At 46.7% G+C, this 70,018-nt stretch overlaps 5 protein-coding genes and 1 long non-coding RNA gene across 7 annotated transcripts in view; 4 read left to right on the top strand and 2 right to left on the bottom strand.

Annotated features, from left to right (window-relative positions):
- The window catches only part of LOC110341843, a 7,625-nt gene extending 1,300 nt beyond the window's left edge, over positions 1–6,325 (bottom strand). Inside the window, exons 1-2 of the long non-coding RNA XR_002383847.2 lie at positions 6,173–6,325; positions 2,138–2,311 (exon numbers count right to left, since the gene is read on the bottom strand). This is a non-coding gene — a long non-coding RNA (uncharacterized LOC110341843). The remainder of the gene's footprint in view (positions 1–2,137; positions 2,312–6,172) is intronic.
- Positions 6,326–13,441: 7,116 nt separating this feature from the next.
- Apela (apelin receptor early endogenous ligand) lies at positions 13,442–25,462 on the top strand. Its single transcript, XM_013117175.3, has 3 exons — positions 13,442–13,724; positions 14,940–15,054; positions 24,886–25,462. The coding sequence occupies exons 1-2, from the start codon at positions 13,649–13,651 to the stop codon at positions 15,026–15,028; spliced, it is 165 nt and encodes a 54-aa protein (XP_012972629.1). The 5' UTR covers positions 13,442–13,648; the 3' UTR covers positions 15,029–15,054; positions 24,886–25,462.
- Positions 25,463–32,389: 6,927 nt separating this feature from the next.
- On the top strand, positions 32,390–41,052 carry LOC101826373 (tripartite motif-containing protein 60-like). The gene is made up of 2 exons (XM_005075215.4): positions 32,390–32,646; positions 38,124–41,052. Exon 2 carries the CDS (start codon positions 38,347–38,349, stop codon positions 39,850–39,852), a length of 1,506 nt encoding a protein of 501 aa, XP_005075272.3. The 5' UTR covers positions 32,390–32,646; positions 38,124–38,346; the 3' UTR covers positions 39,853–41,052.
- Positions 41,053–51,551: 10,499 nt separating this feature from the next.
- LOC101826108 (tripartite motif-containing protein 60) lies at positions 51,552–52,982 on the top strand. The gene has a single exon (XM_005075214.3). It carries the CDS (start codon positions 51,552–51,554, stop codon positions 52,965–52,967), a length of 1,416 nt encoding a protein of 471 aa, XP_005075271.1. The 3' UTR covers positions 52,968–52,982.
- An 11,774-nt stretch (positions 52,983–64,756) lies between these two features.
- Positions 64,757–66,182, top strand: LOC101825842 (tripartite motif-containing protein 75). The gene has a single exon (XM_005075213.3). The coding sequence runs from the start codon at positions 64,757–64,759 to the stop codon at positions 66,164–66,166; it is 1,410 nt and encodes a 469-aa protein (XP_005075270.1). The 3' UTR covers positions 66,167–66,182.
- Positions 66,183–69,971: 3,789 nt separating this feature from the next.
- The window catches only part of Tmem192 (transmembrane protein 192), a 14,461-nt gene continuing 14,414 nt past the window's right edge, over positions 69,972–70,018 (bottom strand). For both annotated transcript variants that reach the window (XM_040742231.1, XM_005075188.4), the window contains one exon: positions 69,972–70,018. This exon is cut by the window's right edge and continues 2,399 nt beyond it. The gene's annotated coding sequence lies outside the window, so the exon portion shown is untranslated.

Consider the following 70,018-nt stretch of genomic DNA (forward strand, 5'->3'; position numbering starts at 1 on the left):
AAAACAAAGATAATCAAAATAACAATGTATGGACCAGGGAATGATGGTGGCAATTGTAATCACAGCGTAGAGGAGGCTGACACAGGAAGGCCTGTACCAGGCACAAGGTTGGCTTGAGCTGCATAGCAAAACTACCTAAACACAATAAAATATAATAAAGGAAATAGTTTGTGATCATGGAAAGAATTTTTTTTGTTTTTTTTTTTTTCGAGACAGGGTTTCTCTGTGGCTTTGGAGGCTGTCCTGGAACTCACTTTGTAGACCAGGCTGGCCTCGAACTCACAGAGATCCGCCTGCCTCTGCCTCCCGAGTGCTGGGATTAAAGGCGTGCGCCACCACCGCCCGGCAAGAATTTTTAAATATTTATTTTTCATGTGTGCATGTTTTACTTGCATGGATGCATGTGTACTATGTGTGCACCTGGTGCCCACAGAGGTCAGAAGAAGGCGTTGGATCCCAGGGAACTGGATCCCTGATGGTTGGGATCCCCCATGTTGGTGCTCAGAATCAAATTCAGGTCCTCTTTGAGAGCAGCAGGTGCTCTTAAGTGCAAGGCCATTGCTCCAGCCCCTAGGAAGGATTTTTGTAGTGTCTGAATTTCAGATATCTGTAGTGAAACTCCTACTCCTGTTAAATGTAGATGCATTTACTCAACGGCCTTGTTTATCCTGTTCTTATAATCCATGGGGTCCATTTTGCCCTTCCATTCTCTATAAAAATGCACACTAACTAAACAGTTGTAGGACAAAGACAATCTGTTGGATAACATCCTGACATTGCGGGCTTCAGTCCACTGTAAAATCAAGTCCTTGTTCATCTCCACAGAACGATGCACCTCAGAGAGGGGCTGACGCTCGTGTGGAAGAATGGCTAGCATGCTTTGGGTTCAAAGTGCACCTCAGAAAGTATACAGCTCCTGCCCACCCCATTTTCTTTTAAGAGACAGTATCTTCAGTAGGCCAGGAGTAGAGGCAGAGGCAGGCAGATTTCTATGAGGCCATCCTGGTCCACATAGCAAGTTCCATGATACAAAACAGAATAAAAACAAAAAGAGAGAGAGAGAGAGAGAGAGAGAGAGAGAGAGAGAGAGAGAGAGAGAGAGAGAGAGAGAGAGAGAGAGAGAGAGAGAACTCACTGTGTTGCCAGCAGACTGTGGATAACTCCTGATTGCAATTCTTCTGACCAGGCCTCCAGAATGTCTGGAACTAATGGGCACCAGAGTGCCCAGCTTTCTTACCTGTTTTATTCTCTTTTTTTAAGATTTTATTTATTTATTATGAACAAAACATCCTGCCTCTATGTATGACTGCAAGCCAGGAGAGGGCACCAGATCTCATTACGGATGGTTGTGAGCCACCATGGGGTTGCTGGGAATTAAACTCAGGACCTCTGGAAGAGCAGTCAGTGCTCTTAACCTCTGAGCCATCTCTCCAGCCCACCTGTTTTATTCTTAAAAACAAACAGATCTCTGGTTCCTGTATTACTTAGGGCTTCTTCTCTGTCTAGAGTTATATATACTAAGAAGTTTTTATTAAGAAGTAGCTACGACTGAAAGTCTACCAAAAGCAAAAAAACCAAACAAACAAAAAACAGTCTCCATGGGGAATGAAGAGACAAGAGACAACAGCTACCACCTCCTTTGGAATAATCTTTCCCCCATATTTTGCTGAAAACATCCTGAGGGGTGTGTGTGTGTGTGTGTGTGTGTGTGTGTGTGTGTGTGTGTTAAAGAGATGATACTGAAAACCAATTATAGAAAGACAGATGGGATTCTTTAGGAATCTCTTAGTCAGGATGGTGTCAGAGGCCTTTAAGCCCAGCACTCTGAGCCAGAAGCTGGCAGATCTCTTAAGTTCGAAGCCAGCATGGTCTACAGAGAAAGTTCCTGGACAGCTAGGACTACACAGAGAAACCCTGTCTCCAAACACCAAAATAGGAGGGAGGGAGGGAGGCAGGGAGGCAGGGAGGCAGGGAGGCAGGGAGGCAGGGAGGCAGGGAGGCAGGGAGGCAGGGAGGCAGGGAGGCAGGGAGGCAGGGAGGCAGGGAGGCAGGGAGGCAGGGAGGGAGGAGAGAAGGAAGAAATTTCTGAAGAGAAAGGTTGACCTCTGTTTTCTTTTTAAGAAAGAAGGTAACACACCCTCTCCTGCCTCAGCAGAAAGCAGCAACCTGTTACCACCCTTCTGCCTGTGGCGATGAGGTGTGAGAACATGTACAGCATGTCTGAGTCGTTTCCAGGAGATCATCGCTCTGGCTCCAAGCTTCCTCGGAGGCCTTTGCTTGGCCTCTGCTTTCCTGTTGACCAGGCACCATCCTGTTGTGTGGAAATTACATTTGCAAAGTAGACCTCCCCCAAAGCAAACAAAGAACCCCTTGAAATTCCTCCACCCCAAGCCTCCTTTTCACCACTCCCTCCCTTTGTCTTCCTAGTCTTTCTCTCTCAATGTCAGCCGTGGTCCTCTCCAGCGTTAAGTCACTTTGCCTTTTCAAATGAATATATCGCTGCAGACAGGGGACATTAGCCTGTCTCTGTCTTTGTCTGCCTCCTCTCTACTGATCAGCTTCTTCCTAAAACGGCAGATGGTCAGTGACAGGAGCCACCCCTCAGCTTGCAGGCAGAGACCCAGCAGACCAACCAGAGAGAGAGAGGAGTCGTTAACTATCAATACAGCTCTGCGCAAGTTAAATAATCAGATCCATATGTGTTGCCTTAGGGGCTTTTACAAAGAACTGAATTCCCAGGTGTTGTTCGGCTTTCGGTGAGCTTTGGCAGAAAAGCCCAGAGCACACGCCTGCAGTTGTGAATCTGGATGACCCCTTGGTGAGGCAGTGCCCCATCTGAAGACGTTCTACTTGGCTTTGTTTTCTAAAGTAACTGGATGTTTAGTCACATACGAGAAAAGTAGGAGCCTAACCCAGCTCTCTCTCTCTCTCTCTCTCTCTCTCTCTCTCTCTCTCTCTCTCTCTCTCTCTCTCTCTCTCTCTCTCTCTCTCTCTCTCTCTCTCTTTCCTTTTCCTCCATCCTTCCCTTGCATTTTTCTTCAGACAGGTTTCACTGTGTAACCCTGGCTGCCCTGGAACTCACAGAGATGTGCCTGTTTAAACAACATGCACAACACATGCACAGACTCAAAAGCAAAAATAAAATTGTAAAGCACACACACAAATATGGCAGCAAAATGCTGCCACCTAATATCTTTTTTCAAGATTTATTTTAAAGGCAAAAAAAAAAGATTGAGTTTAAATTATGCATATGCGGGTATTTGAGCTTGTAGGGGGGTGCAGGGTGGGGGGGTAGGGGAGTCTATGTTTGTGAGTGCAGAGCCCTGAGAAGCCAGAAGTATCAAATGCCCCTGGAGCTGGTGGTTGTGAGTCACCTGATGTGGATGTTGGGAACGTTGAACTCGGGTTCTCTGAAGAACCATGTACTCTTAACCACTGAGCCATTTCTCTAGCCCCTCAAAGACACTCAACGTGGAACCAGAAGTTAGGTTATCAAGATATGGTGGTCCATGCCTTTAATCGCTTGGGAGGCAGAGGCAGGCAGATCTCTGTGAGTTCTCAACCAGAACAGTCTATATATTGAGTTCCAGGCCAGCTAGGGCTACACAAGGTGAGACCCTATCTCACAAGACTTTGTCTCAAAAAGGGGAAGGGGTAATCATAGAGCTATGAGATATCAACCTGAAGTCAAAATGCTTCCCTTTAAGTCTTTAATTAATTTTTATTTTTACAGACTTTTAGTTAGAATAACATCACTTACATCCAGTTTCTTAAATGTTTTCGTTATGTGTGTGCATGTAGGCATATATGTGTATATGTGTATATGTTTGCCATGGTCTGAGTGCCCCCCTGAGGCCCCCCATCAGGTCCCCTGGAGTTACAGGTAGCTGTGAGCCTACTGACATGGAGTCAAACCCTGGCCCTCTGGAAATACAGCAACCGTTGTCAGCCTCGCAGCTGTCTCCTGCCCTGCCTCGCTTTTTAAATGAAGATATGATTTGGAAAAAAAAAAAAGGTTTTATTTCTTTTTTGACTAAAGCCAAATGTCTGAGTAACAGAAGCCAGGACAAGAAAATCAGAGCTGTTTAAACCGTAGGGTCACGTGGCTTAAGTCACACCTAACTACTTTCATGTTTGATTATGAGTTAAACCTCCAAGCTAAGGGTCACACAGTGTTTCTGTTATCTGCTTGATGCTGAACTCTCAGACGTCCAGACTCTACAAGGAGGAAGAATCCCACATATCTCAGAGCCACTGGAGAGTTCCAGCAGTTTTCTAGGAGGTTTATATCATGTGTAATTTATCCAGTTAATGATAATTATTGCCTAGGAGTGTCTGGGGTTTATGATGAAAATTCCTGAGACTGCTTCTGATAAAATAAGCTCATGAATACAGTTACAGGCGGGAGGGACGAGGGGAGACCCAAGTATGTCTGACTGTGGTGCTTGTCTTCTAGTCAACATCCTGTGTGTATTGCATGTGTATGTACACAGCATGTACGTATGCGCATGTGTGGAAGCCAGAGGATGACCTCCTTCAATCACTCACGGACTTGTTGCGGTTTTTTGTTTTGTTTTGTTTTTACTTCTTTTCTCTTTCTTTCCTTTTTTCAGGGCAGAGTCTGAAAATCTCTAACTTGAACAAAATGACAAGGAAGCCTCAGGGAAGTTTGCCTCCAATCCCCCAACTGTTGCTATGCCCAATGTTTTACACCGGTGCTAGGGACCCGAACTCAGATCCCCACGCTTGTCCAACAAGCACTTTAACAAGTGGGCCACCTCCCTAGCTCTAACAGAATGGCTTTTAATCTAATTTGTTCCTCCCGAGACTATCCTGTGGAGATCACTAATCCAGCTGCCACTGTGTCACAGTGACTAAAGATCTCAGTGACCACGCTAACTCAGCTGCTGGATGTGAATCACCCCCTGAATGTTTCACATATGGTATTACTCTATTATTTTTGTGTGGGACAAAGCTGGGAGTCTATTATACCCACGGACCACATTATTTTTGTCAGGTTTGCCAGATATATGAGGGTTAGGAAGATAGTCATCCTCTGAAAAGTGTGTCCCTTTTTTGGCATTTTGGGTTCTTGGGAAAATATATGTTTTGGCTCAGATATTAACTTGATGCTGCATTTATGTTCAGTAATGTTTTTTCAACAGGCACACGTACCCAAGAAGATCCTGGGAAAATTTTTGAGCAAGTATTGTACTGAGTAAATGTTTTTACCACACTTAATATTCTAATTTTATACATTTGATATCTACAACATGTCTAATTCGCCATTTCCTCTATGTAAGGAGAATGCCGGCTTTGGTTACAAAGTTTTCAAAGCTACTCATTTCTTACTGTCTGACTCTGCCTTCTAGCAGCTTGGGCATTAGTCTCCCTCATCAGTGCTGATTTGGGAGCCAAGAATGTCAGTAGAAAATTAAGGTCAGTAAACAAGGGGGAGCACATGGACCCCAGACTGATGCCTGAGAGGCCAGCATGGGACTGATCCAGACACCATCCCCTGGGTGTCAGAGAAGAGGCCTGGGCAATCTATGGGACCTTGGAGAGTAGATCAGTATTTATCCCTGGCATACAAATGGACTCTGGGAGCCCACTCCACATGGAGGGATGCTTTCTCAGCCTGGACACATGGGGGAGGACCTAGGCCCTGCCCAGGATGATATGACAGACTCTGATAATCCCTCATGGAAGCCCTTACCCTCCCTGGTGAGCAGAGTGGGGATGGAGTGGGATGGGGGATTGTGAGGAATGGGGAGCTGGGGGAGGAGAGGAGAGAGAGGGAACTGAGAGTAACATGTGTAAAAAGTTAAATAAATAAAAAAGAAAATTAAGGTCAGTCAGAGGCCTGGTCACTGGGTAAAGGAGCTTGCTGTACAGGCCCAGCAACCTGAGAGCCAATTTCACAGATGTCTTCTGATCTCCACACACATCATGCACCATACTCATTGAACACCTGACATTAAAAACACCCGACAGTGACCTCTGACCACCGCAGGTACAGGCATGACCAAACACATCAGCACAGACATGTACGCAGTGCACACACACACACACACACACACACACACACACACGCGTGTGCTCAGACATAAGGGCACTTCCCACCTACGTTCAACACCAGAACCCACAAAGTGGAAGGAAAGAACCAACTCACCCAAGCTGTCCTCCAGCTTCAAGTGCTCGTGCAGACGTAAGCAAACTGGAAAAAAGAAAAGCCAAGGGGTCCTTCTGGAGGGACCAAGACTTCACGCTGACTTTGCATTTGCTTACTCAATTCATGGCAAGTCACTAAATTTTCTGAGTTTGTTATTTCCTGTGTAAAATGGAGATTAAAAGCTATGATAAGATCACGGTCTGGCACGCACCATATAACACCATAAAATAAGTGTATTTTATTAAATGAACTAGAAGCTGGGTTAATGTAGTCGAGTGTATATGTGGCCCCAGCATTCACAGAGCGAGGCAGGACAATGGCAAGCTCAAGACTAGCCTGGGCTACATGGTGAGAGCCTATCTAGAAACTAAAAATGAATAAAAACAATTTATATAAGGACTCCACAGATATACAGGATATATGTATACAATGAATTTATTTGGATTCTAGGGTTGATATAACAAAGTATCACAAACTCAGTGGCTTAAAACAATGGAAATTATTATTTGCTTGTAGTACAAGAGACCAAAAGTCCAAAATCAAGGTCAGTAGAACTGATTTGAGGAGGTTGGGGGCCAGATGTTAAACAATGGGCCTACTCTGCTTGTATCTGATCATCTTGGCATTCATGTCTTGGTTTGTGGCAGCAGGTTCAACTGTCATCAGACATTTTGTTTCTGAGATACAGACTGATTTAGCCCAGGCTGGCCTTTGACTCGATGTGCAGCAGTAGCTGGTTTTGAACTCCTGAGTGTCCTGCCTCTGTCTCCCAGGTTCTGGGATTGCAGCATGAGCCAATATACCCAGCTTAATTTTTACCTCTACTGCCTGGTATTTTCCTTGTTTATCATTAAGTGTTGTCTCCTCCTCCTCCTCCTCCTCCCCCTCTCCCTCCCCCTTCCCCCTCCTCCTCCTCGTCTTCCTCTTTTCCCTCCAACTGTTTCTTCAAGTATACAGAATTTTCTGCAGCAAAAATCTCCCACCGCCGGGCGTTGGTGGCGCACGCCTTTAATCCCAGCACTCGGGAGGCAGAGGCAGGCGGATCTCTGTGAGTTCGAGGACAGCCTGGTCTACAGAGCGAGTTCCAGGACAGCCTCCAAAGCCATAGAGAAACCCTGTCTCGAAAAACCAAAAAAAAAAAAAAAAAAAAATCTCTCACCATGTAGCCCTAGCTGTCTTGAAACTCATTATGTATGCCAGACTGGCTTCAAACTCAAAGATTTTTCTTGCCTCTACCTCCTAAGTGATGGGATTAAAGGCGTACACTGGTACATCAGACTATCTTCTTTTTCCTACAGGACAGACATCATATTAGATTTAGGAGTCACCTTACTATAATATGCCCTTAATGTTAATTATACAAGCAAAGACCCCCTGTGGGATATAGCTAAATGGTAGGTATTGCCCAACATGTACAAGGTCCCAGGTTCAGTCCCAAATACCACCAAAACAAGGAATGGCCCCATTTCCAAATAGGGACACACTCTGTGCCCTAGCTAGGATTTTATTGTTGTGAAGAGACACCATGACAATGGCAACTCGTACAAGAAAAACTTTTAATTGGGGCTGACTTACAGGTTCAGAGGTTTAGTCCATTATCATCATGGCAGGAAGCATGGCGGTACACAGTCAGACATGATGCTGGAGAAGGAGCTGGCGGGCTGGCAGCAAGAAGAGACAGACACTGGGCTTGGCTTGAGCATCTGAAACCTCAAAGCCTAGCCACAGTGACACACTTCCTCCTATAAGGCCACGCCTCCTAATAGTGTGCCACTCCCTGTTTCCAAACACATGAGGCTATGGGGGCCATTCTTATTCAAACCACCGCATCCTGAGTTCCAGGTTGACATTAATTTTGAAGGGACTACTGAACTTAGTTCAAGAAACTCATCATTAGCGTATCTTTTTAAAAAGTACTCTTTAGCCAGACTTGTGGTGCACACCTTTAATCTCAGAACTGGGGAGGCAGAGGCAGGCAGATGTCTGTGAGTTCAAGGCCAGCCTGATATACAAAGCTAGTTCTAGGACTACCAAAGAAACCCTGTCTAGAAAAACAAAAAATAAAACCAAAAAAGGAAAACAATATTCTGATGTTATAATGCAAGTATATAATGAATCTTAGTCCTTTCCACCCTCCCATGAAAACCTTTTCTCTCAGCAAGTTCTCAGCCACCATTAACTCCCCTGTCCCTCTTCCCCCTCCATGATGAATGTTGATGGATGCCATCTTTTGTAGGTCTTGTGCGGGTAACCACAGTTGCATTGAGTTCTTTTATTCATCCGTCATGTTATGTCCAGATGACCTATTTTACAGCCCCTCCCTTAACCTTTGGCTCTTATATTCTTTCCAGTCCTGTTGTACCGTAGTCTTAGGGTTGGGTGTGATACACATGTCCAATTTAGGGTCAAGCACACCGTAGTTTAGTCTCTGCCCTTTGACTAGTGGTGTTGGCACTAACAACCATAGTCCATTGATAGGGGATATCCTATCAATGGATATGTTTCTCTTATTGGTTAATGAATAAAACACTATTAGTAGTCAGGAAGGAAGACTAGGCAGGGCTACCAGATGAGGAGAATTCTGGGAAAGGTGGACAGAGAGCAGTCGCCATGTGAGACGGGGAAAATAGAACACACCAGGTGTTCTCCAGTAAGACAGGACCATGTAGAAATACATAGATTAGTAGCTATGGGCTAATAATTAAGAGAGAGCTAGCCAATAAGAAGCCTTAGCCATCTGCCAACAGAGTTTCGTGATTAATATAGCATTTTGGTGCTTATTTGGGGCTGAAAGGGCGGTGGGACCCTCAGCAACAGTCATTACTAAGGAAGCTTCTCTGATATTCTCTGATGAAGAGCGAGAACTGCATGGAGCTATCCTTAGATAAAAATTGAGAAGACAGTTTAGATATCTTTGTTTTCTTTTTTTTGAGACAGGCTCTACAAGAAGCTCTGAATAGCCCAGAACTCCTATGTAGTCGAGAATGGCCTTGAACTCCCTCTCCCTCCCAAGTACGGGGATTAAAGGTATGCCCCACCACACTCAGCAAATGCCCTTATTTTTACACTGGCTTCAGTAAACTACTTTGCAAATAGGAACTAGGATTTACACCTTAAAGAGGAAACTGGAGCAAAAAAATGATTGTAAGCTCAGATTGTAGGATGGAACCCTATGGACTCCTTCCTTAGCTATCAATTCCTTCATCAAGTAAGTGGATGGAGTTTAATACTTCAGTGAAGTAACATAGGAAATACGCTTAGCATGGTGCCTGGCTCAGGGGGCAGTGCTTTGGGCTCACCTGTTGGAGGTTGACCAAGAGTCACCATTTCATACAACTGCCTCTGCAGAGTCACATGCATCGGTCTGTCCCCACTTTCCCACCCAGACTTCTCCACGCCTGGTTACTCAATGCCAAGATGAAAGACTGACTGTGGCCTCACACTCACAAAAACACCGACATATGACATTGTTCCTCAGCCTGGCATTTCAGTTGTCCATCAACTCTCTAATCACTTGTTATTGTACTTGTAAAAATAATCATTGACAGCAGGTGTGGTGATAGACAACTTTTTCTCTTCTTTTTTTCCTTTTGGTTTTTTGAGAAAGGGTCTTCTCTGTGTAACTCTGGCTGTCCTGGAACTCGCTCTGTAGATAAATAAGGCTGGCCTCAAACTCAGAGATCTGGGTGCCTCTGCCTCCCAAGTGCTGGGATTAATGGTGTGCAACATCATTGCCCAGCATCACATTTTTTTTCAAAACTTATTTAAACTACATAAATAAATGTTTAACATCTCACAAATTCAGTATTTTCCTACACCAAACCTTTTTAGCTAGGCATGGTGGTTCACACCTGTAACCCTAGTACACCGGAGGAGGGAGATAGGAGAATCAGGAGCTGACAGTCACTGCACGCTGGAGGATGCAAAGTCTCTGCAATGCCCTGTCTCAAAATAATGACAGCATTGAAACATGAGCCATTATTTTATCTGCATGTGCAAGGTAGTTTTGCTGTTACTTGATGAACATTTACATGTATATATTTATTTATTATGTGTACATATGTGGGCACACAATAGCCACAGTGGATAATTTGGGTGTCAAAAGGATGACTTTCAAGAATTCTCTACTTTAATGCTGCGGTTCCCAGGGATCAGACCAGGCTCCCGGGCTTGGCAGCAAGTGCCTTTCCAAGTAAGTCATCTCACAGGCCCCACTTGGTCGTTTTGGTGAGGCGGTGTCCAACAGTCATGGAGGCTACAGAGGATCTATATCATGACTTTACTGAAGTCCACCAAGAGAAAGATATTTTTCCCTGGTGAAAACTATGGAATTTGCCCTCTGTCCCTGGGTAATATGGCATTCAATCAGCTCCAAGACTAGAACTTTATCTACTTTATCTACTATCTCCTTCCTTGGGCCTGTCCTTCATCAGGCCAAGAGACTACCCCCCAGGACCTCTGATTCACCTAAAGCTATTCTAAGGAGGCCGGAGGGATAATTACTCCCTCAGTGAGATATGACGCCAGCCCTCCCAGAAGCCCCTACCCTTGCAGTTGCTAGCAGAGCTGTCATGTAGTACTACCACCATTTACTGTTCTGAGCTGCTCACTGTGGTCTCGAACTCAGAAAAGTCTACCTTTCCCTTTTTCCTCTTCCATTATTTTTCTTTCTAACACTTTCCCTTTCCTGCACATGATCTCTGTGATAGTCTAGGCCTTTTTTGCTCTTTCTGGGAAGCTACCTCCATCACCATCTGTGAGGCTGCACACAAATGCCATGGTTTCCTCTCTTCCTCTTCGTCTGCCTCTTCTGGGCAGCTTCCAAGATTTACATCTTGCCTGCCCTCTCCTTTTTATCCATCAAAGTCTAATGAAAGTATCCTTGACTTCCTTTCAATTCTGTTCTAAAACTCTTTATTAACCAGGCTTAGAACTCATGAAAGGGAACCCCAGTTTCTCCGGTAGTAACAGAATCTCACTCTGTAATCAAAGATGGCCTTGAACTCCATCCGTATGTAGATCAGAAAGCCCTCAAACTCATAGAAACCTGCCTGCACCCTGTCTCCCAAGGACTGGGATTAACAGTGAGCGACACCACATCTGGGAACTATTTTTAAATCAGTATTTACTGTCTGGATTAGGTCATTATTTCATTTGTAAAAAAGACGGTACTAAGGCTGAAGAGTCAGTTCACTAGTTAAGAGCATTTTCTACTCTTCCAGAAACCTGAACTGGGTTCTCAGCACAAATGTCAGGACCTCACAACTACCTGTTACTTGAGCTCCAGGTGATCCAACGCCCTCTTCTGGCCTCCCAGGGCTCTCTCTCTCTCTCTCTCTCTCTCTCTCTCTCTCTCTCTCTCTCTCTCTCTCTCTCTCTCTCTCTCTCTCTCTCTCTCTCTCTCTCACACACACACACACACACACACAGGCATACAGCATACAAAGAACTTTGTTTTTTGAGACAAGGTTTTTCTGTGTATTCCTGACTGTCCTGGAACTCACTCTGTGGACCAGGCTGGCCTCGAACTCAGAGATCCCCTTTCCTCTGCCTCCTGAGTGCTGGGATTAAAGGAGTAAGTCCCCCACCACACCTGAATTAAAAATTCTTTTTAAAAAATTAATAAATAAACCAGATCTGGACAGGTGGCTCAGCAATTCAGAGCAGTACTTGCTCTAGCAGAGGACCTGGGTTCATTCCAGAGCTCACTACTTAATTCCAGCTCCAAGAGACCTGATGCCCTCTTCTGGGCTCTGGGAGCACTGCACATACATGGTACACAGACATGCATGCAGGCAAAACACCCATACATACTAAACAAATTTTATATATATACATATATATATGTATGTATGTATGTATGTATGTATGTATGTATGTATGTATGTATTTGGTTTTCAGAGACAGAGTTTTTCTGTAGCTTTTAGAGACTGTCCTGGAACTCACTCAGTAGACCACTCATAGAGATTCGCCTGCCTCTGCCTCCACAGTGCTGGGATTAAAGGCATGCGCCACAACTGCCTGGTTTATTTATTTGTTTTTAAGACATGGTCTCTCTGCTATATAGCCCGGGCTCTACTGGAACTCAGTATGTAGACCAAGCTGGTCTGGAACTCACAGAGACCTGCCTGCCTGTGCCTTCTGAGTGTTGGGATTAAAGGTATGTGCCACCACAGTGGGCTTTTAAAAATGTTTAAAAGAATTTTTTAAGAAACATTCTTTATAAACTGCAATGCATAACTAGGTAGATATGGGATTTTGCAGACTGATTTGTGAAATCAAATCGAACTATGCATGAATTTCAAAGCTTAAGAGGCCCAAGGTTGTCTGTGCTCACCACCTAACTCTAAAGACACCAAATATAACAAAATTCCTGACCATTCACAACAACTCACATTTGCTTTAGGTTCAATGCCTTGTGTCTCCTTATATTTCATAATATAGGTACATGTTCTGGCTTAGAATAATTACAATAATTCTCAATTATAACAGCTTTTTATTACAGGGAAGAAAGCCCATAAACAGGAGAGCTTAGTGTGCAAGACAAAATTGGCCTCCTTTTGCTGCCTTGGAGATGAGCTAGAAAGTTTCCTTTCCATCTATAATGTGGTCTGTGTGCCTGTGGTTACCTGACACTCCACCACACACAAATTTACAGCGGAGCACTGATTTTGTGTCTGTGGCTTGCCTGAGCTGCTTCTGAAAACTCTTAGATGTTTGTAGATGAAAATGATCTCCATTACTTTTTACATTGCACTTAAATGAAAAGATAAACATTTCACAGATCTCCTTCGGAACATCCTAAGCTCCAGGAGCCTCTGATGATGGAAACCCACAGAGATTGAGCCACTTGGAGATTTAATACAAATAGGCACTACATTGCAGTAGGTTTGGCAAAGAGAAAGCCCTCCAGCACAGCACTGGCAACAAGCGTTTGGAAACTTCAAGTTAGAGCTCCCACATTCCTTCTGCAAGAGGACAAAAGAGAAACTTCCTGTCATTTCCACTGCTTTCTGCATGTGGGACCAATATGGGCAATGCAAAGTTTAAACAGATGCAAATGGAGAGGAGAGGAGCCGGCCCTTGCCTCGTTTTACATCTTTCTTCATAAACAGATTGAATTGGAGCCCCTCTCCTTGGAGCTTTTGCGGAGGAGACTTCCCACTGAAGTTACTGCATGCCTGAATGGTCCATTTCACCAATATTTGCTTATGGAAATAAAGGGGAGTGACAGGGGAGAAGCAGAGAGGAATGGAGGAGGGGCTTGAGGCTTGGGAGCTCTGACCACAGCCCAGTGCACCAGTAACCTTGTCTGATGTGATCATTAACCTTTTCTGGAAAAAGCAGCTGGCAGCCCTCTGAGGTCTGTCTGTAGGATGCGGGGTGAGCTGGACAGATACTGCCCAGACTATTTACAGATTATTTCTTTCCTTGGAGAGCTACCGTTCACGTGTGTGTGAAAAAAAGAAAAAGAAAATGAGATTTCAGCACTATTTTTTGGTATTTTTTATTTTTGTGATGAGTCTCCTTTTTATCACCGAACAGAGGCCAGGTAGGTCTTTGAAACAATTGGCCTGGGTAACTTGTTTGTTTGCCTGTTTGTACATCTGGGTCTCTAAGCCCGATGTTATACTGCGAATGATTTAGGCACAGTTGTAGTTAATAGTACTGAGGGAACTATGTAGGATTTCTGAATCGCGATTATTATGGGGCGGGGATACTATTTGGACATTTTTTTCCTAAGTAGCTGCATTTTAAAATGTTGGTGTATAGCTTACAATTACTTTTCTAAGAAAATCAATCTCGAAACCGTTGTATGTTGTCTGTGCTAGTATAAAGAACTGAGAAGGCTAGGCTATTAATAAACCTAGATGTTTAGGTGAAAGGCAGGATCCAAATAAGTTTATTAAGAGAGTGTGCGTGCTGCTGTTTGGAGGAGGGCAATGTGAAGTCTGTTAACGCTGTGCAAAATCCTGAGGGGACAACGTGAGATTGTAAACTGGTCCACTGGCTGCCGGCTGCCATCTCTGGTGATGTGACTACACAGGGCAGGTTTTTAGCATTATGGACTTTATGAAGGAGAACATGTAAAAGGTATATATGGTCAAGATGTTTTCATTTTTTTCAAGGGCGGTGTCAGTTGTAAGCTTTCTGAGACACAGACCCTTAGACTCAAGTTTCAATGGAAAGATGACAATAGTCCCACCAAAGGCTGTCACCACAGACCTGATAAAATGCTTCCTTGCCTAGATGAAAGATAGTGTGTCCTGGGCTGAAGAGTCAGATGGTTTCTTTTAATTAGAACTCTGGTTGCTTCGAGGTTATTCAAATGAAGTCACTCTTTTACAAGCATAAGAAAAAAACTTACAAGTTAGCCGCTCCTTTTTTTTTTTTTTTTTACTGCCTATAGCAAGTGCTACTCAATCCAAAATCCAAAAATTTGATCTCTAGTTTTCGAAAATACAGAAAATCCTGGGCGATGTCCTTGTCAAACAATTGCCATTGATTCCCTCAATAAGATGAGAAGTCTAAGGACACTGTGGAAGAAATGTCCCGGTGAATGTCCCCATTGAGGTCTTACTGCTAGCACGGGGTGTTAGGAATGGACCAGTGTGACTATGCACCCCAGTAATTTGCTTACAGCTTATTCTCATATGAATAAATAACAAATAACCACAGAGCAGTTTGGCTGTGAGGAATCTGTCATAGTCTCCAGATACCGTGATCTTTTTTTCTTTTCAATTGTCCTTATTTCTCTTTTCTTCAGTTAATCTTCCCAGGAAAAGAAAACTCTACAGGCACAACTGCTTCCGAAGGAGATGCGTTTCACTCCATTCCCGGGTGCCCTTTCCCTGAGGTATTCCTGGCTAAATGGCTTTACGGTAAGCAATTACATACCTTTAGTCCTAGTCTGTAATGGGATCATGACTTAACAGTGGTGCAACAGTTTAAGAGGGGCAGCGTGCATGGAGGCATGAAAGGACATGGCATTTGGAAATCGCCTTTATACTCAAGGAAGAAAATGGGGTAGATAATGGGAAGATACTCATGGTTGCTGAGTCTGAGTGGTTATATGAGGCAGACGCATTGTGTGTGTTTGAGCATTTTAACAATGTAAAGAAAAATCAAGCACCGGGAGAATGTCATCATTAGAGTATCTTTAAACTCGTATTAAAAAAACACCGGAAGCTTCTAGTGCTGGTCAGAACAAGCACACTCCCTTGGCTCAGTGCTGGCTTGAAAGCATTTAGACATTCTAACCCAACCCCTTAACAAGGACAGAGCAGCCTTAATACATCAAGCTTAATGAATAAAATTGACTTAATATCAACAGCAAGACGCCTTTCCAGTCTCGCTCCTAGAACCGGTCTTGATGGTTTTATCTTTAAGAATAAGTCCTGAGTCAAATTTTGCTCATCCTCTGTGTTATCACGTTCACTAAGAGGCCAAGGACTTTTCCAGTACACCTCCAGTAACAATACTAGCTCAATTAGTCTCAAATGCTTCCCAACTTTAAGTCATTACACACATACACACATACATACACACACACACACACACACACACACACACTAAAGAATAATTTAACATTCAGTTGTAATTAATTTAATTTTTAGCTTTTGGGCTCATTTAAAGTATGTCTTAAGGAGAAAAAAATCTTGCTACAGAGATACCCCCAGCTGGTTAAGGCACACAGGCATTTGCTAAATTAGCTTATTCAGTTGATCCGTAGACTGTAGCTTTTATGGGTCTATTCATCTGGTGTAAAGAATGGTTGCTATGTCTATTGTTTAATACATGCTTTTCAAACCCAGTGAAAGCCTTGGAGAGGAAACGGAGAAAGAGCAAGTCAGTAATAAACATTTATCAGAGGAGGAGATAGAAGCCAAGGCTCCTATGCACATATCTGTGACACATGACTCTTCCCTATCAAAGCTATGTAAAGTATGTTTGGTAGAGGGACCTGGCAAAGTACACTAGGAAGCTCCTCTAAAGCTAATGAGTGGTGATTGAAATGGGTTTTCCAAGGGTTTCATATGTTAAACTGTCCTTTGGTGTGTGTGGATCAGCTTCACCTTGTAAGACAAGCCGTAAAATGTGTTTGGGAGGAGTGAAGGTTCCCTCCCAGCATTCCTCCATAAATAACACAGACAAAGGGGGGCTTTTCACAGGAGCAAAAGAATTCCTGTAAACACAAAGATGCCCCGAAAAATACAAACACAAGTCCTTAGATGGCCACCCTTTATCTTGGCTCTCTGCGCAAATGCCCTACTATAAAAATCAGGGCAGTAAATAAGGAAGCTCGATAAAGCAGTGCAATTTGACTTGTCAGAGTTAAGGGAAAGTTTGACCCAGATGCCAAGTTTACAGACCACAGGGAAATTTGAATAAAAGCAATCTAAGCCTGGCTAACAGCAAGGGCCTTTCTGAGAGTGAGCTGGAGGCTGGCTCCGTAGCCTGCTCACGTTACAGCATCCATTTCCTCAGTGTTTACACTAGCCCTACATCAAATACACAAATGTCACCTGTTGGAATCCAGTAATTATTATAAGAGCCTACGTAAGATAAACACTGAGATAGCGTCCCAAGGTCGTGCTCAGCTAGTACCAATCGCAAGTTCCACCATTCGATTTGAGGACAATTCTCGGGGAACCTAGGCTGTCACAATTCCTATATATCTTGTAAGAAAACTATGCTGACTACTGAACCTAAGCTGTCACAATTCCTATATATCTTGTAAGAAAACCATGCTGGCTACCGGGTAAAGACAGCCTCCCTGGACAGGTGGTCGGTATCAGATGGAAACGTTCCTTCCGCGTCTTCACATTTTCTGCATACTTCAGATGAAATCCCTTGTGGTCACTTGACTCCGTACCCAGTAAGAGTGCAGAGGGGTTGGTTTTGATAAGGCAAACAAACTGACCCCAGAAATATTGCGCTTAATTAACGTGTGGCATCGAGACCTCTAGCTCATCTCATAGAATGCCCGTTCCCTTTATTCTGATCGTTCGGTCAGTTCCCACTGTGCGCCTAGCTGCCCCTCAGCACGGCTGCTTTTAGCCTGTAAAACTGACTCAATCAAAATGTGCAGTGGACAGCACGTTTCCTTGATACATGTTGTTTTCCCCACAGAAACACTTCACCGTCACCTGCTGCTCTAAGCGAATTAGCTTGTAGGAAGACAAGAGAAGGGGCGCCAGGAAGTGTAAGCTCTCAATAGAATGTGAGAGGGTGGAGACAGGGGGTGGGGGCAGAGGGGTGCAAGCTTCCGGTGACTTCCCTCTTCCCGCGTGTCTCCCTGTCTCGTTGCTGTCTCTGAGGGGGCACCCACTCTGTAAGCACAGGCCTTTAATACAGACTTCTCAATGACAAGTGTGTAACAGCAGTTACACGTGTAAGACTTACTTCTAAAAATAGGAAGACTATCAAAAGCAAAAGCCCCACCCACACCCCACCCTACGGCCCATTTTCACTTCTCAGACCCAGGGGCTGTGAAAGGATTTGTAAAATGCTTTCTTGTCAGCCAGGTGTTGTGGTACACACCTAATCCTAGCGCTTGACAGCTCAAATAAGAGGACCAGGACCAGCCTGGGCTACATGAAACCCTGCCTATTAAATAACTAAGTAAATAGATAACTCTCATTCGCCTTTCTTATCATTTCAAAATGGGCTGCTAAGTCAACTGTCTACACATGTAATCCCAGTACTCGGACAACAGAGGTAAGAAGATCAGGGCCAACCTGGGCTACATGAGATTCTGCCTCAAAATAAATAAAAACAATAAGCGAATAAATATGAAGCATAAGTAATACATTACCCTCATCACCCTTAGCATTTAAAATACACTTCTAACCCAGATGGGGTGGTCCCCCATCTACAGCCCCAGTAGACCTAAGATGGAGGCAGGAAGATGTGAAGCCCGAGTTTCGTCCTTTCTCTTCTTACTCTCTTCAAACAAGCATGGCTCTCCGCCACCTGTGGTGTTGTGTTTGTTTAATCGCCAACACTGGGAAGACAGAGGCAGGTGCATCTCTGTGAGCTCCAGGCCAGCCTGGTCCACACAGTGACTCTTTTCAGGATAACAAAATACCAATAAAAAGGGTGTTGTTCTGACTCGCCCGAGTGAACCCTTGCCTTCCTCATTCCATTCCTCCTCTTGCGTTTAACTGCAATCCAACTCCACCTTTGGCACAGAATCCATCCCTTCCCAAACCGGTGAGTCGACTCACCGTCCATCGTGCAGAAACTCCTCAGCGGATCACTTCCTCCGCAGTGAGAACGCTTCTACCATCCCCACTCAGCGGCTATGGCTTACACCTCCCATAAGTTTTCTTATCTTTGTGTGTGTGTGTGTGTGTGTGTGTGTGTGTGTGTGTGTGTGTGTGTGTGTGTGTGTAGGGGGCTGCTGCTGTGGAGTGGATGGAAACCAGGGCCCTAAGAGTGTTAGGCAAACACTCAACTGAGCTAGAAGCCCAGTTCCGTTCCCTTTCACTCCCTCCGTCTCTCCAGGATCCAGGACCTCGTACTTGCTATCCAAGTGCTGCATCACCAAGCTAAGCCCCCCAAGTCCTGTTTTCTTGTTTTTGTTGTTTTGTTTTTTGATTCATTTTGGTCTTCTCTGGAGAATGGAGAGACAGCTCAGAAGATAGATAAGAGCATGTGTGTATCAGATCTCCTGGACCTGGACTTAACAGCTGTTTGTAACCCACCGTGTGGATGCTGGGAATTGAACTCAGGCAGACTGGAAGAGCAGCCTAAAGGTTGTTGGGACCTTCCTGCTGTGGGTGCTGGGAAGCCAACTTAGTTCCTCTGAAAGAGCAGCGCACGTCCTCACAGCTGAATCTCTTCTCCAGCCTCTGACGTTATTTTTAAGTTGGTTTTTATGTTACCTGCATTGGGGTTTTATCTGCGTGTATGTCTGTGTGAGGGTGTCAGATCCCCTGGAACTGGAGTTACAGACAGGTGTGAGCTGCCATGTGGGTCCTGAGATTGAACTCTGGTTCTTTGGACGAACAGCCAGAATGCTCTTAGCTGCTGAGCCATCTCTCTAGGCCCTTTTTACTACTCTTTTAAAACCAAGGGTTTAAAAAAAAAAAGACAAGATTTCAGGTAGTTCAGGCTGGCTTTGAACTCCTAATCCTCCTGCCTGCTTCTGTAAAGTACAAGCTCCACCAGCATCTCACAAAATTTTGTTATTAAAATTTAAAGCTATTTATTATTTACTCTTTAGATTTTTATCAGTATTAGTTGAGAATCCCCTTGAAGACAAGATTTGGCACTTTAACCATGGGGCATAAACTTTTTCTTTTTTTTTTAATAACAGGATTTTTTTTACAATTTTATTTAATATAATGTTCTACCTACATGTATGCCTGCACGTCAGAAGAGGGCACCAGATCTCATTATAGATGGCTGTGAGCCACCATGTGGTTGCTGGGAATTGAACTCAGGACCTTTGGAAGAACAGTCAATGCTCTTAACCTCTGAACCATCTCTCCAGTCCCCCAAATTTTTTCTTCTGTGTGCACTTTGAACTCTGTAGCATATCCAGGCTGACTAGAACTGAATCAAACACAGAAAAAAGGCTGTGTTGTTCTTACTGTGGTTTGAAACAGGGTCTCAAGACACAGCCCTTGGTGACTGGGCACTCACTATGAAGACTACACTGTCTTTCGGCTCACAAAAATCCTCCTGAGTGCTGGGATATTGGGCATGTGCCACCACACATGTCAGGAAAGTGACTAATTTTACAGTCAGTCCAGAACTCATGCTCAGAGAAAATCCTTAAGACACCTAATCTGTAAAGGAAAACCAGAAAAAGCCGGGCGGTGGTGGCGCACGCCTTTAATCCCAGCACTCGGGAGGCAGAGGCAGGCGGATCTCTGTGAGTTCGAGACCAGCCTGGACTACCAAGCGAGTTCCAGGACAGCCTCCAAAGCCACAGAGAAACCCTGTCTCGAAAAACCAAAAAAAAAAAAAAAAAAAAAAAAAGAAAAAAGGAAAACCAGAAAAAATTTATGTAAGATATTTGTAATACATGTTTATAATATACCCGTCACTCCTTTGTATTTGCATATAACTTATGTATATACAAAATTATCTGCCATCATAGCAAATAATGAACACTCTTTGCAAGACAGAGTCCCCGCACCTACTTAGCCCTCCAGTCTTACTCCACTGACCCAGCTCGCCTTAAATGCAGTGTGCGGGTTACAGGCTTGAGACACCACTCCTAGTGTATGGCTTTTCATTTTGCTTTGAGGTCTGTGTGTGATGGGGTGGCTCTCCTGGCTGGTTTGTGCTCACTATGTAACTGAAGATGGTTTTGAACCTCTGATTCTCCTGTCTGTCCTCCCAGTGCTTTGATCCACAAGTGCCAGGATTTACAATCATTTACTACTGTACCTTTCTCTGTTGTTTTTTTTTTAAGATTCATTTATTTATTATGAATACAATACACTGCCTCTAAGTATGTTTGCACACCAGAAGAGGGCACCAGATCTTATTATATATGGTTGTGAGTCACCATGTAGTTGTTGGGAATTGAACTAAGGGCCTCTTTTTTTTTTTTTGTTTTTTTTTTTTGTTTTTACGAGACAGGGTTTGAACTAAGGGCCTCTTGAAGAGAGGTGCTCTTAACCTCTGAGCCATCATCTCTCTAGTACCCCCCTTTCTCTGTTTTTCTTTGTTGCTCAGCTCACCTTGAACTCCTGGGTTCGAGTGATGCTCCTGTTTCATCCTTGGTTGTAGGTTCTGGGAACCATGGGTATGCGGCATTATACCCAGCTCCTATGTGTCTTAGTCTTTTTTTTTTTAATTGGTCACCTATTGAAATCAGGTGCACTGTGTTAGTACTGGGCACAAATGAATGGAATGTTACTGCAGCTGGAGAATTCCACAAAGTGAGTTTGAAAAACACTTAAGTTCCTCTCCGATCTGTTGTATTTGGCAAGCTGTTGTGATTCTCTGGTCCAGCTGCTGCTTTAGTCCCCAATCAAGAACTGCTTCTTCCTTTTTCCGCTCCCTTCAGAGGTCTAATTTTTTATCATTATTTAGATCTAGTTTTGTAACATATCACAGAAAAAAACCAAGCCATCAGATGGCCTTAATCCCACCCAATCCCTGCACCTCGCTCAGGTGCCTCCCGCTCTCTCAGCCTCTTTCCTTTCCTTGGGCTGAATGTGAGCATAGAGCTATAATTGCTAAGGAGCCTCCATGCTGAAGCAAACGCACCCACACGATGACGTTCCTCTCAGCGTCTCATGCCTGGTGGGCAGTCACCCTTTCAGTTCATGCTTTTGCAGCCTACTCTCACCTGTTGACAATCCCTGCAAATGGCTATCATCGGGTCAGTGAGATGACTCAACAGGTAAGACCCACAAGGCAGAAGGAAAGAACCGATCCCCTCAGGTTGTCCTCTGGCCTCTACCTGTGTGCCCCCAAACACAGACAAAGCGAAAAATTTTACTTTCTAGATGAATTTGGCGTGTTTTCAGTCTTCTGTTTGTTGGTGTGTTGTCTTGACTTTTGTTTCAGACAGGGTCTCCTTGCAGAGTTCTGGCTGGCCTGGAACTCACTAGGTTAGGCTGGCTAGAACTTGTGTCCATCCACCTCGGCATTCAGCGTGGCGGGGTTAGAGGTATGAAGTCTGGTGCACCAAGCTCTTAACTTCTGATTCCACGGAAGAATTTAACTAATTGACTAGTCTATAAAAAACCTTCCTGTTGGTCATGGCCGTGCCATAGGCCTGTAATCCTAAATTTAGGAGGAAGAAACATGGAGAGCCATAGTTCAAGGCCAGCTTTAGGTACATGAGGAGTTTGAGGACAGCCTGGGCTACAAAAGATACATCTAATAGAGGGAGGGAGGGAGGGAGGGAGGGAGGGAGGGAGGGAGGGAGCACAAAGACAGGTATTGTGTTACACACTTTAATCCCAGCACTTGGGAAGCAGAAGCAGGCTGATCTCTGTAGCTTTGAGGACAGCCTGGTCTACATAGTAAGTTCCAAGACAGCCAGTGCTATCTGTGTAGACAGACTCTGTCCCAAATAAATAAATAAATAAATAAATAAATAAATAAATAAATAAATAAATGTCACATAGACTTTGAGAATTGGAGACCAGTCTGGTCTACATACATTTCAAGACCTGTCTCAATACAACAAAAACAAACAAAACTAAACCAGATGTAGTACTTCTTAGTTGAGAGGCTAAGACAGGATTGAGAGTTTGAGACTAGTCTAGGCTACATAGTGAAATAGTGAGAGTCAGTTTAATACAAACATAAAGCCCCTTCCCAGGTTTCAGGACAAAACACCTCCGTCCTCATTTTATCTGGCCCTCTACCTTGGTGCATCTGTATACTTTCTGCCCTTGGGATGGCTCAGCAGGTAAAGGCATGTTTTGCCTGACCTGATGACCAGAGTTGAATCCTGGGACCTATGTAGTAGAAGAGAATAGAGTCCCACAGGTTGTGACCTCACACGTGCGTAAATACCCACTTTTTTAAAAAACGAAAGATACCAGGAGACCATTTTGCCTAGTGAATGAAATGCTCAAAATGAACATTTTTGTGGGCTGGAGAATTGGCTGCTCAGAGGTGAGAACAGTTGCTGCTGTTATCAGACCCCCAGTTCCTGTCCAGTGTCTGCATCATGTGGCTCACAACCCTCAGTCACTCAATCTCCAGGGCATCTGGAGTCTTGTGACTTTCTCAGGCACTCGATCTCTCTCTCTCTCTCTCTCTCTCTCTCTCTCTCTCCCTCCCTCTCTCTCTCTCTCTCTCTCTCTCTCTCTCTCTCTCTCTCTCTCTCTCTCTCTCCCTCCCTCCCTCTCTCACACACACACACAGAAAATAATTTTTTAAATTAACACTTATTCTGACAACTTTTTGTTGGTCTGAAGTAAATACCTGATTTAGATGATAAAAACAAAACAGAAATGTAACTCCAAAACATTAAAAGAAATAATTGAGACTGATAATGGAGCAAATTAAGAGTTTATAATAAGTTAAGAAGTGTTCTTAGTAGTTTAACTTCATGCTTGTGAAGACTTACAGGAACTGTACTTACATAATAAGTGCTTTGAGCCCAGAGAAACAGCTGAATTTTCAGGACTCCTTCGTCCCTCCCTCCCTCCCCCCTCCCCCTCCCCCTTCCTCCCTCTCTCCCTCACTCTCTCCCTTCCTCCCTCCCTCCCTCCATCCCTCTCTCCCCCTCTCCCGCCCTCTCCTTCCTTTTTGTTATTGAGATAGGCTCTGTCTACATAGATAGCCCTGGCTGTCCTGGAATTCACTATTTAGAACAGGATAGCCTTGAACTCACAGTGACCTTCCTGCCTTGGCCTCCTGACTGGGAAATTAAAGGTGCACAGTGCTCAGTCAAATTACTACTGTATTTTGACTAGACTTTAAAAAAAAACCTTTGAGAACTGAGTGTGTGTGTGTGTGTGTGTGTGTGTGTGTGTGTGATGTGACTGAATGTGTTTGTATATGTAAGTGCACAAGCACATGCCTACGAGTACATGTGGAGGTTTGAGTGTCATCTTCAGGAACACTGTCCATCTCCTTTGAGATGATTGTCACTAGCTTGCAGTTCGTTGGTTGGGTTAGTCTGGCTGGCAGAAGCCCCTGGCACCCCCCTGTCCCCAACTCTCAGTGCTGGGACATAAATCTCCACCACTGTACAGTGTTCTCACATGGTATGTGGGGATAGCCATGGAATGAAATGAGCAGTCTGTTGCTGCAGACTGTGAGAAGGGAGACAGAAGCTAAATTAGGGAAGCGGACTCCTGGGCCAGCATTCCCTTCTTGGAATCGGGGTATCTTAGGAGTCATCCTTCCTACTGGGATTAAAGTTGTGGGGCACAACTCCGAAGAAAAAGGAAGTGGTGTAACGTGTAGTCTTCCCGCCAGCCACTTGGGTCCCGCTGCTGTCTCAGCCCCCAAATAACACACAGGACGCTATATTAATTACAAAGCTGTTGGTCATTTGCCTTGATTTCTTATCATCTAGCTTTGACTTAATTATTAACTCGTAACTGCTAATCTAAGTATTTCCATGTGATCTTCTCTTACCAGAGAAAGGGTCTGGACATCTTACTTCTCCAGAGTCCTACATCGTGACTGACTGTGCTTCTGTTTCCCAGAATCCTCCTCGACTCCTACTCCCACCTCTCTTGCTTCCCTATTGGCCAACAGTGCTTTATCCATTAACCAAAGAGAGACATATACACAGAAGGACTTCCCACGTCAAAGAGGAGCAGAAGAAAATTTAAACATGAGACCTTTGCCCAGGGTTCAATCCACCCTCTGCTCTGGAGAGCACTGCCTCCCACCCTCACCCTACTCCCCCATCCCCCCTACCCCCTTTGCCCCCACCTTCTACTTTTTCAGCTTCTCCCTGTTGGAATAAACTTTGATAACTGCTTGCTAAGCTAACACTTGTAAGGGCTGGGGAGATAGTCAGGAACTGAGAGAACTGGTTGCTCATAGACACCTGTAACCTCACTCCCAGGGGATTTAATAATTGTCCTGTTCTGACCTCCACAGGCACTGCACACATGCGCACAGAGACATACATGCTGACAAAGCACCCACATGCATAAAATACAAGCGAAAATTAAAAATGACTTAAGAAAATTAAAGTTAAGCACAGGTAAATTGATGTATTGAGTAGCCGTTCTTACTGTACTATGTTTGTTTCTCGCAAACAGAAAAATCTCTGATTTCGTTGCCTCTACCAGAAGAAGAATGAGAACGAAGATGCCAGGCCGCCCTAACTCGACCCCAGCATGGCAGTAGTGTGGCAGCTTGCGAGTTACTACTCAAGCAGGGGTCATCACAAAGAACCTTGGATGGTTTTTCAGCTCTCAGGACTGTTCTTCCTGGATTTTCTTTGACAAGAAAGTAATATAAATGTGAAACAGACTAGGCTGAAGCACTCTTCGCTTGTCCGTGTAACAGTCTCTCATCTTTTTCTATCCCTTATTTTATTGGCATTTATTCATGATATATAGTGATGGGTTTCATAAAGATGTTTACGTACAAATGTATCATGTACATTGACTATATTTACACATGTGTCCATCATGATATTCTCTATTTACATGCATGTACATTATATGTGTTGACTATATTTGTACACGTGCACTCTCCTTTCTCTCTCTTCACCCTCCCTTTCGTTAGCCCAGACAATTTTGTTTCTGCTTTAATGGCATGTACATGTGAGTGATTTTATTGCACATTATTCTTCTTACATGGATTAAAAAGAAAACTACTTCTTTAATATTATATTTATGTGGTTATTGAGTGTGGATGGGCACCTCTGGGTGACAGAACTATGTAGAGCTCAGAGAACAACTTCCAAAAGCCACTTTTCTTCTACCATGTGGGGCCTAGGGATCAAAAGTAAGGTTGTCAGACTCAGCAAGAGTCATCTCACTGGCTCAAGAAGACTAGTTTTTTTGGCTTCTTTTTTTTTTTTTTTTTAAGATTTATTATGTATACAGTGTTCTGCCTGCAAGTAAGCCTGCATGCCAGAAGAGGGCACCAGATCTCATTAAAGATGGTTGTGAGCCACCAGGTGGTTGCTAGGAATTGAACTCAGGACCTTTGGAAGAGCAGCCAGTGCTCTTAACCTCTGAGCCATCTCTCCTACCCCCAGAAAACTATTGTTTTAAGGACTGAGCATGTAGCTCAGTTAGTAGAGAGCTTGCCTATTGTGAACAAAGCCCTCATTTGATTACCAGCACTGAATAAAATGAGAAATGATGGCGAAACATCTAGCATCCCAACTTTGGTGCAGGTGTGGTCCATGCATGTCATGACACACTCATCACACACAGAAGTTCAAGGTTGTTTCAGTCTACACAGTCTGAGGCCACCCTGCGCTACAGGAAACCTGTCTCAAGTAAATACTACTGGAGTTGGGCTGAGTGTGGTAGAACACACTTGTAATCCCAATGCTGCAGAGGCTGGGGTAGGAAAATCAGGAACTTAAGACCGGCCTGCCTGGGATATGGCAGACCCTGTCTCAAAAAAATAAATAAACAAATAGATAAATAATAATAAGCCATGGTGGTACACTCCTTTAATCCCAGCACTCAGGAGGCAGAGAAATGTAGATCTCTGAGTTGGAAGTCAGCCTGGTCTACAGAGCAAGTTTCAGGACAGCCAGGGCTGTTTCTCAGAGAAACCCTGTCTTGAAAACAAACAAACAAAACAAGAAGATCAATTGTATTGATTAGCTATTCAAAGTAAAGAGAAAATACTTGATTCATTAATTCTATTGAAATTAAGGGAAAGGACTATTGTTACTGATGTATGCTGTTTCAATTTAAGGCTTAAGAAAATGTTTTTTATGAGCAATATCCATTTAAGGTTATAAAACTAAATGTAAAATACTAATTGCAGGTCATTTTACTTCAATATGGAAATGTTCATTCATTTCTCAATCTTTCACGTGATTTTAAAAAGCCAGTAACAAAGAGGGCAAATACAACAGATTTTTTATGCATGTATGAAACTCAAAGAATAGCTATTTTTAAGGAAGTCGGTGGCTTTTTAAACATTTTATGCTTAAGTATTTTGTGTGTATTCATGTGTATGTGTATGATCTACACATGTCACCAGACTCGTGTAGAAGGTAAAGAACGTTCTAGAGTCAATTCTTCCCTTTCCCTATGTACTTGAAGGAAAGCACCTTCTCCTCAGCTATATGCCAGCCTGTGTTTCTTGTGTTTGTTTTGAGACAGGGTTTTTCTGTATAGCCCTGGCTGGCCTGGAATGCACTATTTAGATCAGGCTGGCCTTAAACTCAGATCCACCTGCCTGTCTCACGTGTGCTGGGATTAAAGGTGTGCACCACCACCAATTGGCCACCCTTAATTACTAAAACAAGAAGTCTGAGGTTATTACATAAAGACTGGCAGGTTTTAGTGGTCCATGTCTGCAGGATATGCTGAAGAGGCAGAACCAGGAGGAGCGGGAGTTTAAGGCAAGGTCAACGTGGGCTACGCTTGCAATAAAAATACATTGTTTTCATGCATGAATCATTAAAGAACAAATAAAAGATATTCTATCAAACAATAAAAGAATCTCACCATCCTCAACACCACCAGAAAACAAAATTGAAAATAGCAAATGTGGCCCTATCAAGGGTTTTTGTCTTGCTATCAGAATTATTAGAAGACTTTTGGGGCTGGGTGTGGTGCCTCGTGCCTGTAATCCCAGAGTTTGGGAAGCTGAGGCAGGAGGATTGTCATGAGCTTGAAGTTAGCTTGGGCAACATAAGCTCTTGGCCTGTAGGGGCTACAGATAAGACCTTAGCTCAAAAGTAAATAGGTAGGTAGATAGGTAGATAGACAGATAGAAGCAAACACGCACACAAACCAATGAAGCCAAACAAACAAAACATGTCCTATGTCTTTTAGGATGGAATACTATTACATAGGACATTTTCATTACATTTACACACAAACAAAAAATGTTTAGAAAATGCTTTCTCTTATTGTATTTTTATTTGTTTTTAATTGTGTGTGTGTGTGTGGAGTGTGCCCACCAAGGCCAGATGACATCAGATGCCCTGGAGCTGGAGTTGCAGGTGGTTGTGATCCACCCAAGATGGGTACTGAAAGTCAAGCCCCAGTCCTCTACAAGAGCAGTGGAAATGCATATAGACCCAAACAGAAATGGTTGTGATTCTTCAGATTTGCCAAAGTCTTTAATAAGATGAGTTTTGGAAAACAAACAAACAAGGAAAGTCTTCTAAGCAGTGGAAATGCATATAGACCCAAACAGAAATGGTTGTGATTCTTCAGATTTGCCAAAGTCTTTAATAAGATGAGTTTTGGAAAACAAACAAACAAGGAAAGTCTTCTAAGCAGTGGAAATGCATATAGACCCAAACAGAAATGGTTGTGGTTCTTCAGATTTGCCAAAGTCTTTTTTTGTTTTGTTTTGTTTTGTTTTTTTGTTTTGTTTTTCGAGACAAGGTTTCTCTGTGGTTTTGGAGGCTGTCCTGCAACTCGCTTGGTAGTCCAGGCTGGTCTTGAACTCAGAGATCCGCCTGCCTCTGCCTCCCGAGTGCTGGGATTAAAGGCGTGCGCCACCAACGCCCGGCGCCAAAGTCTTTAATAAGATGAATTTTTGGAAAACTCTTCTAAACTTGTCATTTGAAAGAGAAGCAAGATATGCAGAGCACTTGTCCAGCATGTACAGCACCCTGGCTTGGATCCCAGTAACACATAAACAGGGCTTGACGGCACATGCCAAATGCCTTAGGATTTGGGAGGTAGAGCTAGGAAGCTCAGAAACAAATCCAGCCTGGGCTACAGAAGATCTTTTCTCGGGGAAAGGATAATAACAGTTGGCCAAGGAGAATACACTGATGCCTGACAATCAACTCTTACCATATAAACCGCACTCATCCTGCTGTAGTTCTTAAAGAGCATGCTCAGCTTTTCTGTAGTCATTGTCACGCTGATGGGGTTTTATCTGAAATAATTTCTTTCTTTCTTTTTTTCTTTTTTGGTTTTTCGAGACAGGGTTTCTCTGTATTGCTTTGGAGGCTGTCCTGGAACTTGCTCAGTAGACCAGGCTGGTCTCGAACTCACTGAGATCCGCCTGCCTCTGCCTCCCAAGTGCTAGGTTGAAGTAATTTCTTAAACTTAAAAAATGGCCTTTATCCGGGCGTTGGTGGCGCAAGCCTTTAATCCCAGCACTTGGGAGGCAGAGGCAGGCGGATCTCTGTGAGTTTGAGACCAGCCTGGTCTACTGAGCAAGTTCCAGGACAGCCTCCAAAACAATACAGAGAAACCCTGTCTCGAAAAAACAAAAACAAAACAAAACAAAAAAAAGCCTTTATTTTTGTGTGTATGAGCATGTTTGTGGGCATGCACAAACTATAGCACACTCGTGGAGGTCTTACGCCTCCGGGTTTTCAACCTGGGATGGAGAAACGTTTTACTTTAAGTAGTTCAGTTTGACAAATTGAATCTTAGCCAGCTGTAGGGCTGTAGGCTTGGAATCATAGCCCGTGGAAGACTAAGGCAAGAGGAGAAAGCTGGGGGCTGGAAAGACAGTTCAGGGGCTTAGAGCACTTGCTGCCTTGCCATAGGACCAGGGTTCAAGTCTCAGCATCTACGTGGTGGCTCACACCTGTAATTCCAGTTGCAAGGAATCTGGTGCCCTCTTCTGAACTCCATAAGCACTGCATGGACACATGATGTGTAGACATACAGGTAGGCAAACCACCTACATACATAACACAAAAGTGAATAAGTCTTTAAAATAAAAACCCATACATTTAAAAGGATAAGCTTGAGGTTAGCCTGGGCTACATACCAACACTCTAGTCTCAAAACATACACAAAAACCAAACTCCCAAACATCATCTCTTCTATATAGCAGCTTCCAAGCCAGCCAGGACTATATAGTGAGACCCTGTACCCCTATAAACAAAAATGTGTATGGGTGGCTGGTAAGCACTTGTGGCCAAGTCCCCAGGACACACATGGTAGAATGGTGGACAGAGAGAACGGACTACCACAAGTCGCTCTCTGACTTACTTCCACATCTACACATGCATACCCACACACAAACACACATGCATGTAGAACCAGGACTTTATCGGGGCTGGAGAGATGGTTCAGTGGTTAAGAGCACTGACTGATCTTCCAGAGGTGGCAGGTTCAATTCCCAGCATCCACATTGCAGCTCAGAGCTCACAACTGTAACTCCAGGACCTGACACGCTCACAAAGACATACACACAATGAATGAAAGAAGACAAACACCAGTGAACAATAAAAAACAAACAAACAACAACCTAGGACTTTATCAATACCATTGTTCCTCTAGCTCATGCTTCCTTCGGTCTAACTGCTCACTGCCCATTCCTTCTTGGAGCTTTTTTTTTTTGTTTTGTTTTGTTTTGTTTTGTTTTGTTTTGTTTTTCAAGACAGGGTTTCTCTGTATTATTTTGGAGGCTGTCCTGGAACTCGCTCTGTAGACCAGGCTGACCTCGAACTCACAGAGTTCCGCCTGCCTCTGCCTCCTGAGTGCTGGGATTAAATGTGTGCACCACCAACGCCCGGCTTTTGGAGCTTTTATTTACTTTATTGTTTTTTGGAGACAGGGAGGCTCTATGTAGCTCTGACTGTCAAAGAACTCACTATGTAGACCAGGCTGGCCCCGAACTCACAGAGATCCACATCCTCTGCTTCCCCTTCTTGGATGGAGCTTCTAGAAGTATTGAAAGATCTCTTTCAGCTCTTTCTAGATGTCCTTTCAAGCGTTGGTGGCACATGCCTTTAATCCCAGCACTCGGGAGGCAGAGGCAGGTGGATCTCTGTGAGTTTGAGACCAAGCCTGGTCTACCGAGTGAGTTCCAAGACAGCCTCCAAAACAATACAGAGAAACCCTGTCTCAAAAAACCAAAAAAAAAAAAAAAAAAAAAGATTCAAATAATTTCCAGGTGTGGTGTTAAGCGCCTTTAATCCCATCACTCAGGAGGCAGAAGCTGACAGATCTGAGTTCAAGGCCAGTCTGATGTATAGATCAAGTTCCAAGACACCTTGTCTCAAAAAGAAAAAAAGGAACAAATAACAACAACAAAAACCACAAACAAGCTACACACCAGGTTATTTGTTTTTTATTAATGATTTGTTTTATTTTATGTGTATGAGTGTTTTGTCTGCATGTATGTCTGTACCATTTGTTTCCTGGTACTCTTGGAAGTCAGAGAGGGCATCAGGTCTCTGGAACTGGAGTTACCGATAGTGTGAGGCACCATGTGGGTGCTGGGAACCCAAGGCGGATCCTCGGCAAGGGCAGCAAGATGCTCAACCGCTAATGTCTTTCCAACTCCAATATTACAGCACATTTAAATTATTTCACTCTTTCCCTTCCACTTGACAAAAAAAAAAAAATCCCGAGGAGCCTCAGACATCGACTTGCCCGGCTCATCATCTTCACATTTCCTGGATCCCTACTTCCCGACAGACCTCTTTCAGCTGCTTGGGAACTAAACTATTTGAAGCCCTGACGCTTTCTACAGGCTCTACTCAGCCTTGAAAATTGCTGCCCTCAAATTTCTCCAACCACTTGATAACCATCCTTCAACCCTGGTGAATTTGAATTGTAGAACGGGGTTAAAACTCCACGAAGGGCCAGAATGCCCGACAGTGCTGGCCGGTTGAGATGGTTAGGGGTTAGGTTTAGGGTTAGGGATAGGCGCAGAGTTAACCTGAGGGTTAGGGGTAGGCATAGAGTTAGGGTTAGGGTTAAGGTTAGGGTTAGGGGTAGGCGTAGGGTTAGGGTTAAGGTTAGGATTAGGGGTAGGCGTCAGGTTAGGGTTAGGGTTAGGGTTAGAGTTAAGGGTAGGCATAGGATTAGTGTTAGTGTTAGTGTTAGGGTTAGGGTTAAGAGTACAAGTAGGCGTAGGGTTAGGGTTAGGGTTAGGGATAGGGATAGGGATAGGGATAGGGATAGGGATAGGGTTAGGGTTAGGGATAGAGTTAGGGATAGAGATAGGGTTAGGATTAGGGATAGGGTTAGGGTTAGGGATAGGGGTTAGGGCTAGGGTTAAGGGTAGGGGTAGGAGTAAGATTAAGGTTAGGGGTAGGGGTAGGGTTAAGGTAGGGGTACGAGTAGGTGTGCAAGGTAACCCACTCCACACCTCACCTTGCACCCCTGGCTGTGTGAAGCCACTTTGCTGCAGGACTCTCCTCGTTCTGGGGGCATGGCGTTTGGTTTTTTGACTTTACACTCAGGGTTTTCTTTGGTGGTTTATTTTGTTCTTTCTCATCTAGTTCTGTCAGGAGACACCCCACAGGTGCCAGCAAGCCGGGATGGACGCGATGCAGCTGCGCCCAGCCACTTTTCTCTTTGGCTTCCTTCTTTTCCCAATCACTTTGCCTTCACCTGATTTAGGAAGCTGTCTCGGCTAGATCTGCGGCTCCGAGGCCTTGCCAAGAGGCTTTAGCCTGTTCCGACCCTTCCAGTTAGGCGTGGCAACAGTCACAGGGCGTTTCTTGCGAACCATCTCATCTAGGTGGTCATAGGAACAACTCCAAGTTTCCCGAAAGGCCCAGGGGACACCTTTCCCTTTGTGTTTGCCTTTTTTTTTTTTTAATGAAATCGTGGAAACAGTCATTCTAGACCAATGGAATTTTCTAGATCAGCTGGTCACAGCAAGACAGGAGAAGGTCACTAGGAGGAGTCAAAGGATTGCTTCATCGCTTGGCCAATCAGGGCCTTCACGGGCAGCCCTTCAGGCACTGGGCCTGCTGAGAGGGGACCAGTGGTGTCAGGCACGCGTGGAACCAGTCCGCGACCACTTCCAGTGGAGCCGCCAGTCACCGTGGAGGCAGGACTGCCCTTCCTGTGGAGGTTTGCTCTTCGACCTGTGCGCTGCGGCTCCCTCTGCTTCCTGCAGTGATCGGTGTGAGCCGCAGGACCCGCCATCTCCAGCAGGTAAAGTGCAAGCACTGCAGTCTCTGTGCCGCGTGACTGACAGGATTTCTGATGGAGTTGAGATGGACTGTTTTTCATAAAGTACGAGGAGGAGGAGGCCTCGGCAATCTCTGGGGCCTTGGGGAGTAGATCAGTGTTTACCATGGCGAACGAATGAGCTTTGGGAGCCCATTCCACATGGAGGGATGCTCTCTCAGCCTGGACACATGGGGAAGAGCCTAGGTCCTGCCCTGGATGAAATGACAGACTCTAGAGATCCCCCCCCAAGGAGGGCCTCACCCTCCCTGGGGAATGGTGTGGGGATTGGGTGGGGGGTTGGTGGAGGGACAAAGGAGGAGGGGTGGGAGACAGAACTGGGATTGGCATGTGAAGCATTCATGTTTCTAATTTAAGTAAAAACATATATTGAGAAAAAAACAGAAATTTAAAATGCCTTGATAACTTTTTGTTTTTTGTTTTTTGTTTTTTTTTTTTTTGGTCTTTCGAGACAGGGTTTCTCTGTGGCTTTGGAGGCTGTCCTGGAACTCGCTCTGTAGACCAGGCTGGCCTCGAACTCACAGAGATCCGCCTGCCTCTGCCTCCCGAGTGCTGGGATTAAAGGCGTGCGCCACCAACGCTCAGCTTGCCTTGATAACTTAAAAAACAAAACAACAACAAAAGTATGACGATGGAGCCGGGCGGTGGTGGTCCTGCCTTCAATCCCGGTACCCGGGAGGCAGAGGCAGGCGGATCTCTGAGTTCGAGACCAGCCTGGTCTACAAGAGCTAGTTCCAGTAAAGACAATAGGCAGTTGTGGTTTGGATGTGAGTGTCGCTTATAGGCTCCTGTGTTTGGACACTCGGTCTGCCTGGTGATGCTATTGGGGAAGGTGGAGTCCCAGTGGTCTCCAACCCATTTCTCACTCTGGTTCTGTTTAATTGTCGGGGAAGGAGAGGACAGCTTGTAGAAATCGGTTTCCACCTTTTTGATGTTTGTTTTTGTTTTGAGGCAGGGTCTGGCTGCCCTGAAACTCGTTATGTAGTCCAGGCAAGACTCAGAGCCACAGAGATCAGCCTCTCTCCAGCCACTCCCAACCCCCAACGCTGGGATCTTTTTTTTTTTTTTTTTTTTCCGAGACAGGGTTTCTCTGTATTGTTTCAGAGGCTGTCCTGGAACTCACTGTGTAGACCAGGTTGGCCTCCAACTCACAGAGATGCGCCTGCCTCTGCCTCCCGAGTGCTGGGATTAAAAGTGTGCGCCACCAACGCCCGGCCAACGCTGGGATTTTAGGTGTGTATCACCAAACCTGGCTGCCTTCTACCTTTTTTGTTTAGTTGGTTGGTTGGCTTTCTAAGACAGGGTTTCTCTGCGTAGCCCCGACTGTCTTGGAACTCAGTCTGTAAACCAGGCTGCCCTTGAACTCAGAGATCCGTCTGTCTCTGCCTCCACCTCCCTAGTGCTGGGATTAACTATGGCCTCCACAGCCGACTCTGCCTTCCACCTTTAAGAAAATTGTACGTGTTAATTATTGTGTGTCATGTGTGGGGCTGCGTGCAAGCCACAGCACGGCTGTGGGGGTCAGAGGACCGCTTGCAGGTGCCAGTCCTCTGCTCCCGTCATGTGGGTCTCGGGGATTAAACTCAGGTGGCTGGGTTTGACAGCACATGCTTTAACCTGCTGAGCCTTCTTGCCAGCTCGACACCTTGGTTGCTAGCTTGCATTTTCTTGTTGCATATGTGTGGAAGTATTTTGCCCGCTTGTGTGTATATATTTGCACTGTGTGCCTGTCTGGCGCCTGCAGTAGCCAGAAGAAGGGGTTGGATTCCCTAGTACTGGGGTGACAGACTTTTTTCCTTTTTCCTTTTTTTTTTCTGCCATGTAGTCCTGGGGCTGATCCCTCTGCAAGAGGAGAAAGTGCTCTTAAATGTTGACCCATCACTCCAGCCTCACCCACCCCACTCCATACTTTTTTCAGGCAGGGTCTCTCTGTCTCTGTCTCTCTCTCTCCTCTGTCTCTGTCTCTCTGGTTCTTTTTTATTTTAAACTTTTTCATTTTACATACCAACCCCAGCTCCTCCTCCTTCCCCTTCTCCTCCCCCCAACATCCCTCTCTCCCCACCCGCACCATCCACTCCTCAGAGGGGGTAAGTCCCCCCTTGGGGATCAACAAACTCTGGCATACCAAGTTGAGGCAGGACCAAGCCCCTTCCCCCTGTATCAAGGTTGAGCAAAGTATCCCAGCATAGGGAATAGGCTCCAAAAAGCCAGTTCTCGGACCCAGGATAAGTCCTTGTCCCACTGCCAGGGGCCCATTCAACAGATCAAGCCACATAACTGTCGCCCACATTCAGAGGGCCTGGTTTGGTCCAATGCAGGTTCCCAGCTGTCAGTGCAGAGTCCATACTAACTTGGGTCAGCTGTCTCTGTGGTTTTCCAAATCATGATGTTGACACTGCCCCCCCTCGAATAATCCCTCCTCTCTCTTCAACTGAACTCCAGGAGCTCCACCCAGTGCTTGGCTGTGGGTCACCACATCTGCTTCCATCAGTTGCTGGATGAAGGTTCGATGATGACAATTAGGGTAGTCAACGATCTGATTATAGGAAAATACCAGTTCAGACACCCTCTTCACTCTTGGTAGGAGTCTTAGCTGGGGTCATCCTGGTGGGTTCCTGGGAATTACCCTAGCCCCAGGTTTCTCCCTAACCCCATAAAGGCTCCCTCTGTCAAGATACCTCGTTCATTGCTCTCCCCCTCTGTCCCTCAGGTAGCTCGGCTATCTCAATCCCTCGTGTTCCCACCCATCCCCCTCCCTCCTTCCCTCCCTCCCAGTTTATCCAGGAGATCTTTTTTTTTTTTTTTTTTTGGTGTTTCGAGACAGGGTTTCTCTGTGGCTTTGGAGGCTGTCCTGGAACTCACTCTGTAGACCAGGCTGGATCTGGAACTCACAGAGATCCGCCTGCCTCTGTTTCCCGAGTGCTGGGATTAAAGGCGTGCGCCACCAACTCCCAGCTATCCAGGAAATCGTAACTATTTTTCCTTCCTGGGATCCCCCGTGGGTCCCCTCCCCCCTTTACATAGCTTCTCGGGGTAGGGAAAACTCTGTGTGGATTGCAGTCTGGTTATCCTTTCTTTACATCTGGCATCCACTTATGAGTGAGTACATACGGAGTTTGTCTTTCTGGGTCTGGGTCACCTCACTCAGGATGGTTTTCTCTACTTCTGTCCATTGCCTCAGGCAGGGTGTTTGTCTCTACTGCTGCTCAGTGTTCTCCAGGTTTGCCGACTCAGAAACTCTGGCCAAGTCTCCTGTTTCCACTTCTCTGCCACTGGGAGGTGGATTATGAGTGACAAGCCACCACATCTGGCTGTTGTATGTATTCTAGGAATTGAACTCTAGTTTCCAGGCTTGCAGTACAGGCACTGTCACCTATCTCCCGATCTGATTGGCATTTTCCTTTTTTTGTTTTGTTTTGTTGTTGTTGTTGTTTTTTCCGAGGCAGGGTTTCTCTGTGGCTTTGGAGGCTGTCCTGGAACTAGCTCTTGTAGACCAGGCTGGCCTCGAACTCACAGAGATCCACCTGCCTCTGCCTCTCGAGTGCTGGGGTTAAAGGCGTGCGCCACCAACGCCCAGCTTAATTAATTTTGTTAATGATTTTTTTTAATGTGCCTGTATATATGTCTGGGTGAGAGTGTTGGAAGCCCACTGGAGTTACCGACAGTTGTGAGCTGCCATTTGGGTGTTGGGAATTGAACCTGGGTTCTCTGGAAGAATAGCCAGTACTTCCAAACCACTGAGTCAAGTCTCCAGCCCTGATAAAGGTTTTTTTATTTTTGTCTTATCACTTTTTGAGAAAGGGTTTGTCTGTGTTGTTCTGGAATTCACTCTGTAGACCAGGCTGGCCTCAAACTCACAGAGATCCACCTGCCTCTGCCTCCTGAAAGCTGGGATTAAAATCATCCACTACCACGGCCAGCTGGTATTTTTTTGTTTATAAATTTTTAGTGTTTTGAGCCGGGCGATGGTGGCGCACGCCTTTAATCCCAGCACTCGGGAAACAGAGGCAGGCGGATCTCTGTGAGTTCCAGATCCAGCCTGGTCTACAGAGTGAGTTCCAGGACAGCCTCCAAAGCCACAGAGAAACCCTGTCTCGAAAAACCAAAAAAAAAAATTTTTTTTTGGTGTTTTGTTTGCTTGAGATAGAGACTCTTGTATCTCGGCCTATCTCGGATTCCTCCTTATCCTGGCTCTACTCCCTAGTGATGTAAATATACATGCCCATTTTTTGTTATTGTTGTTCTAATTTTTTTTTTTTTTTTTTTTTTTTTTGGTTTTTCGAGACAGGGTTTCTCTGTATTGTTTTGGAGGCTGTCCTGGAACTCACTCTGTAGACCAGGCTGGCCTCGAACTCACAGAGATCCACCTGCCTCTGCCTCCCGAGTGCTGGGGTTAAAGGCGTGCGCCACCAACGCCCGGCTCTAAATTTCTTATTCTATTTTCTAAAACAACCCAGACTATCTGATAGTTTAGAAGGCCTGATCCCTAATCCTCTTGTCTCTACCTCCCACTAAGTTTGACTTATACAATGCCTGATTTTATGTTTTGTTTTGTTTGATGGTAGGTTAGGTTTACTTATTTTAGGTGCATAAGTGTTTTGCGTGCATGTATGTATGTGTACCACATGCAGAAGGCTGCATCTGATCCCCTGGAAATGGAATTATGGGTGGTTGTGAGCAGCCGGTGCTCTGACGGCCGGCCGAGCCATCTTCCCAGTTTGTGTTACTGTTGGCTTATAGTTGATATGAGTTAAATCTGCAGTATAAGCCAGGCGTTGGTGGCGCACACATTTAAACCCAACACTCGGGAGACAGAGGCAGGCGGATCTCTGTGAGTTCGAGGCCAGCCTGGTCTACAGAGCGAGTTCCAGGACAGCCTCCAAAGCCACAGAGAAACCCTGTCTCAAAAAAAAATCTGCAGTATAAATGTGCCATATTTTCACCTAATGATTTTAGCACCCATCAACTTTTACGAGTTTGTTTAGTGAGTGTGGGCATGTGTGTGCCCCTAGACAGGCTATGTGTCCACACCGCAGGGGCACAGAGGTTCAAAGACAAGTTTCAAGAGTTGTTTCCTCCCTGCCGAGCGGTGGTGACAGCACTGAGGAGGCAGAGACAGGCGGACCTCTGTGAGTTTGAGGCCAGCTTGACCTACAGAGTGAGTTCCAGGACAAGCTCCAAAGCTATGGAGAAACCCTGTCTCAAAAAAAAAAAAAAGAAAAGAAAAGAAAAAGAAAAAAGAAAAAAAAAGTTGGTTCCTCTTGTGATATGGGTCTCAGGTCCTGTGTACATAGGATTCTTTTTTTTTTTTTGAGACAGGGTTTCTCTGTATTGTTTTGGAGGCTGTCCTGGAGTACATAGGGTTCTTACGTGGTTGTTTTAATACATTGCTGAACACACTGTCTGATTTTTAAACTCCCGTGTCTTAATCTCACCCATAGGAAGGATTTATTTTCTTGGATGTGGAGCGCCTTTCCTGAACAAGAAAGCTTCACTTGCCTGCAGATCACTGAGCAGGGAAAGCAACAGCCTAGCTGACGTGTTGTAACATGCAGTAGGCCTGGGCTCTGGACTCTCAGCCCTCTCCGGTGTGTAAGGTCCCTAGGACTAACCAAGTTTGCAGAAGCCAACGACAACAAGGCAGTGAACCTAAAAAGCTGATCGATGTCCAGATCTCAGGAACAACCAGAGCTTGCTGCTTTTGAGCTGCGGGGGGCCAGGCCTTCCAGAGGCAGCATGGTGTCTCCCACAAGCATCCAGGGTTCCATGGAGCTCAAAGCGGCGCAGGCAGACCTCCAAGCTGAGGCCCACTGTCCCATCTGTAAGGAGGACTTCGAGAACCCAGTGACCGAGTGCAGGCATGACTTCTGTCACGCCTCCATCAGTGAGTTCTGGAAGGATCCAAAGGGTTGTTTCCCCTGTCCCCTTTGCCACTTTGATTGTCCAGAAAGGAAGATTTGGAGTCAAGAACAGCCAAGTCAGGCTCCTGAAGTTGCCCAGCCGCTCCCAGTACAAAAGAGAAGGAATAACAGCCAGCAAGAAGAGCACTCTTCTGAGATGCAGTCACAGCCCCCGGCCCCCTCCAGTGGGAAGGAGCAAGAGGTTTTCTCCCCCAGTCCCACGAGTCGCTTTGTTTGGCCCATAGAGGATGCGGCCCTCTGTAGTATGAAACAAATTGAATATTTCCTTAAAATGTGGAGGGAGACAGTAGAGCCGGCCGAGAAAGCAATTGCCACCCACAGGATAAGATCGCTAGTGCTGAACAGAATGATAAACCTCAGACGAGAGGAGGTAATGTCTGAATACCGACAATATAGACTGTTTCTCCAGGATCAACAGAAGGACATTCTTGGGCAGTTAGAAAATGAAAAGTTGGCTGCATTAGCCAAGCTGAATGAAAACCTAGAGAAATTCTCAGATCACCTGTCTTCATTAAAGTGTCTGTTGAGTGAGGCAGAGAGAAACTATGGAAGGTCAGAGCTGGAATTGCTGGCCAGCGTGAAAGAGATTTACAGGCGGCACGCAAACTTAAAATGCCCCAAGGTGCTCTCTGTAGAAACGAAACAGTATCGCTCCTCGTTTCCTCCACAGTTCTCTGGCTTGGACAGAATTATCAAGCGATTTCACGTTGATGTCACTCTAGATCCTGACACAGCACACTGTACGCTTGATGTCTCCGAAGACAAAAAAGCTGTGCTCCGTGGGAAAATGAAAAAGTTACCCAATAACCAGAGAAGATTCCTTGCGCACCCCGTTGTTCTGGGGTCTGAGGGTTACAGCTCTGGCAGACACTACTGGGAGGTAGCCGTGGAAAACATGAGCGAATGGCTGCTGGGGGTCTGCAAAGAGCCTTTCCCCAGGAGTGTGGACGGGAGCAAGGCCAGGCGACCGTTTTCAGTGCAGGATGGATTATGGGGGATCGGATTAACCCGCTGCCACGATTATATTGCATTGGGCCATAAGAAAATTGATCTTCTGCCAAAGGTAGCGCCTAATAGGGTTGGAATTTTTTTAGACTCTGACCTGCACGAGGTTTCGTTTTACAATTTGCACGATAAGTCCCTTCTGTGCCATTTTAGCGACTGCGCTAGCGGTGCGCTTTGGCCGTATTTCTACACTGGATCTGTCTCCGGGCCTCTGAAGATTTGCAAAGCCGAAGACTTTGAGTGAGAAGTCAACCACCAGCGAATCGAGTCAGCGGGTGGGGGGAGGGAGGACCGCCTTTTAGAGATTGCATTATAACAGCCACAATAGTGGTTTTGTTTTTAACCTGCTTCAAAAGGAGTTAGAATGCCTACTTTATGCATTAGTGGGCCCGATTCAAATGCGTCCTAGTGATCCTTAAGGTAATTGAAAAGCCTGTTGCTCCAGCCATTGCCAATAAAAATCCATCGATGTCCGTCCCTGTTGATCATCTGCATTATTTCCCCTCCAATAAAGAGTAAGCTCTTCACTGTTTGAAAAGCCATCTTGACATTGTTCACTGGTTGCAGCCAGTCACCACCTGTCTCTGCTGCTCTCTGGCAACGACCTTGAACATTGCTAATCAGACACAGTTGCGGACACGAGTTCTGAGGTCACCACTGAGGACAGGAAGGAGGCACAGAGCCGAAGAGAAGTACCGGCCAGTGGCAGTAACAGACAGAGGGGTGGAGAGGAGGAAGTTGGTGACGGTGAAGAGGAAGATGTGGAGAGCCGGGCAGCAGCTGTGGGCAAGCAGGTGAGGATGATGTGGACAGCAAGGGGCTGAGGGGGATGCTGAGGATGTCCAGAAAGCAACAAAGGAAAAGCTAAACTTGAAAGACTGCCGTGGTCTAGTCATTTCCTGTCCTAGAATCTCAATGTGGTCACCTTTACCTAGAGAAGCTGGCCCATGCTCCCACACGGGACAGTGCTACCCACAGACGGCATATGCTGTCCACCACGCCACCAAAACCACTGAAGGAATCTACAGCAAGGGAGGGAAGAAAGCCTGAACTTGCAAGGCGTTGCCCCGCCCCTTTAAAGGAAAATTTGTTTTTACTTCATTTTAATGATGACCAGTGACCAAACCAGCGTTCAGAGTGTTCTCTGTCCACCTTCTGACTTTTCTTGTGGTGACCGTGTTCGTTATAATCTCAAAGGTAGAAAAAAACCAACTCATTTCAAAACGTAAAACAAAACCTTATTTCAAGCATGGCAGCCACTTGCTTGAATGTACCCAGCTGCACTACGAGATTTGTATGAGATGGCTGAAAGGGCCAATGATAGAAGCTTTCTCTCCTCACCCCTCCCTTTGCCTGTGAAATTGACATATTTATACCTGTCTGAATCAATGTTCAACTGTGGCACAGAGCCACACACACAATTGCAAATAAAACTTAAAGTTTTGTTTTGGTCTTGCTTTTAATGTAAAAAGAAAAACCTTTACTAATGCCCAGCAAGTGTGCTCTCTTGTGGTCACTTTTCAGTTTTTAAAGGTCTTGCTGTGTAGTCCAGGCTGGTCTAGAACTTGTAACCCTCCTATATTGGTCTTCCACACCACACTGTTTAGAGGCTCGTGCTGGCATTTGAAGGTAGGAACTTTCAACATTCATTGGTCTGTTTCAGTATTTCCCACCAAAATGTACACCACTCTCAGTTTGATTTTTTTGGTTTGTTTGTTTGGGTTTTTTGTTGTTTTTTCTTGAGCTATCACTGTAAAATAAGACTGGCTTTGAACCTAGGGAGCTATTCCAGAGTACCCAGTTTCCTGCAGTGCTGAAGGACTGAGTGTGTCTCTTTGATCGAATCTGCTAGGGAATGAAGGAGCTTATCACCACTTATATCAATTCCAGTTTATATACAATAAACTCTCTCCTTTACAGCTAGGAACTTTGCAGTCCTAGCTACCCCAGGGGCAAGAAGTATCTCGAGTCACATGCCAGCCTAGGCAGCAGCAAGACAAGGAAAGAAACTAAGTTGAGCATCAGTGGCCCAGGCCTGTACTCCCCATGCCTGAGAGGCTAGGACGCCATAGTGAGACCCTGACTCAAAACTTATACCCCTAAAAACCAAAAAAGCTGTGTGATAGTCACCCACAGTGCAAATGGGTCTTGGGAGGAGTGTGCTTGAGGATTAACGCTCTTGCCTGCTATGCGTAAGGTCCTGGGTTCAATCCCCAGCACCACACACCATCTCCAAGAATGGATTTCACATTTTGAATGCCCTGTTTCCGTTGGCTCTGCTTGATGGCAATAAACGCAGCACCTGAGGAACCTGAGGTCAATTGGGGCTACATGACAAGAACCTGGTTTCATTTTGTTCTTTTAAGATTATGTGTGGGGGAGTATCACCTGAGGGTATGGCTGCCCACTCAAGCCAGAGAGCATCAGATCCCCGGGACTGGAGCTAACAGGTTGTTGTGAGCTACCCTGTGCCCGCTGGCACTTGAATCAAGTCTTCTGGAAGAGTAGTAGCCAGCGCTCTTAAGGGATGAGTCATCTCCCCAGACTCTTTCATTGTTGGGTTTTTGTTTGTTTTTGCCTTTTCCTTTAGACTATCTGATCATGTGCCTTGACTGGCCTGAATTTAGAGATTGTATGTTACCACACCAGCCCCTAAAAGAACCTGTCTAAAAAACAACCCTAGAAACTGGAGACTGGGGTCTCCATGCTCTGGGGTCAAGAGCATGGGCACTCTTGAAGAAAACTCGTCCTTTTACCAGCACCACATCGTGGATCATAGCCATCTGATATGGTCCAGGGATCCATGTCCTAAACTAACTCAGCACTTTGCACGACATGAGGTCCCAGAGCCAGCAGTGTCTGAGCTCACAGAACCCCAGTCTCGAGCAATGGAGCTCTATGGAAGTATTTCCCAGAGCTCAGGCTTGGGCATCTCAGAGCTACAGGCTGAGACCAAGACAACCCCACCACTCTGCCTGGAATTGGTGGTCCACAGGGCCTGCCAAAGCCCTGTCCTGTTCTAGCATCCCAGAATGAGATGATACCTCTCTCAGGTGTAGTATCACCTCAGGCTGGTGTTGATAAGCATCTCTGACTCCACCCACACACCACACCCCACTGGCCTCAGCTTGCCAACCTAAAACCTAGGTGTTAGGGCAGTTTCCAGCCTGAGCTCCTGACCCAGGCTCAGCAGGTCAGAGTTCCAGACTGCACCAGAGCACGGGGTTCAAAGTCGGAAAGAACCATACAAAAGGTCATGGCTCTAGGGGATGCTCCCACCCAGCCTTCTCCTGAATAGTTGTGATGTTCAAGATAAGATGCACTAAAGAGGTGTGGATACAGTTTACACTTACAGCATTTGTGAGCACTCCCACCACAACTCGGGTTACATTTTATCGGCAGTAACCATTTTTAAATTTGTGGAAGCATACTGAAATCACATGAATTGGAGAGTGAGCACCTGCGTTTAAAATTAGATCCTGTCAGATGTAATGACACACCCTTTAATTTTGGTACGCCTGATAGGTACCTAGCCAACCAAGGCTTCAGAGTGAGGAGAGAGAGAGAGTTTAAGTTATGCCTGGACAACTTGTTGAGAACCTGTCTCAAAATAGCTTTTAAAAGGAAGTTGGAGCCGGGCGGTGGTGGCGCACTCGGGAGGCAGAGGCAGGCGGATCTTTGTGCGTTCGAGGCCAGGCTGGACCGATAGCCTCCGAAACAATACAGAGAAACCCTGTCTCGTAAAAACCAAAAAAAAAAAAAAAAAAAAAAAAAAGGAAGTTGGAGGGCTGGAGAAGTGGTTCAGAGGTTAAGAGTACTGCCTGCACTTCCAGAGGTTGTGAGTTCAATACCCAGCATTTTTGTGGCTCATCTATAATGAGATCTGGTGATCTGGCGTGCAAGCATACATGCAGGCAGAACACTGTACACATAGTAAATCTTTTTTAAAGGGAGGTTGGGGATTTGATCAGTGTAGAGATTTGGATTATCTATTATCTCTTAATAATTATCAGATATTAGGACTGGATGAGTGAGTGAGGTCCTAAGAAAGAGAGGTACGAGACGAGGAAGCAGGGAGGGAAGAAGGAGGAAATGACCTCCAGACAACCTGGAAGAAAGGAAGGACCTCCAGAAGGAGGGTTATTGTGGGTGAAGTGTGCATTATCACACAAGGACAGGTGACACAATGGGCATGATGGTGTCTGCCTGTGACCACGGCACTCAAGAGGCAGAGGCAGGAGGATCACCGTAAGTTTAAGATTGGGGCTACACAGTGATGTCCTGGCCAATTCAGTCTCAAAAATTAGAAACAAACACAAAATCCCCTGGAGAGGAGAGACTGCTTCGATACAGGAGAACACCTGTGAAGTAGGCCTCCCTCTCCCACAGCTACAGAGGTCCCCAAGAACACTGAGGCTGCAGGAGATTAGCAACCCTCCCACCCCAACCCTGGATGGAACCCAGTGCCAGCAGGGTCTGACAGTTTCACCTTTCAACGTAGTTCAGCAATTCATTCCAAACTCATTCTTTTGCCTCTTTCTATTGTTTACCGTTAACTCTCCCATATATGTCTCAAGGCCATTTTCCTTTTGTTTGGATATTGTTCAGTTAGGTTTTAGTTCGGTCTGTTTCTGTTTCTTCATCCAATTCATTTTAAAGCACTCTTTGCCTTCAGTCACACACCCTGAAGGGACTCTGGCCAGCTCAGGCATGGTGAGCATGGCTCTGGCAGGCCTTTCCCTTCTCTCTGATCCCCCCAGCCTTGCTAAACACCATTAGATTACATTTCTAAACCAGCCATTCAAGATCTATTCCCTTACTTGGCTACTTCCTCCTCCTGAGGCTGCCTACCAAGGTCTAGTTATCAAAGTTTTGAAGTCCAGAAATCAAAAACCCTTTAGTTCACTTAATTAACATGCCCAATTAAAATTAAACATCTCATCCAAACACTAAGTCCTCCCTTTACCTTCCTAAACCACCATCTGCCTGTGGGCTACTTTGCCTCCTCTCTATCCAGAATCATTTCGTGGTGCCCCATCTCCCCCAGGAAAAATATCCCAGCTTCCTCTCCTTTGTTCCCTTCCCCTTCTCCCCATCCTCTATCTCCTGTGTTTGTCTCTTACTTCCTGTCCTGTCTCCCTTTGGGGCAAATAGATCTCCTTGTGCTGAGAACTTGGCCTTGGGGTCCTGGGCCAATACTTTTCCTTTCATAGCCCACCCCCCTTGTTCCTGTCTTCTCTTTCATCCTTTCCCTCCCCTTTTTCTTCTTAACTATAACCTTCCATAACTTTACCAATCCTTAGAGTCCACAGCGTCTCAGCCATCTCACTATTCACTATCCACTAACAGTATCTCAGCCATCCCTTCTTGGTGAATTTACCCAACACAGTATTTCCTTTTTCAGAGTTGATCTAACACTTAAATCCTTGTCCTCGCTCATCCTACTTCCTATGTCAACTCCAAAAGGTTGGAGAAAGACCAGCTCCAACCCAAATCAGTTAAAAGTAAGATTTTTTTATTCGTATATATGGGCCGTCACTCCCTAAAGGTGGGGTTCAAGAGATCACCACTGGACGTGAGGAAGACAAGGTCTTATAGCTCAGGGGTTGGGGGTTTCAAATAATGGACTTGGTGGGCAAAATAGGTGGGGTTATAGGTGCGGAACATAAGCATAACAAGTTAGTCAACAATGGCCACCTGAAACAAAGATATGATTGCAAGGTAGTCATAACAACAGGTGGTGATAGCAATGTAGTCTTAGAAACCTTTTGGAACAAACGTAGGGTTGCAAGATGGTAAAACAAAGACATGGCTGCCATTTCCCGGAACAGACATTCCAGAACCATTTGTAGGTAAGGTTATAGGTGGGGCATAGACCAATCCTTGAGAAACAGAGGTTTGATCATAAACAGGAATGAACTTAGTCTACCTTTACTGTAAGATGGTTTTTAAGCCTAAGGTGGAGACAGGCTGGTTCATGACCCATTCCTAATATTATTAAGTAAAATCCATACAATCCTTTGTTGGAGAAGCCTAGGGAGCTTTAAAACATCCCATCAGAATGCTCAGTACCATAAAACACACTTAATAATCTTAGTCTAGAGGACCCTGAGTTCAAAACCAGCCTAGGCAACGTAGGGAGACCCTGTCCCAATAACAAGTGGAAAACAATGCTTAGACACCCCTGGGATTGGAATGAGGCTCAGCTCTTTGCCTTACTGTCCTGTTAAATACATTTAAAATTTAAATTGTCCGTTTACACTTATTTATTTGAGTCTGTGTCAGTTTCACATTCTGCTTGTGGAGGACAGAGGACAACTTGCAGGCATCAGCTCTGGTTCCACTACCCGGGCCCTGGTGATCAAACTCATATCATCAGGCTTGCCAGGCAGCACCTTACGTGGTGATCCTGCTTTATCCTCACTGTGTTTTGTTTTGAGACATTTCTTCTTCATTTATTTGTATGTGTCTGTATGAGTTTATGTGCATCACATGAGTACAGGAGCCAGAAGTTGTGTTGGATCCCCAGAATCTGGAACTCTAGGCGGGTATGAGCCACTCTGTAGGGGTGCGCAGTGTAATTGCTCTTAATCACTGAGCCATCTCTCTAGCTCCTTTGTTTGGCTTTTGGTTTTACTTGCTTGGGTGTGCCAGGGTGCGCAGTGTCTGTGAATGAGGGCAGACACGTGAGTGCTGAGGCAGTCTGGGGTGGCAGCCTCAGCATGCTACCTTGTTTGGAGACCCTGTCTCTTTGTCAGCGAGTAACAACTAATTACAGTGGGCTGCCTCCCACATCAAAGACTAATCAAGAGAACGCCTCACAGACGTTTACAGATCAATCAGACAGAGGGAATTCCTTCACTGAGAGGCCTTCTTCCCAGGTGTCTTTCTGCAAGTGACAACCCTCAGCGATGCCTTTTTGGACTCGTGGCTCTGCCGTATTCTCCATGCCCCAGGAGCTTCTAGCTGGCATCCAGTAGCGTCTATTTTGGATAAGAGTCAGCAGTTCTCACTCAGAAGATCCCCAAGGGCTCCCTTCAAATCATTACAGTGTTGATTGTGGATGGGCCTCATCCTACATCCTCCGCAGCTGCGGGTTCGGGGGCCACTGCCTTGACTCTCTCTTTCTTTTTAAATCGATGCTTTATTGATTGAGATTTTTGCGCGCGCATGCGTGCGTGCGTGCGTGCGTGCGTGCGTGCGTGTGTGTGTGTGTGTGTGTGTGTGTGTGTGTGTTAATGCAAACAAGGACCTCATCATCAAAACAGGTGCGGGGCTGGAGAGACCGCTCAGCAGTTAAGAGTGCTGACTGCTCTTCTAAAGGTCTCTGGTTCAATTCCCAGCACCCATATGGCAGCTCAAAACTGCCTGTAACTACAAGATCTGACAGCCTCACACAGACATGCACACAGACAAAACACCAATAAACATAATAAAATAAAAATAAATAAATATGCTAAAAACAAAACAGGTGTACCTCTTCAAGCGCTTTTGGGCATGCGCAGGTCCCTTCCCCTCCCACTAGGAGATATCCAGTATCTTTGCAACTAAGAGAGATCTGTGCTCTGCTCTGAGTTCTGCTAGTCTGTGGGTCTGCTTGCCGTGCCCGCACAGGTAAACTAGGGTGGATGGGGTGTACAAAGTATTGATGGAAGCTTAACTAAGTGTGGGAAGTATAGAGGCGCAGATTGTGCGCTGTACGGTCTCTTTAGATTCTGGAGCCTTAAAGCCAGATGGTGGTGGCGCACGCCTTTAATCCCAGCACTTGGGAGGCAGAGGCAGGCGGATCTCTGTGAGTTGGAGGCCAGCCTGGTCTACAGAGCGAGTTCCAGGACAGCCTCCAAAACAATACAGAGAAACAAAAAACGAAAAAAAAAAAAAAAAGATTCTGGAGCCTCTTTTAAGAAAAACAGAATCAAATCGGACATGGTGGCCCATGCCGTTAATCTCAACCCTTGGAGGCATCTCTGGGAGTTGGAGGCCAGCCTAGTCCACATGACAAGTTTCAGGTCAACCAGGGCTACATAGTGAATCCTGCTCTCAAAACTAATTATTAATTAATCAAGAAAGACATGATCACTTCTGGGTCTGCATGCAGGCCTGCAGGTCAGATCCCAAATTTATCGGGAGGCTGAGGCAGAAGCATCCAAAGTTTAAGGCCTCTTGAATTACACATAATGCATTAAAGTTCAACCTGTACAATTTTCAAAAGAAAAACAAAGCCACTTTATTACTGTGCCTGTGTGAGATGTGTGTGGGGCCAGGCACATATCATGGAGCCTGTGGGGGCTTAAAAAGATAACTTTATGGAGTTTCTCCTTACAGCTTTTCTGTGAGTTTGGGAATTGTACTCAGGTGCCTGAACTCCCGTGACTGAAAACACCTTTACACCGAATGAGCCATCTCATTTTTGGTTGGTTGGTTGGTTGGTTGGTTTTGGTTTTGAGACTAAATCGTATTTAATACCCTGGCTGGCCTGGAAGGCATGGGAATCTGCCTGTCAAAATTGAAAGGGTGCTGTTAAAAATGCTGTACTGTAAAGACAAGAATTTACACTATGAACTGGATCTCTCTCTCTCTCTCTCTCTCTCTCTCTCTCTCTCTCTCCCTCTCCCTCTCTCTCTCTCCCTCCCTCTCTCTCTCTTCAGGACAGGGTGTCTTTATGTAGCCTTGGTTGTCCTAGATCAGGCTGACCTCGAACTCACAGAGATCTGCCTGCCCCTGCCTTCTGAGTGCTGGAATTAAAGGTGTGCACCATTGCCACCCAGCTACTCTGAACCAAAAGTGGCCACAAGTAAAATCTGAATTGTGAGAATGGTGTGCTCATGCTGTTGCCCACTGTCTTGCTATCTTAGGGTCCTGAGAAGATATTGTGGAAGATTTGAGGGTTAGATTTGTGTTTGGAAAACTAGGGCCCTGTAGAATTGATTGGGAGTTGGAAATTGTCTCTGAGTAAAATGGTTAAGACACATAGATTTTATTTTGTTTTGTTTTTCGAGAGAGGGTTTCTCTGTGGCTTTGGAGGCTGTCCTGGAACTCACTCTGTAGACCAGGCTAGTCTCGAACTCACAGAGATCCACCTGCCTCTGCCTCCCGAGTGCTGGGATTAAAGGCATGCGTCACCACCTCGGCCAAGGCACATAGATGTTAATGTGCTATTGAACTATTGTGCCCAAATTCTGAACCCCAAAATCACCAAGAGGCCCATTTCAATGCAAAAGCAAAGAGTCTTTTATTGTAGATGTTTAATGAGCTAACCCCATTAGCTCGGGCCCTTCACCCCACCACCATGGTGGATGGCTGGAGAAAGACCCCAAGCAACCTCGAGGCAGGGACCTTAAAGGGCAGCTTAAGGAGAGTGTCTAGGAGTATGGAACAGTCTCAGGATTGGTGCGCTTCCAGGTTTGGGTGACCTGCCCTGTGTTGATTGGCCAACTGGTTGTTATGGTCCATAGGCCCTCCCAGGGCGGTTGCTATGCTCTGCACGTCACTGTTGTGTACTTGTCTGTAAAGCACACCCAGAGCCATAAAGCACAACCCTGTCAGCTAACTTCTTACAGGAGTGGTAAGGCCATGCAAGCACATATTAGCCTGTTAGCTGCTAAAAATGGGTGACTGGTTACTACAGAAATAGGATGAAGAATCCACTTGGGACTGAATGAGACCTGGATTTGTAGAGGTGACTGACTAAGGGAATTAAGGGCATGAAGGGGCTGTGAGGGCCCAGGAAAGTCATGGAACTGAGTATGTGTGAAAGGTGGCTAAGGGGTCGGTGGGCTTGATGTCCTCAGACTTGATCCTTCCATCCACCCTCTTGAGTTCTGGAAATTCTAAAGTGGATCCCCAGGGACCAGATGGTGGAAAGAGAGCCATCTCCTACAAATTGTTATCTGGCATTCTCATAGGGACCATGGCATGGCATGTCCCTCCCCATGCAAGCTAATATGCATCATTTTTAAAAATGAAAATATTATCTAGGTTCTCCCTGGGAAAGCCACTCATCCCCTCAACCTTGGCAAGGACCCTGCCTCTGTTTCCTTCCCCAGGGTGGACACTGCAGGCGTACTCCACACTCCCCACACCCCTCCCTTACAATTCAGCTTGGTGATCGTCTTTTCCTTAATTGCACCCACCTAGCCGGGGATTGGTGGCGCACACCTTTAATCCCAGCACTTGGGAGGCAGAGGCAGGCGGATCTCTGTGAGTTCGAGGCCAGCCTGGTCTACCGAGCGAGTTCCAGGACAGTCTCCAAAACAATACAGAGAAACCCTGTCTCCAAAAAACCAAAAAAAAAAAAAAAAAAAATAGCACCAACCTTCCTGAGATAGAGACTCAAGCCCACAGAAACCCAGTACAATGTCGCTATTTCAGTGGTAGTGCAGGGTGCAACACTCCCATTAGAGGCCACTGTCTTAACTGTATCAGTTTATGTCATCATAGATAGTATAAAAACTTATAATTCATCTTGTGAAATCCTCTTTAGATGTATTCAACCTATCTGTCTATGCACTTATCTATTTTTTTAGGCAAGATGTAATGTATCTCAAGCTGGCTCCAAATTCCCCATGGTATACTCTAGACTGACTATGAACTGTAGAATGTTGGTTGGCTAGTTGGTTGGTTGGTGATGATTGATTTGCGTTTTGCTTTGCTTTGAGACAAGTTCTCTCAGTTTAGCCCAGGCTGGCCTTAACCTGCCATTACTTGTCTCAGCTTCCCAAGTGCTAGGGTTACAGTTGTTTATCCAGTATATGCTCCAAGCCAGGCGTTGGTGGCGCACGCCTTTAATCCCAGCACTCGGGAGGCAGAGGCAGGCAGATCACTGTGAGTTCGAGATCAGCCTGGTCTACCGAGCGAGTTCCAGGACAGCCTCCAAAGCCACAGAGAAACCCTGTCTCGAAAAACCAAAAAAAAAAAAAAAAAAAAAAAAAAAAAAAGACAGTATATGCTCCACTTGGGACAGAATCCAGGGCTTGGTGCATGCCAAGCAAGCACTCAATCTGCTCATCTGCTGAGCTTCACCCCCAGACTGTGTGTGTGTACATATATATACATATACATATATGTATATATATATATATAGTTTACATCATGCTGGTACATGCATGATCTGTATGGGTGGTCGAGTCACAGCATGCATTTGGTGGTTAGAGGACAACTTTATGGAGTTGGTTCCCCCTCCTTCTACTCTTATTTTTAAGTAGATTTCTGGTGTGTGTGTGTGTGTGTGTGTGTGTGTGTGTTTGTACTTATGCACATACCATAGCCCACATGTGGCATCCAGAGAACAGGTTACAAAATTGTTCCTCTTTTCCATCAGGGGGTCCTGGGGCTAGAACTCAGGTCATCACAGTTGGCCTCAAGTGACTCGATCCACTGGACCAGCAAGATGGCCCTCCTCCCCATCTATGCATGCTTTGCTGGGCTCACAATCACCTAAAACTCTAGCCCTGGGGTGATCCAATGCCTCTGACCTCCCTGGGCACCTGCACTGATGTTTATACACACATAATTAAAAATTAGAAAAATAGCCGGGCGGTGGTGGCGCACCCCTTTAATCCCAGCACTCGGGAGGCAGAGGCAGGGGATCTCTGTAAGTTCAAGGCCAGCCTGGACTACCAAGCGAGTTCCAGGACAGCCTCCAAAGCCACAGAGAAACCCTGTCTCAAAAAACCAAAAAAAAAAAATTAGAAAAATAAAACAAATTTTTTCTCATCCACAGGAGCGCCAAGTCCATCACATGTGTTGCTTTTCTCACAGCTGTGTCTGTGAGACAGCTACAAGTTTTGAATCCCTCTCAACTTTTGAACTCCATTAAGGCGCTTTGGTTAGATGATCATCACCCTAGCAAACCAGTGACACCTACAACTGCTCATCCTGCAAGAACTTAAAGAGGGAGGACCTGCCGAAGGACTTTTCTCCACCGGCTCTGTTCATAAGCCAATGGACTTCTCCATAGCCCTGGCAAACTTGGAGGACAGTTGTACCTGTCTCATTTGCTTGGATCTCTTGAGAGACCCAGTGACCATTAGTTGTGGGGACAACTTTTGTCTCACCTGCCTCATTGTTTTCTGGAATGATCAAAGGGGCATCTACCCCTGCCCTATCTGCCCCAGTTATTTCCGACAGAAACGCTTCAGCAGGAACTTGCAGATTTCTAACTTGGTTGATGTCGTTAAGCAACTGCAGCAGAGGACCGGGAGCAGAGGGAGGAGGCTTGAGATATATGCTGTGTGTTGGGAGCACAATCAGGCTCTGATCCTTTTCTGTATGGAGGATCTAAGCATCTTATGTATTAAGTGCCACTTGTCTGGCAAACACAAGCTGCACTTTGTCCTCCCTGTGTGGAAAGCTGCCCCTCATCACAGGAGACTTCTAGAAAACAACAGGGAGCTTTTGGAGTGCAGGCTGAACCGAGCTGAACGAGCCCTGAATCTGCAGCACAAAAGAGTTCTTGAATTGAGGAAGAAGTTTGGATATAAAAGACAAGAGAAACATTTTGAATTTGAGCAGGTCAAACTGTCCCTGCAGAGTGAGCACGAGGCACTACTTAGTAAGATTTGCACTGGGGAGCTGGCCAGTCTGCTAAAGCTGGAGAGATATCTTGGGACTTTGTCAGACCATATGCGCGAGTTAGAAGACCTGTTGGAGGAAGCAGAGGCCAAGTTTGCAGAGTCAGACATCACACTCCTAACAAGCGTTCCGAGAGTCAACTACAGACTTCAAAACCTGAGATGCCCCAAACCTTGGTCATTCAGGACACAGCAATATGTTCTCCATCTGCTGCCCCAGTATTCTGGCTTGGACAGAATCATCAAGCGATTTCAAATAGCTGTGACTTTTGATCTTGACACAGCACACCCTCAGCTTGTTTTTTCTAAGGACAGAAAATCAGTGCTTTATAAAGACTCAAGGCAAAGTGTTTGTGCTGGCCCTCGGAGGTTTCACCTCTGGCCTGCTGTCCTGGGGAGTAAAGGATTTCGTTCGGGCCGTTGTTATTGGGAGGTGAGAGTGGGAAGCAAGCCCATGTGGACATTGGGTGTGTGTCAAGACTGCCTACCTGGGGACTGGCGTGAGCAGCCCTCAGTTGCTGAGGGCTTCTGGGCGGTCGGGAGATACAGTGAGAATGGTTATGCCGCCTATGGGCCTGAGAAAATGGAGTTTCTGCCAGTGGTGCAGCCCAGCAAGATTGGCATCTTTTTGGATTATGAATTGGGTGAGCTCTCCTTCTATAACATGAATAACAGGTCTCTCCTCTACGCTTTCAACAATTCCTTTACCACCACAATTTGGCCTTATTTCTGCACAGGAACAGATTCTGAGCCTCTTACAATCTTAACGCACACTGTATCTGCATAAAACAGGCTGCGGATCTCGGTTCTTCTTCAGCTAAATTAGACAGTACATTTCACCTGGGAATTAAAAAAAAAAAACAAGAAAAACAAAACCAAATCTTCTAAGTTTAGCCACTGAAAAGCAGCCCGCATTGCTCTCGATCGTTTTCAGTAACTCTAAGAGACGTGGTGGTGGTTGTCCCAAGTGTGCGCCCAGCACCCGGGAGGTTTGGGTGGCAGCAGGAAGACAGACAACAGTAAGACAGACCAGCCTAGGACCAGCCTAGGACCGACTGGCTTCACAGCCTCGCTCTCATTGGCTGTTTCTAATCCATCTTCTCAATCACTGATCCTTCTTCCCACAACGCATGCCCTCTCCTCCGCTCTCAGCTTAAGGCAATGTTCTCAGCGAGTGATACCTCCAAGCTACTTTGTCTTCAGTTTGTTTCCCAAGTGGAGCAGCAGCATCTGTTGCTTGCATCACTGTTCTCTTGCCCGAACTGGTCCATTCGATGCCCCCTCTTCCCTCATAGTCAGTCTGTTCTCTGTTACTGTGTATGGTGGGAGGGGACGGGCACCTGTATGTGTGTGCGACCTTGCTGTCATTCCCGGAGATTCTGTTTACCTCCTTTGAGACAGGGTCTCCTATTCGTCTGGAGAAGCATGTACAATCAGACTAGAGTGGCTAGCCAGTGAGTCCCAGGTATCTTGTCTCTCCCTTCCCAGCACTGGGAGGACAGCTGTGTGCTACAATGCCTGGCATTTTTATGTGTGTTCTAGGTATTGACCTCTGGTCCTTATGCTTTCAAGGCAGGCTCTTTAACAACGGAGCCATCTAGTAAACATTGGGTAGCCTGTGGCAAAAGGATTGTGGGTCATAAGACAATCTGAGCGATATAGCAACATCCTATAAAATACCATACATACAATAAAACAAAAGCCTATACTCCCAGCACTCAGGGAGGTAGAGACAGGAGGACCCAGAGCTGAAGACTGTCATCAGACACATAGCCAGTTCCGTGTCATCCTGGGCGACGTCAGGCCCAGTCTCCCCAAAATAAGCGGAAAACCCTTGTAATTGTCGGGACGAATGTTTCCATCCTGCAGTTTGAGAGTGAAGTATAGCAGTAAGTGTTGGTAATTCCTAATCATTTTGGAGTTTGGTGGTGACTTCAGACTCAGGTCCTGCCATGATCAATTAGCTGTTGCCAAATGAATTGTTTGTGTTTTGATACCTGCCAGCATCCAGAAGGCAGAGGCAAGTAGATTTCTGAGTTAGAGGTCAGTCTACATAGGGAGCTCCAGGCTAGTCAGAACTACCCAGTAAGACCCTGTCTCAAAAACTAAATAAAATTAACATTTTAAAAAAGTAAAAAACATGCCAGGTTCTTGTTCTTTCCATATTTACTTCATTGGTAAAATTAAGAAATATAGCTGTGCTGGGCATCAGTGGCACACCCCTTTAATCCCAGCACCTGGGAGATAAAGGCAGGTGGATCTCTGTTAGTTCTGAGCCAGCCTGGTCTAGAAAGTGATTTTCAGGATATCCAGGGATGCACAGAGAAAACCAATCTCAAAAAGCAAAAATTAAAAAAAAAGAAATGTATTTGTGTCAAGCGTATGGGCTAGACATGGTACCCTATGTCTAATCACAGCATTTAGGAGACAGAAGCAGGGGGATTGCTGCAAGTTCCAGCACAGCCTGGGCTACACAGAGGATCCTGTCTGAAGACAAGATGTTTATTTGGGCAGCTCTCACTTCATGAATTTGTGCCCACACTTGGCATGCCTTACGTTATCTGACTTCCCCGAGAAGACTGTACCCATTTTTTTTTTTTTTTTGGTTTTATGAGACAGGGTTTCTCTGTATTGTTTTGGAGGTTGTCGGACCAGCCTGGCCTCGAACTCACAGAGATCCGCCTGCTTCTGCCTCCTGAGTGCTGGGATTAAAGGCATGCGCCACCACCGCCCGGCAATTGTACCCATTTTAACACTGTGTGTGTGTGTGTGTGTGTGTGTGTGTGTGTGTGTGTGTGTGTGTGTGTAGAGCCTGGAAGACATGTATCAGATCCTCTGGAACTGTAATTTCAGGTGATCATGAGTCACCAGGCAAGGGAGCTGGGACCCACACCAAATCTTCTTGGAAGAGCAGCAAGCACCCTTAGCCACCTAGCCATCTCTGGTCCCTTAAATATCTTTATTAAACCCTAGTACCTCTTCATAGAAAAATACTACACACAGGCAAAAGATTACAGGGCTATAGGGTTGTAAGTCTGTCCTATTTTCTGAATTATTCAGAAAAGTGTAACTTTGTATTTCCTTAACTGGTTCAGTCATCCCTGGCCCTTGCAATGTTTTGGGCTTCCTCATGATTTCTTTAAAACTTCCCTCCCCGCCGGGCATTGGTGGTGCACGCCTTTAATCCCAGCACCGGGAAGCAGAGGCAGGCGGATCTCTGTGAATTCGAGGCCAGCCTGGTCTACAGAGCGAGTTCCTGGACAGCCTCCAAAGCCACAGAGAAACCCTGTCTCGAAAAACCAAAAAAAAAAAAAAAAAAAAAAGAAAAGAAAACTTCCCTCCCTATGATTTTCCCTCCCCATCATTTGGTTTCTTGCCAGCCATGCATGAACCTGACCTCCATCCTAGCTTTAGTGGTGTGGCTTTTCCTCCATTTGCCTCCTACAGGCAGCTGCCCATGATTTACACCTCACCTGCCCCAAAGCTTTTGTTTTAGGCTCTAATAAAATATTCTTGTGATTCAAGAAAATAAGCTAAATCCATGCACATAAACACTTTTTTTTCTTGCCAGGCAGTGGTAGCACACGCCTTTAATCCCAGCGCTCAGGAGGCAGAGGCAGGCGGATCTCTGTGAGTTCTAGGCCAGCCTGGTCTACAGAGCGAATACAAGGATAGACTCCAAAGCTACACAGAGAAACCCTGTCTCAAAAAACAAAAAAGCGCCGGGCATTGGTGGCTCACGCCTTTAATCCCAGCACTCGGGAGGCAGAGGCAGGCGGATCTCTGTGAATTCGAGGCCAGCCTGGTCTACAGAGCGAGTTCCAGGACAGCCTCCAAAGCCACAGAGAAACCCTGTCTCGAAAAACCAAAAAAAAAAAAAAAAAAAAAAAGCACCATTTTTTTCTTAGACCAGGTCTTAATTAGAGTTACAACTGTAGGAAGCCTGGATTTGCTCTGTGGGCTAGGCTTGCCTTGAATATGTGGTGGTCTTCCTGCCTCTGACTCCCAAGTTCTAAGATTACATGAGGCATCATGCATGAATTGTTCCACTCCATCCTCCACCCAAACTTGTGTCTTGATGATTGTTTGATGCAGGGCCTGACATAGACCAAGCTGGCCTCAACAAGTGTGTATAGTATGAGGGCACACACACTCCATCTTGTGCATATAGAGATCATAGAGGACAACCTTTGGCCTCTGAAGGTACCCACACCACTCATACACATATTCACAGACATACATGCACATAAGTAAAATGTAAAACGTTTTAAAGCATGTAACGTATTTTGTGTAGCTCAATTTATGGACAGGAGACACCCTGCATGCATTAGGCGTGTCATGACCTTTGCTATGTGAAATCAAAACAGCTATGTTTATCCCCAGGAGTCATAAGACACGGCCCACTAACTCTCTCTCTTGGGGTCTTGGGGACTCAAGAGGTCACATTAAACTTCAGTGGGCAACTCTAAACCCACAAGGCCCTGCTGCTCACCGAGAGACTACCAGTGATTAACCGTTGCTGGTATGACGACATTCTCTTTGGTGGCGTCGCTTCTGATGGGTTGGTTACCCCTGCTTTGCCTATAGCTCCCATTCAACTAAGTGATTCTCCCAGAAAGACTTGAATTTTTTGGATGGTCTGGGTTGAAGATAGTCAGTTGGCTTCACCCCAGGAAATGCTAACACAACCACCATTTGGGACAGATGACAAAGCATCTGTTTTCCCTGTCACCACCTCCTTGTCATTCACCACAGACAAGTCTGCCTGTTGGTATTTTTAAGGGAACTAGGGCCTGTGGACGTAGATCAGAATGAAAAGCTCGATGTAGCAGCACGAGCCTTTCTAAACCCTGGCACCTGGGAAGCTGAGGCAGGGAAATCGCTCTGGGTTAGTGCTGTCTCAGACAAAGGAAAAAAAAGTAAAGATCCATGCTTACCCCCAATGACCTGTATGATGAACTAGGAAGTGATCCCCTAGCTAAGGTGTCCCTAGTGGGGGCTCTTCTGGGTCTGCGGTTTTTGTGGGATCTAACTTTTCCAGGTACTGTCAGAAGTGAATTGGAGCTATCCAGCTGATGTCAAGAGACCTGATGGGCGGGAGGGAACTCTTAAATCAGGTGTCTGAAATGTTTGTAGATAAGATGCTTCAGGTACCAGGGATGTAGCTCAATTTGGTACCCTGCTCGTCTAGCATTCAAGAAACACTGGGTTCAGATTCTAGCGATGCGTAAAACGGATGTGATGGTGCCCACCTAGAATCTCAGCAATAGACAGATGGAGCAGGAGGATCGGTAGTTCAAGGTCATCCTGAAGGACATAACAAGTTCTAGGTCTGCCTGGAAGACATGAGACCCATCTACCCACCCCCTCCACACACACCCCCAAAAGAGAAGGAGAGACAGACTCTTTTCTTTTCCAAAATCAGTCCCATCATCATCACAACATGGGTTCAGCTCTCACTGCTGAGTCTGTGCAGGGAATTTCTATTGGTAAATCCACTGTCAGGCCAGCCACGGTGAAATCCTAGCACTCCAAAGGCAGAGGCAGTGGGATTTTGATCACAAGGGTAGTATCATAGTAAGAAAGTTTAAAAAAATAACAAAATGAACGAGAGAGAGAGAGAGAGAGAGAGAGAGAGAGAGAGAGAGAGAGAGAGAGAGAGAGAGAGAGAGAGAGAGACATATGTGCATTTTCAACCTTGTGTCTCGGAAATTGACCAGTTAGCTAAAGACAGTGAGACCACATCATGCTTCTTTGTATAAAATTATTTACTTAAACAATTAAGCAAGATAATTTACAGAAAATTTCAAGATATGGAGAACTCCTGTTTATCCTTCAAGTAGATTCCACGACCTCGCTAATGTTTAGATGTTAGTATTTGTGGCATGCTCTTAAGCTTATTCTGGTCTAAGTTATGAGTTCAAAGCCGGCCTTGATGAGTCAGTCCTTTCCTTCTCTTCTACACGGATTCCCGGGATCAGATCTTTGATGATAACCGCCTTTATTCACTGAGCTGTCTTACCCTCCCCTTGTTTTGTTTTTGAAACTCGCAGCCTCTAGCCTTGAACAAGAGGATTTTCCTGCTTCCCGTGTAGCAGGAATTACAAGTGTGCTTCGTGGCACTGCTTCCTGTGATAGAATGTCTTAAAAGGAAAATGAGGAAGTTTGGAAAGGAATGAGCTAGAGCTAACCAGAATTGGTGTCATGAGAAAAAACCAAAACCAGTTGGCGTTGATTGATGTAAAAGGCAGACCAGTCATTTCTGTTAGCTACAGGCTGTGGAAGTTACTGCTGTGTGCTTCCTCAGAAGTGAGAAGACACAGCCGGGCGTTGGTGGCGCACGCCTTTAATCCCAGCACTCGGGAGGCAGAGGCAGGCGGATCTCTGTGAGTTCCAGGCCAGCCTGGTCTACCGAGCGAGTTCCAGGACAGCCTCCAAAGCCACAGGGAAACCCTGTCTCGAAAAACCAAAAAAAAAAAAAAAAAAAAGAAGTGGGAAGACACTGTGAGACTGTGCGATCTGTAGACAGGGACCTAAAGGGGTTCCCAAGGACCCCCGCCCCACCCCCCAGTACTCAAAACAGAGCGAAACTGGCTTCAAGCCAGTGCTCCTAATCCCAGCACACAGGAATCTGAGGCGGGAAGATTGGGACTCCGAAGTCAGTGAAAGATAGCCATAAAATTCTGACAACCTTCTAGAACACTTCACTAGGACCTATAGTAGCAAACCGGACATAAATGACAAGAAAGCCATAGCGGGCCAACCCGTGAAGCACGTGGCAGGAGCACGTGATTTCACATGCCTCAAGATGTTTGCTTTGCTTTTGTTTTTGTGATTTAGAGGTTGGTCTCCCCACTGGCTTGGGACTCCAGGATTGCTGCCGGAGCACGGAGACTCTAAGGCATAAGCCCTCAAGCCTAGCTTTCTCCAAATGATTTACATCTGAGGGTGGTTCCATCTATGAACTCAGAACCCACGGGTTCTTGGAGGGGGTGTCTACACGTGTATCAAAGAAATGGAAGGCTTCATAGTGGCACGCTTTCTTAAGGGGACTAGGGACCTGTGGTCTGGTGTTAAGTACTTAGAATAAACTGAATTCTTCCCAATGTGTTGAGGTTGCTTTATTTCCTGACTGTTTCATTGTTTGTTTGTTTTTTAACACAGTAACTGAAGGAGGTGCTGGTGCTAAGTGACCCTAGAAACAGCGTTCCCGGCTCCTTACTACAAACCACGTTAATGAGTGGCCACACTGGGCTTGGTGGCTCAGGCTTGTGATCCTACACACTGAGGAGGCCGATAGTAATGGGGGCAGAAGGGACAGGTATGGGCTCTTTCATACTCTCTAGTAAAAAGACATGGGAGCTGCAGCGATGACCTGGGTTCGGTTCCCCACATGGCAGCTCAGAGCTGCCTTTAACTTCAGTGAGCGTCAAGCGTCAGGCATGAGCGCGGCACACATGTATATACATAAACAAATCTTTTTTTTCATAAACAAATCTTAAAAGAGGGGTGTACACCTGAACGTGGATGATAGTGAGTTCCCGGGACCCAAGATAAACGATAAATGGGTGGGGTTTTTTTTTTTTTTTTTTTTTTTGGTTTTCCGAGACAGGGTTTCTCTGTAGCTTTGGAAGCTGTCCTGGAACTCACTTTGTAGATCAGGCTGGCCTCGAACTCACAGAGATCCGCCTGCCTCTGCCTCCCGAGTGCTGGGATTAAAGGCGTGCGCCACCACCGCCCGGCGATAAATGGGTGTTTTATTGGAGGATAACTTTTTTTACACAGGTAACAAAGAACCGCTGCGGACTTTCTCTGCCCTTCTGATCAGATCAGAGAGCCCGCGAGAGAGTGCGAGCAAGAGCCCCGCCTCATGCTTCCCTTTTCCGGGTTCATCCACGCCTGAAGTCACGCCCAAAGGGGTGTGGCCACTAACACAAATAACGTGGCTAGGGTAGCTGCTGCTACATACTTCCAAGTGTGCTGACTCACACCTGCGACCCCAGTACTCGGAGGCTGAGGCCGGAAGCCTGAATTCAAGGTCAGTGTGGGCTAACTGGGTAAAATAGTTCCTGGCCAGCTTAGGCTACAGAGGTATTTCACAGTTTATCTCTGAAACATAAGGGCTCTTTTAAAAAGATGATAATGGCCGGGCGTTGGTGGTCTTTAATCCCAGCACTCGGGAGGCAGAGGCAGGCGGATCTCTGTGAGTTTGAGGCCAGCCTGGTCTACAGAGCGAGTTCCAGGACAGCCCCCAAGACAATACAGAGAAACCCTGTCTCGAAAAACCTAAAAAAAAAAAAGATGATAATGGACCAGTGAGATGGATTAGCAGGGGAAGATGCTTGCCTTGCTAGTTCAAGCCAGAGGACCCGAGTTTGATCTCAGGTATCCAAGTGAAGTTGGAAGGAGAGAACCATAACCAACTTCAGAAAAGTGTCCTCTGACGCGCATGGCCTTGCGTGTGCCACGATGCCTGCGACAGTGCCCGAGGGGGAGAGAGAGAGAGAGAGAGAGAGAGAGAGAGAGAGAGAGAGAGAGAGAGAGAGAGAGAGAGAGAGAGAGAGCTCAGTGTTCCAGGCTCTAGCCTGCCTTAGTCTCTAACTACTAGTGCTAGATACATCGGGCGACTCCTATCTCAAAATAACTTACTGTACTCCGGTGACTTTAAAGCAGTCACAGCACAGAAAACTCTCCTCTATGGAAATTGTGCAAATCTTAAAGTGCCTTGGAAAATTTCAGGACCTCTGACAGAATGTCAGCCCTGCCTCCTTCTGCCGGCTGCCACTCAGCCTACCTAGAAGATAACTCTTCCTGTCCCTACCTCGTTCGTTCTCCTTCCTTCATAAGGTCTGTCCTGCCTGTGCCTCAGTGGAACCTAAATGAAGCCAAATACACTCCCCCACAGTGACACATGCCCTGACAATGGTGATTCTGAGGAGGGGTGAGGGGTCAGTCGGGCAACTCAGATGTCCTTGTAGAAGGATGTGACATTTAAGGACAGTGTGGAGGGTCCCCACCCAGACTTTTTAGTAAAGGAGTGAGGCAAAGGACAGATGTCTAACAGCTTAGGAGTTTTCTTAGAGCAAAGAAGTCAATGCTGTAGTTGCAGGAAGGAGTGGGGTGGGGGGTGGAGGAAGAGGAGCAGGTGTGTGTGGAGCAGGTGTGTGTGGGGGAGCAGGTGTGTGGGAGCAGGTGTGTGTGGGGGAGCAGGTGTGTGGGGAGCAGGTGTGTGTGGGGAGCAGGTGTGTGGGGGAGCAGGTGTGTGTGTGGGAGCAGGTGTGTGTGGGGGGAGCAGGTGTGTGTGGGGAGCAGGTGTGTGTGGGGAGCAGGTGTGTGTGGGGGGAGCAGGTGTGTGTGGGGAGCAGGTGTGTGTGGAGGAGCAGGTGTGTGTGGGGAGCAGGTGTGTGTGTGGGAGCAGGTGTGGGGGGAGCAAGGGTGTGTGTGGGAGCAGGTGTGTGGGGAGCAGGTGTGTGTGGAGGAGCAGGTGTGGGGGAGCAGGTGTGTGTGGGGGAGCAGGTGTGTGTGAGGGGGAGCAGGCGTGGGGGAGCAGGTGTGTGTGGGGGGAGCAAGTGTGTGTGGGGGAACAGGTGTGTGTGGGGAGCAGGTGTGTGGGGGAGCAGGTGTGTGTGGGGGAGCAGCTGTGTGTGGGAGCAGGTGTGTGGGGAGCAGGTGTGTGTGGAGGAGCAGGTGTGGGGGAGCAGGTGTGTGTGGGGAGCAGGTGTGTGTGAGGGGAGCAGGCGTGGGGAGCAGGTGTGTGTGGGGGAGCAAGGTGTGTGGGGGAACAGGTGTGTGTGGGGAGCAGGTGTGTGGGGAGCAGGTGTGTGTGGGGGAGCAGGTGTGGGGGGGAAGCAGGTGTGGGGGGAGCAGGTGTGTGTGGAGGAGCAGGTGTGGGGGGGGAGCAGGTGTGTGGGGGGAGCAGATGTGTGTGGGGAGCAGATGTGTGGGGGGAGCAGGTGTGTGGAGGAGCAGGTGTGTGGGGAGCAGGTGTGTGGGGGGGAGCAAGTGTGTGGGGGGGAGCAGGTGTGTGGGGGAGCAGGTGTGTGTGGGGAGCAGGTGTGGGGGAGCAGGTGTGTGTGGAGGAGCAGGTGTGTGAGGAGCAGGTGTGGGGGAGCAAGTGTGTGTGAGCAGGTGTGTGGGGGAGCAGGTGTGTGTGTGGGAGCAGGTGTGTGTGTGGGAGCAGGTGTGTGTGGGGAGCAGGTGTATGGGGGAGCAGGTGTGTGTGGGGAGCAGCTGTGTGTGGGAGCAGGTGTGTGGGGACAGGTGTGTGGAGGAGCAGGTGTGGGGGAGCAGGTGTGTGTGGGGAAGCAGGTGTGTGAGGGGACATGCGTGGGGAGCAGGTGTGTGTGGGGAGCAGGTGTGTGGGGGAACAGGTGTGTGTGGGGGAGCAGGTGTGTGGGGGAGCAGGTGTGTGTGGGGGAGCAGCTGTGGGGGAGCAGGTGTGGGGGAGCAGGTGTGGGGGAGCAGGTGTGTGTGGGGAGCAGGTGTGGGGGGAGCAGATGTGTGGGGGAGCAGATGTGTGGGGGAGCAGGTGTGTGGAGGAGCAGGTGTGTGGGGGAGCAGGTGTGTGGGGGAGCAGGTGTGTGGGGGAGCAGGTGTGTGGGGGAGCAGGTGTGTGGGGGGAGCAGGTGTGGGGGGAGCAGGTGTGTGGATGACATGTGGGGGAGCATGTGTGTGAGAGCAGGTGTGTGGGGGAGCAGGTGTGTGTGTGGGAGCAGGTGTGTGTGGGGAGCATGTGTGTGGGGAGCATGTGTATGGGGGAGCAGGTGTGTGTGGGGAGCAGGTGTGGGGGGAGCAGGTGTGTGAGATAGTGTGTGTGGGGAGCAGGTGTGTGGGGGAGCAGGTGTGTGTGGGGAGCAGGTGTGTGGGGGAGCAGGTGTGTGTGGGAGCAGGTGTGTGGGTGAGCAGGTGTGTGTGGGGAGCAGGTGTGTGTGGGGAGCAGGTGTGTGTGGGGGAGCAGGTGTGTGTGGGGAGCAGGTGTGTGGGGGAGCAGGTGTGTGTGGGGAGCAGGTGTGTGTGGATGAGCAGGTGTGTGGAGGAGCAGGTGTGTGGGGAGCATGTGTGTGGGGGAGCAGGTGTGTGTGGGGAGCAGGTGTGTGTGGGGGAGCAGGTGTGTGTGGGGAGCAGTGTGTAGTGTGTGGGGAGCAGGTGTGTGGGGAGCAGGTGTGTGGGGGAGCAGGTGTGTGTGGAGGAGCAGGTGTGTGGGGAGCAGTATGTGTGGGGACATGTGTGGGGGAGCAGGTGTGTGTGGGGGAGCAGGTGTGTGTGGAGGAGCAGGTGTGTGTGGGGAGCAGGTGTGCGTGGGGAGCAGGTGTGTGTGGGGGAGCAGGTGTGTGTGGGGAGCAGGTGTGTGGGGGAGCAGGTGTGTGTGGGGGAGCAGGTGTGTGGGGGAGCAGGTGTGTGGGGGAGCAGGTGTGTGGGAGCAGGTGTGTGGGAGCAGGTGTGTGGGGGAGCAGGTGTGTGGGGGAGCAGGTGTGTGGGGGAGCAGGTGTGTGTGGAGGAGCAGGTGTGTGTGGGGAGCAGGTGTGTGGGGGAGCAGGTGTGTGGGGGAGCAGGTGTGTGGGGGAGCAGGTGTGTGGGGGGAGCAGGTGTGTGGGGGAGGTGTGGGGAGCAGGTGTGTGGGGGAGCAGGTGTGTGTGGGGAGCAGGTGTGTGGGGGAGCAGGTGTGTGGTGGAGCAGGTGTGTGGGGAGCAGGTGTGTGTGGGGAGCAGGTGTGTGGGGAGCAGGTGTGTGTGGGGAGCAGGTGTGTGGAGGAGCAGGTGTGTGGGGGGAGCAAGTGGGGGGGGAGCAGGTGTGTGTGGGGGAGCAGGTGTGTGGGGAGGAGCAGGTGTGTGGGGAGGAGCAGGTGTGTGGGGAGGAGCAGGTGTGTGGGGGGGAGCAGGTGTGTGGGGGGGAGCAGGTGTGGGGGGGAGCAGGTGTGGGGGGGAGCAGGTGTGGGGGGGCAGGTGTGGGGGGGAGCAGGTGTGGGGGGGAGCAGGTGTGTGTGGGGAGCAGGTGTGGGGGGCAGCAGGTATGGGGGGCAGCAGGTGTGTGGGGAGGAAGAGGTGCCATCTTGAGCTCCATGAGTTGGATCCAAACCTTGATTTTTATTTCCGGGATTGTGAATGTGTTGATGTCAGCCACAAGACACCTCTAGCCCAGGGTGGCAAACAGGCTGACTGCTAGGAACTATCCCAGCTAGAGAAATGTCCAGCTGTTGCTACCTAGGTTTTCTGAAAAGGGATCTGGTACCATCTGAAGTAACTTATTTATTTTATTATTATTTTTTAAGAAATTCTTTTTACTCAAACCAACTGTAAGTTGCCAGAGTCCAGAAGAGTCGCTGTCCACTTGAACTGTACCTGGTTGTGGGCCCATGCAAAGGACCTTTATGGCAGCTGGAATTAGAGTCTAAAAACACAAAGAACTCAAGGCTCCTACCACTATAGGCAGCCCAGGAGACATCAGTGGGACGACAGCTGTTTCGAGGAGAGACCCTGGAAACTGCAGGACAAGCGAGTTTGCTTGTCTCTGCCTAGTACCCCAAAGCCAACTTTCAAAAGAAAGCCCACCCAGATCCAGCCCTTCACCCTCAGCCTGATGTCTCGGGCATCGGTCTCGGCCAGACTCCAGGAACAGTTCCAATGCCACATCTGTCTGTGTGACCTGCAAACTCCAGTCACCACAGAATGTGGACACAACTTCTGTTTTTACTGCCTCCAAACCTATGTGGGTATGCAACCCACGTTCTCTTGTCCTACCTGTCAACACCGATGCCAAGTGATGAACCTCGCAGCCAACGCACAGCTGAGGGACATGATTGAAATGGCCCAGCAGCTCCACAGGCAGACAGGAGACAGAAAAGGTCAGAAGGTGACTACCCGCTGTGCTCATGGGGTGTCGGCCCACTTCTGTGAAGATGATCTGCAGCTGGTGTGTCACCAGTGCGCCGGGCCTGAGAGCCACAATGGGCATCAGGTGACACCCATCGCACAGGCTGCTGCTCACCACAGGGAAAGGTTTCGAGGCATCATCAAGTCCCTGAAGATACAAGTAAAAGAGGTTCAAGAGTTAAGAAGCTTTCAAACCGGGAGAACCCAGGCCTTGAGGGAGCAGGTAGAAGCCCAGAGGCGAGAACTAACCTCTGAATTTGAGCAGCTCAACCGATTTTTGGATCGTGAACAGCAGGCAGCTTTCTCCAGGTTGAAGGATGAGGAGAAGGATATCAAGCAGAGACTGAGCGAAAACATGGTGGCATTAGAAAACTATATTTCCAAACTCAGAGGCCTCGTGGGCCACGTGGTGGCCAGCAGAACGCTCTCGGATGCAGAAATGCTGTCGACAGTCCAGGATTTCTACAAGAGCTCCAAGAGTCTAAGGAAACCTGCCATCTTCTCTGCTCAGTTAAGAAGAGAAGCCTACAACTTTCCTCTCCAGTATTCAGCTCTACAAAAAGTGATACAGCAATTTACAGTTAATGTAATTCTAGACCCGGAATCGGCCCATCCCCAACTGCTTGTTTCTGAGGATAAAAAGTGTGTCACATTGCTAAAGAAAAAGCAACATATTCCTGGCTCTTTTAAAAGGTTTACCAGCAGCCCTGTTGTGTTGGGGTATCCATATTTTAGTTCTGGGAGACATTTCTGGGAGGTGAAGGTAGGAGAGAAGCCTGAATGGGCTATTGGCATCTGCAAAGCCAATCTGTTTACTGGGGCAAGGTGGTCCTCTGTCCCTCAGGGATGCTGGAGGATTGTCTGGCAGGGTGACTGCTTTGATGTCTCAGGAGCTGATCCAAACTTTCAGCAGAAGGCCACAAGAGCCAGCTGCATTGGCGTTTTCCTGGACTATGAGCTGGGAGAGGTTTCCTTCTATAGCATGCCTGAGAAGTCTCACATCTGTACCTTCAGGGACACCTTTACCGAGCCTGTCTGCCCTTACTTCTACCTAGGACTCCATTCAGAACCTCTTACACTCTGTTCTGCGACAGATTCCAGGTGGCCTTTACTCTAACAGGTTTGTTCAAATTCCATTCTCCCTTGTCCCCCAGCCCAGGTTGTTAAATAGCTGAGGACAACTTGGAATTTGTGCTGCTTTAGACCACACCTTCTGATTGCTAGGATTGTGGGTGTGAGTGGCTGTAACCAACATTCTTTTTACTTTTTTCGAGGCAACTTCTTGCACATGTAGCCCTGATTGGTCTGGAACTTGGTACGCTGACCACTGTCGGCAATCCTATCTCAGCTTCCTGTACTCTGGGTTTGCAGGCATGGATCAACACATCAGGCAACAGATGCATCTTTAAACTTCTGAGTCTCACATCTGAAAAAGGTTTTGCTGCTAAACCCCATGCCTAGCACATGTACTTGTTAAACCCCATTGAGCTATGTACCTGAGCGTTTTCATCCTTGAGACAGTCTTGGTGAGTCAACCAGGCTAGCCTTAACTAACTCTGCAGCTCCTTCTGGCTAGCATTACCAGTTCAACCCACCTCAGAAAGTGCTACGAGTTTTAAGAATGTATTTACTTATTTTACATCTGAGAGGGTCTCATGTAGCCGGGGCTAGCCTCAGACTTGACACATAGCAGAGGCTGACCTTGGATTCCTGGTTGTCTAGCCTGTCTCACTAATGTCCAGTCTTTGAAATTTGTACTTACAGATACCTTAGTTTCCTTATAATCTCAGAAACATCTTAAATATTAGTAAAGAATATTACCGTCCTTTTCTCTCCCCCCTTCTGCCCTCCTCCTTTCCTTCTCTCCTCCCCTCTCTCTTCTGTGTCCAGTGCTATGAAAGTTCTGTGTACTGAGCTAACATCAGCCCTGTTTGATGTAGTCTTGTAAAATTGTCCAGGCTAACCCTGAATTTGATATTCTCACCCCCCCCCCAAGTAGCTGGGATAGCTGACACATGCCTTTATGCCTTGCTACATTTTTAGGTATGTTTTTAACAATTAGTGTGTATGTGTACAGACAGACAGACAGACAGACAGGCAGGCTATGGTTGAGGGTGTGGAGGTCAAGACACACCTCTTTCATCACATGTCCGGGGGTTGCATTCAGCATTTAGGTAATCAGGTTTGCAGAGAGGAGGCAACAAGGGAGAGGAAGGGACTGATAAATCACTGCTAAGTCACAGCTGGAGCAAAGGAAAAATACCCTTTGCTATTGCAAAGTGGGGTGACTGTAGACAATGATGATGCACTTTATATTTCAAAAAGCTGTAGGAAAGCATTGGGGTGTTGTCGCCTGAAAGGGAGACAAACATTTGAAAAGGTATTGGTACCTGATAGTTAAACACCACACATGTATCCATGTTGGGGTGTGACAAGGTTCCTGGTAATGTACTGTTTTTATCCATTAAATTTAATTTTAATAAAAAAATGACTGTGTAAATGATTGTCCCTCAGGGTTTGGAGCTCCCACTCTTGCCTTCTCATAGTTTTTTACTTAATTTTTTTTAAAAAATGTATATAAGTGTTCTACCTGCATGTATACCTTTGTGCCAGAAGAGGGCATCAGATCCCACTATAGATGGTTGTGGGAATTGAACTCAGGACCTCTGCAAGAGTAGCCTAGTGCTCTTAACTGCTGAGCTATCTCTCCAGCCCCCTTCACTTAATTCTTAAACATCCAGGTGGCTCCCGACTGTCTTTCTGCACTTAGGAGGCGGAAGCAGCAGAATCTGGTTCTTTGCTTCTGGGGGCTGGGGTGATTGATAGTGGCTTTTCCCACTCCCTGCTTCTGCCTCCTAAATGCTGGGATTACAGGCAGGTGCTACCATTCCCTGCTGTATGCACTGGGAAGGACAGATCCCAGGGCCTCGTGTACACTAGGCAAGCAGCCTACTAACAGCTGTTTCTCAGGTCCAGAAGTGAACTTCCGTTCATTAAAATTACACTTAAATGTTTATGGGTGGGCACTTGTGCCATGACAGTCAAGTGAGGGACACGGGACAACTTGTTGGAATTAGTTTTCTCCCTAAACCTTGGGGTTCCAGGGATTTAACTCTAGTTCCAGGGAATCAGACGCCCTCTTCTGGCCTCTGGAGGGATAGGCATGCCCAGGTGCACACATGTACTTAATATGCAGGCAAAACCACTCATATACATAAAAATACTCTTCCTCATTCAATAAAGGACCCCAGAGTATCCCCAACAATGTCATTAGTAGCAACACTCATGTACACTGGTGTTTTAGTCTGGATCTGCTCTTTGCCCCCAAAGGCCCAAGCAGTAACGGCTTTGTCTCCAGCTTGGTATTGTCAAGAGGCTAGGACCTTTATATGGGCAGAGGTGAATAAGTCACAGTTTTCTGTTAGCACACAACAATATCTTTTGTTTCAGACTTTCCTCTGACTATATAGTTGAGGACGATCCAGGCTTTCCTCTGACTATGTAGTTGAGGACAATCCAAATTCTCAATTCTCCACACACTTGACATTGCAGGCCACAAAGCTAGGTTAACAGAGTATTTAGTTAGGACTTGTTTTTGAGACGGGGTCTCACTCAGATCTACAGCAGTCCTGCTTCAGCTTCCTGGATGCTGCGATTACCAAAATGAGCCACCGTGTCGTGCCCAGCTCTCTGGGAGTTTCTCTTTGGCTACAAAAGACTTCTTTTGATTTCCCTGTATGTGGCCATGCCTGTGTTTAGGTATCTGCATGTGCCAGACCAGAAGAGGGTGTGAGATCCCAGATTACATGATGGTTCACAGGTGGTGCAATAGGCAGTTGGGAACCACCTGACATGCGTGCTGAGCACTGTTCACAGCGTGGAGGGTGAGCATGCCCACATTCGGAGGAGGCTATGGTTTTGGCCATGGCTGATTATGTGGTGCTGGGGTAGAATCCAAGTCTGAGGTTGAATACTCTGGGCAAACACTATGCCCGTGAGCTGTAGACCCAACACTAAGGCTGCAGGTGGTTCTCAATATTGAGATGGGGTATCGTGTAGCCCCAGCTGACCTTGAAACCCATGTGTAGTCCAGACAGCCCTGAGTTTGATCCTCCTGTCTTCACTTCCCAAGTGCTAGGATTATAGGCAGAGCTAGCGCTCCGGGATTTACGGCTGCAGTTTTAGAGGGGCTTCCTCATTAAGGGACACAAAGGAAATAAAGAATATGTGAGTTTCCCATTCTAGGCAAAGGGGAACCGGGTATGAAGGCCCTGAGGCGACAACGTGCTTGGCAGTCCATACCACGGGAGCATGGTCAAAGCAGTGCCAACAGAGAACCAGGAGAAACGGAGGGGTAGGGAAGAGTTGTTGTTTCCTAAGGACTTTCCCTGCCATGGCCTAATGTGTGGTTTAGATCTCTGGGGCAGGACAGATGGCTCAGTGGTTAAAGGGTCCTGGCTGCCCTTCTAGAGGATCCAGGTTCGATTCCTAGCAACACCATGGTGACCCCACCCTCAGTAACTCCAGTTATTACATGCTCTCTCTGGCTTCTCAGGCAGCAGATACGCACATGGTACACACACATACAGCGGGCAAAACACCCATACACGTAACATTCATTTACAAAAAGCAAAGCTCTGACCACCGAGTTAAAACAAGTGTTTAGGGAGTAGAGAGCTGAGGTGATCAGAATCGGATAACCTGGGGCTGCAGTGATGGCTCAGTGGTCACCAGCGATGGAGGCTTCTCCAGAGGAGCTGGGTTTCATCCAGATTACATGATGGCTCACAGCCACCTGTAATCCCAGTTCTAGGTGACCTGATACTCTCTTCTGCTCTCCGTGGGCACCAGGCGCACACACCACACAGGCATATGAAATTAAAAACCTATTTAAAAGAAGAATACAATTTAATGAAAAAGAATGTATTTTAAGGAATTTTATTCTGTGCAGGAGCACTAAGTCCAACAA

This window comes from Mesocricetus auratus, unplaced genomic scaffold (assembly GCF_017639785.1).
Source record: "Mesocricetus auratus isolate SY011 unplaced genomic scaffold, BCM_Maur_2.0 Super-Scaffold_6731, whole genome shotgun sequence".
In the NCBI taxonomy this organism is placed as follows: domain Eukaryota; kingdom Metazoa; phylum Chordata; class Mammalia; order Rodentia; family Cricetidae; genus Mesocricetus; species Mesocricetus auratus.

Bases quoted from the DNA above. Each gene is read 5' to 3' on its own strand.
- Apela (XM_013117175.3), top strand. From the start codon at position 13,649: ATGAGATTTCAGCACTATTTTTTGGTATTTTTTATTTTTGTGATGAGT. The intron at 13,725-14,939 runs GTAGGTCTTTGA...TCTTTTCTTCAG, and splicing joins TATCACCGAACAGAGGCCAG to TTAATCTTCCCAGGAAAAGA.
- LOC101826373 (XM_005075215.4), top strand. From the start codon at position 38,347: ATGTCCAGATCTCAGGAACAACCAGAGCTTGCTGCTTTTGAGCTGCGG.
- LOC101826108 (XM_005075214.3), top strand. From the start codon at position 51,552: ATGGACTTCTCCATAGCCCTGGCAAACTTGGAGGACAGTTGTACCTGT.
- LOC101825842 (XM_005075213.3), top strand. From the start codon at position 64,757: ATGTCTCGGGCATCGGTCTCGGCCAGACTCCAGGAACAGTTCCAATGC.